General features: G+C 47.8%; 6 protein-coding genes across 6 annotated transcripts; 3 read left to right on the plus strand and 3 right to left on the minus strand.

The window, feature by feature from the left end:
* Positions 1-10,453: 10,453 nt before the first annotated feature.
* LOC149500910 (uncharacterized) lies at positions 10,454-10,879 on the minus strand. The gene has a single exon (XM_089734937.1). The coding sequence runs from the start codon at positions 10,877-10,879 to the stop codon at positions 10,454-10,456; it is 426 nt and encodes a 141-aa protein (XP_089591063.1).
* A 2,535-nt stretch (positions 10,880-13,414) lies between these two features.
* LOC149500911 (uncharacterized) lies at positions 13,415-17,591 on the plus strand. The gene has a single exon (XM_089734772.1). It carries the CDS (start codon positions 15,088-15,090, stop codon positions 16,609-16,611), a length of 1,524 nt encoding a protein of 507 aa, XP_089590898.1. The 5' UTR covers positions 13,415-15,087; the 3' UTR covers positions 16,612-17,591.
* A 2,365-nt stretch (positions 17,592-19,956) lies between these two features.
* On the plus strand, positions 19,957-25,078 carry LOC149500912 (uncharacterized). Its single transcript, XM_089734939.1, has 7 exons — positions 19,957-20,518; positions 20,906-21,096; positions 21,214-21,403; positions 21,698-22,830; positions 23,479-23,716; positions 24,481-24,677; positions 25,028-25,078. The coding sequence occupies exons 1-7, from the start codon at positions 19,957-19,959 to the stop codon at positions 25,076-25,078; spliced, it is 2,562 nt and encodes an 853-aa protein (XP_089591065.1).
* A 122-nt stretch (positions 25,079-25,200) lies between these two features.
* Positions 25,201-26,881, minus strand: LOC114244189 (microvitellogenin-like). The gene is made up of 2 exons (XM_028175918.2): positions 26,753-26,881; positions 25,201-26,536 (listed from the first exon to the last, which is right to left on the minus strand). Exons 1-2 carry the CDS (start codon positions 26,770-26,772, stop codon positions 25,246-25,248), a joined length of 1,311 nt encoding a protein of 436 aa, XP_028031719.2. The 5' UTR covers positions 26,773-26,881; the 3' UTR covers positions 25,201-25,245.
* Positions 26,882-28,408: 1,527 nt separating this feature from the next.
* On the plus strand, positions 28,409-29,777 carry LOC114244190 (microvitellogenin). The gene has a single exon (XM_089735043.1). It carries the CDS (start codon positions 28,445-28,447, stop codon positions 29,708-29,710), a length of 1,266 nt encoding a protein of 421 aa, XP_089591169.1. The 5' UTR covers positions 28,409-28,444; the 3' UTR covers positions 29,711-29,777.
* Positions 29,778-36,387: 6,610 nt separating this feature from the next.
* LOC114249732 (epithelial serine protease) lies at positions 36,388-38,112 on the minus strand. The gene is made up of 5 exons (XM_089734694.1): positions 37,875-38,112; positions 37,175-37,442; positions 36,997-37,086; positions 36,675-36,871; positions 36,388-36,545 (listed from the first exon to the last, which is right to left on the minus strand). The coding sequence occupies exons 1-5, from the start codon at positions 38,067-38,069 to the stop codon at positions 36,441-36,443; spliced, it is 855 nt and encodes a 284-aa protein (XP_089590820.1). The 5' UTR covers positions 38,070-38,112; the 3' UTR covers positions 36,388-36,440.
* Positions 38,113-51,071: the final 12,959 nt, after the last annotated feature.

The raw sequence follows: 51,071 nt of genomic DNA on the forward strand, positions 1-51,071 counted from the left end.
TCGCCTTCCAGGACGCGTCGCTGCCGAGCATCGTAGCCACGACGCGCGGCAGCGAGAGGTCCTCTCCAATGACCGCGACGAGGGCGGCGCGCTGCTCGTCAAATCCAGAGCAACGCGCCAGCGTGTGTTCCGCTGTGTCTTCCTCGTCGCGGTCCGCGCAGTGGTGGCACTGCGCCGTCGGTTCCCTTCCGGCTATCCTATGCAAGTACCGGCCGAAACATCCGTGGCCGGTAAGCATTTGCGTCAGCCGGAAGGTGAGGCATCCGCGGTCGCGGCCCACCCAGTCCGCGAGAACCGGGCGGACCGCCTCGACGGTACGGATGCCGGCCGACGGGTCCGCCAGGCGGCGAGACCACGCCTCCAGCACGGACCGCCGAGATTGGAGCCTCCGCGCTCGAACTACTCCTTCGCCGGGGCGCCCTTCCCCCCTAGAGCGGAGGTCGCTACGCCACCTGTAATCGGCAGCGAGCGCCTCCGCCTCCAGGTCCCAGGGTGGCGCCCCGGCGAGCAAGCACGCCGCCTCGAAGGAGACGGTGCGGTATCCTCGGATCGCCCTGACCGCGATCGCGCGCTGCGGACGTCGCAGCGCCGCGACGTTCTCGCGGGTCAGGGCGTGGCACCATACGGGAGCGCCGTATAGTGCCATCGACCGCACCACCCCCATGTAGAGGCGGCGCGCCACCTGATCGGGACCCCCGACGTTTGGAAGAAGCCGGCTCAGAGAGCCGGCCGTCGCCATCAGCCGAGGGCCCAATTTTTCGAAGTGAGCGCGGAAGCTCCACCGACCGTCCAGTTCGAGGCCGAGGTACCGAAGACCGGTCACCCCGACCCCGACGCGGACGCCTCCGATCACGAGGTGGGCACCCAGAGGCGGCGCTCGTCCCGGCCCGTGAAACATCAGGGCCTGGGTTTTGTCGAGCGCCACCTCGAGCCCCAACCGTCGGATCCTAGTGACGACGTGTGCCACGCCTGCGCACGCCAGACGGGCAGACTCCCGGTAGTCCCTCCCCGGAGCCACGACCAACGTGTCGTCGGCGTAACATATTACGCTCAGCCCGGGGAGGGGACCCCGAATGACGCCCCGCAGGACCCAGTCGTAGCCGATGTTCCACAGCAGGGGGCCCAGGACAGACCCCTGCGGAACACCGCGCTCGACGGGGAAGCGGAGCATCGCCCCACCGTGTCCGATGCACTGGATCGACCTGCCCTCGAGGTAGGAGCCGATCAGTCGGCGGAGGTATGCGGGGACGCCGTGATACTCCAGCGCCCCCGCGATCACCGACCAGGGCAGGGTGTTGAAGGCGTTCCTTACATCTAAGGATAACGCCATCGCCACCCCGCCCCGGGATACGGCTTCGTCGGAGAGGGCCCGCACGCGCAGAATTGCGTCGATAGTCGAGCGGCCCTCTCTGAAGCCGTACTGCTCCGCCGAAAGATCGGGACCCGTCTCGGTCAGGTGCCGGACGATGCGGGCCGCGACGATCCTCTCGAGCATCTTGCCCGCTTCGTCCAGCAACACGATGGGGCGATAGCCCGCGGGTGAGTCCGCGGGGCGCCCGTCCTTCCGCAGAAGGACCAGTCTGCCCGTCTTCCATTTCGACGGGAACCGTCCCGACTCGAGGCACGCTTCGAAAAGCCCCCCGAGCCGGTCCCCTAGGGCCTCGAAGGCCAAGCTCCAGACCCGGCCGTGAACGCCGTCAGGGCCGGGGGCCGCGTCCTTCGCCCTCATTTTGGACACGGCCGCATGGATCTCCGCCCCCGTGATAGGGGGAGGGGGCTCCTCGGCAGCGGGAACGCTGGGGCGACGCGGAGGCGTGCCCCACGTGGCGTCCATCTGGGGGGGCTCAAAGTCCTCCCCCGCCGCCGGCGGGAAAAGCGCGGAGACTATATCCCGCAGCTGCCGAGGCTGGAGCCGCTCGGTCACCGGGAGCGCCCACGGCTGCAGTTTCCTGCGAACCATCTTGTATGGGCGCCCCCAGGGATCTTCGTCGAGCGACTCCAGGAGAGTCTTCATGCTCTGCTTCTTGGCCTCGCCGATGGCCAGCTGCAGCGCCGTCTGTTTTTGACGACAGTCAGCGTGCAGCCGGGCCGCCGTCTCCGCGAACGTAGCGTCGCGACGACGGCGGCGGCGGTGGCGTGCGCTCCGGCGGCGCGCCCTCACGCACTCCTCGCGGAGTCTTGCGATCTCGGGCGACCACCAGAACGCACCCCCACGTGGTGCTCGGGGGCCGACCCGGGGCATGGCGGCATCACAAATGTTTGCCATGGTGCCCCGGAACCAGTCGACCTCCGCATCCACGTCCGCGAGCCGCGCGGGTTTTGGCGCCCACGCAGCAACAGCGGCCGCCTCCATCAGCAACTCCTTGTTCATCCGTTTCAAGGCCCACCTGGGGAACGAACGGGGTGCACCTTGCGGGAGCTCCTCCTCGCCGCGGGCGCCCGCGGCTGACGACGATGACAAGGAGGAGGCGGAGAGCTCGAATCGGACGTATCTGTGGTCCGAGAGCGTCTCCGCCCCCTCTAGTACGCGCCAGCCGCGGGTGCGGCGCACGGCGGACGGGGACGCGAACGTCATGTCCACGTGAGATTCCCCGTTCCACCGCACGCAAGTCGCGACCGTGCCTCTGTTTAGGAGACAGAGGCCGGTCGCGATCGCCCACTCCGAAAGGGCCTCGCCTCGCGCATCCGTGCGGGGGGAACCCCAAGCCGTGCACTTGGCATTGAAGTCCCCCGCGACGATGACAGGGCGGGACCCGAGGCGGTGTAAAAGCGCCTCGAGCCCGCCCAGAAACCGCTCGAACTCGGCGAGGCTCCTGTTCGGAGAAAAGTACGCCCCGATCACGACGGTCCCGTCGATCCTAGCCGCGACGTACCCGGGTCCCCTGGCCACCATTTCCAAGGGGGGTAACGCCGCGGACTGTCTCAACACAATGGCCACGGAGCCGTCGACGTCCCCTATCCAGCAGTCCTGGTCGGTGGGGACGAAGTACGGCTCCGCGGCGACAGCGACGTCGATTGACCACTCCGCCATGGTGTGGACGAGGAGATCCTGTGCCCTGGCGGAGTGGTTCAAGTTGCACTGGAGGAAGCGGTGGACGCAACCCATTACGGGGCTACGTCCATCGCTCCCTCGTCTGTCCCGCCTTGCGGCTGCTCTGGTGCCGCGGCGGGAGCTGACTCACCGGCTGCCCTTTTTGCAGCCGGCTTCTTTTTCTTTCCGCCCCTCCTCGTTTTTGTAGAGGAGGGGGCGGATTTACACGCCGGGCCCCCGGCCCGGTGGTCGGCCTTCCTTTTGGCCGCGTCGCACAAGACGCAGTGCGGCGCGGCTGTGGTGCAGGAGGCTGCCTTGTGCCCCGGTTGGCCGCAGCGGAAACACAAGCCGCTGCGGTCCACGGTCGAGGGGCACTTGGCGAGGCCGTGGCCGGTGCCGAAGCACCGAAGACAGCGCCACGGCCTGCTCTCCTGCAGTTGCACGTGGGCCACTACCCAGCCCACGCGCAGCCATCCAGGGCTGTCCGAAGGCCGACCCTGTGGAGGGGTGGCCAGGAGGTTCGCCGTTATTACCGGGCAACGCGCCCACGCCGTCCGGGTTCCGGAGTACGTCGCCCGGAGCTCCCCGACTTTGACGTCGGCGAGGGCGCAGTTGCCCTGCGACGCGATGGCCGCGGCGACCTCCTCTTTCGTGGCGCACTCGTCGAGGCCCGTGATTTTTACTTCCCCCATCTTCACGGGCCGCGCGATGCGCACCACCTCGGGGTCCGGCAGGATCTCCCTCAGCCGGGCCGCCAATTTTTCGGCCGCGGCGTTTGTGTTGGGGCCGGGGCACTCTATAAGACGAGCCCCGTTGGCCGTCTGCCGGACCTTGATGCCCCCTCCACGCCGAGGGCGTCCACATTCACGCCGCCGCGCGCCTGGGTCATCACCTCGTGGTAGGTGATGCCCCGTTCTTTAGCGGCCGGCAGCAGCTCCACGACTACTGCAGCCGACCGCGGGGCGCGCGGCCTCCTTCGTCCAGGTCGGCCCCTCGGCTCCGCTCGACCCTCTTGGCGGGGAGCAGTGGCCGCAGGGGCGGGCTTGGGGCGCGGCGCGGCAGGCGCCGCTACCTTTTTAGGCCCTCGCCGCACCACCGTCGTCCAGGCCTCATTCATGTTGGCCGGGGCGGGGGGCAGTGGGCGGGGCTGGGGGTCGGGGCCGGTTTGGCTGCATTGGTCCGCCCCTTCTTCTTGGTCCGGCTCCTGCCGGGCCCCGCCTTCGCAGGCTGGGACGGGGCAGGAGCAGTCTTCTGCGTCTCACGCTGGCCGGTGACTTGTGCTCCTGCGGGGGCGGGTTTTGGTGCCCCCGTATCTTTTTGGGTCCCCGAAGCGGCCGGACGTGCCGCGGGTGTCGCGCCCTTTTTAGGACCGCTATACGTTCTAGCGGCCACAGTCCTGCGGGGTGCCGGTGTAGGAGCTCCGTTTTTCACCTCATGAGCGAGGGGCGGTCTTGCGCGCTCAACGGTCGAGCTCCTTGCCTCCTGTATAAGGAGCTGCCGCCTCAGCTCCTCGACCTCAGTGAGGCCTTCCGCTTCGGGCGGAGGAGGGACAGGGGCCGAACTGCGTTGCCGCTCTATAAGGTCAGCCACCATGGTCCTCATCTCGGCCATGTCGACGCGGAACTGTCCGTTCTCCGCCCGAAGTCTTCCATTTTCCTCCGCCAGTTGCTCAAGGCGGGCGTGCTGCAGGGCTATTTCCTGCCGCAGGCCTGCCGTCTCCGTTGTTGTGGTGCGGTCCACAACATCCTGCAGCCGTTCCTCGAGTGTGGCGGCCGCCGATTTCATGGCCGACACTTCTGAGCCCTTGAGGCCTCCAGTGGATTTAGCCGCAATGGTCGCGACTATCTTCCCGACTATTTTACAAGCTCGGAGGGGGTCAGAGGGACCCACCTCCGTCAGGGATCGCTGTAAGCGCTCGACCTCTTCTATTTTCCTATTTTTATTGTTATTTTTCGCCTCACGGCAGGCGGCCCTGAACTGCGCCGAGGAGGCAGCGTCCAGTCCGCAAGACGACGGCTTCTCAAAATCAGTGGCGGGCGGCGCCGCAGCAGCCGCCGGCCCTTCCGCCAACGCCATGTACTTGGCGCTGGCAGGCTCTCCTTCCGATGAATCGGACGGAGCGGAGGACGCCGGCCGACGAGCCGACTTCCGCTTCCGCCGAGTCCGCTGCCGATCGCAATCGGCAAACAGCGCTGGCGTCTCCCGCCCACTAGACGCGTCGCCCCTTGCGGAGCTCCGCGCCGAGTACAGCGAGATTAAGCTCTCGCAGCGCTCTATGACTACGGTTGGGACTCTGTCCCTTACGCGACCCGTGTTGTCGCCCCCTTCGTCGTGGCAATGTTTGCCCCCCCCAGAAACGGTGGGGCAGCGTGCGGCCGATCGCTCGACCGCACGGAGGGATTCTCCCCCCGCAGAGCGGGAGGTACCCTCCTGGGGTAATAACTTTTGTACATGTGCCATTGTGTCATATTTCCTTTTTGTTTAACCAGGGGTCGGTCCCCTGGGGTCTGGTTGGTACCCTCGGGACTGGACTCCCTCCAGCCATTCATCCCATCGCCGGGCACCAGAGCTTAGGATTGGGGCATTTTTTAAAGAGGTTTACGTCCTCGCGGCCCCGTGCCTCGCGGCAGCGGCCCCCGTCCCCCACGCGGTGAGGATTACGGGTTGGCCGGCGGCCCGCCGAGTGCAACGAGCAACACGACAGACCACCGCCCGACGCTCAAAAGAGCAACAACCACGAAGCCACGCCGGTATACCGGTACCCCCCTCTGGAGGGCGTGCCCCTGTAGCCGAAGCCGGGGACATGGCGACCAGCGGCCGGAAGATGCGTAAGCAACGCCGGCTCACTTCTCCATCGAAAGGCAGGCCAAAAGTGGCCCACCATCTCCCATGGGTTACGTCCGAAACGGGTCGGACGTGACCCGAAGAAAACAAAAAGGGGGAAGAAAGGGGACAAGAGAGGGAGCCCGAGCGTCTCCAGGAGGAACACCCTTCAGCGAGTGAAGGGCGTGGAGAGCCCGCAACTCCCCCTGCTGGTTTTGGTCCGCGTCATCCGATCTCTTTCGTTGCAAAGCCTAACTAGGCTATCCTACACCTACACCTAACCTACCTCCCTAACACCTAAGAATCCTTGCAACGAAAAAGATCGGACGATACCCCTGGGAGTGGGACTGTTCCCAGAGGATCCCGTTATCCGCCACCTACGGACGCGCCCGGTGGAAGTCCAGCAAAACTCCCCCACAGACGGAGCCCCCGGCCACGCAGAGTGCGCGCCGGGGGGCCCGCCCAGGTCCCTCGGGAAAAACCTAACCTTTTTTTTTTTTTTTTTTTGGTATCGATGGGGAATCCCAGTCTTTACGGATACCCGGCCGACGGGGGTCGGACCGGGTTATGTCGGACTCCGCGCCTCCGGTGGAAGAAACAGGAAGAAGTCGCGAACCGAGGTCCGCGCCCTCGACCAATTAGTCCACGGAGACTACGCCTTGAGAAAGGCGCGCTGGGCTAAGTTCAGCTCGCGCCGAACCCGCCCAGCTTAACGACTACCGACTAAAACCCAACGAGCTCCTTTCTTTCCGGCATAGGGGGAACCTACGATACCGCAGGGAAACGCGCCCCGCAGGCCCCCCACACCGGCTCCCAGCCTGACGAACGGCGGGATCAACGTCGGCCATTGCTGACCGCAACTTCTTCGTGAGGTAGGCACCGGAGCCACAGCGCCCTATACCCTCACCACCACAACTGGACTATCGTGTCGAGCATCAGGTGCCCCCGCGCCCGGTGCCCGACGTACGAGCCCCAAGTATTTTATGTGAGGCCGGACAGCGATCGCAGTCCCTCCGATGGTTATGCTCGCGCCGGGAGGAGGCCCCTTCCGAGCCGGGTGAAAACACACGGCCTCGGACTTATGCAGGGCGACCTCCAGGCCGAGCTTCCTTATTCTGGCTACGACTGTTGCCACCGCAGCCGCAGCCAGAATCGACGCCGAACGGTAGTCGTCTCCGTGGGCCGTCACCAGCGTGTCGTCGGCGTAGCAGATGACCTGCACACCACGCAGGTTAGCCCCGCGGAGGACCCAGTCAAACCCGACGTCCCACAGGAGCGGACCCAGAACCGACCCCTGCGGGACACCACACGAGACCGCCTTCTGTCCCCACCCCCTCCGTTCGGGAAAGACCACAGCCCGCCCTGCGAGGTAATCCTCGATCAGGTTCCAGAGACCGGTGGGGACGCGGTGAAACCTTAACGACTCCAAGATCGTGCTCCAGGGGATCGTATTGAAGGCGTTGGATATGTCTATAGACACCGCCAACAACACGCCTCCCCGGGAGCACGCCTGGTCGGAGAGGTCGCGGACGCGCTGGACCGCGTCCAAGGTCGAGCGACCCCTCCGGAAACCGTATTGGCAGTCCGCCAAGTTTGGACCTACATTTTCCAAGTGCTGAACGAGGCGACTGGCGACGACGCGCTCCAAGAGCTTGCCGGCCTCGTCCAGGACGACGATCGGGCGATACCCCGAGGGTTGATCCCTGGGGCGCCCCTCCTTCGGAATCAAGACCAACCTACCTTTTTTCCATATTGCCGGGAACCTACCCTCTCGGAGGCACCTGCTAAACAGCCCTCGGAGGACAGGTCCCAGGCCACCTTCCATCTTCAATGCCAGCGCCCAGGCCCGATTTGGAATTCCATCGGGACCTGGCGCCGTTCTTTTTAGTTTCATTTTTTCGACGGCCGCATCAAATTCCGCTGGCGACACGTCGTCCTCTTCTTCGGCCCGAGCCCCGTCTCGTGCTGACGACATGACTGGGGGAACAAAGGGAATCTCGGGTGCGCTCGGGAACAGTCCCCCGACCACATGCCGCACCATGTCAGGCGGCAGGGTACTCGTCGTCAGGTGGCGCGCCGCCTCTACATGGGGGTGGTGCGGTCGATGGCACTATACGGGGCTCCCGTATGGTGCCGCGCCCTGACCCGCAAGAACGTCGCGGCTCTGCGACGTCCGCAGCGTGCGATCGCGGTCAGGGCGATCCGAGGATACCGCACCGTCTCCTTCGAGGCGGCGTGCTTGCTCGCCGGGGCGCCACCCTGGGACCTGGAGGCGGAGGCGCTCGCTGCCGATTACAGGTGGCGTAGCGACCTCCGCTCTAGGGGGGAAGGGCGCCCCGGCGAAGGTGTAGTTCGAGCGCGGAGGCTCCAATCTCGGCGGTCCGTGCTGGAGGCGTGGTCTCGCCGCTTGGCGGACCCGTCGGCCGGCCTCCGTACCGTCGAGGCGGTCCGCCCGGTTCTCGCGGACTGGGTGGGCCGCGACCGCGGATGCCTCACCTTCCGGCTGACGCAAATGTTGACCGGCCATGGTTGTTTTGGCCGGTACCTTTTCAAAATAGCCGGAAGGGAACCGACGGCGCAGTGCCACCACTGCGCGGACCGCGACGAGGAAGACACAGCGGAACATACATTGGCGCGTTGCTCTGGATTCGACGAGCAACGCGCCGCCCTCGTCGCGGTCATAGGTGAGGACCTCTCGCTGCCGCGCGTCGTGGCTACGATGCTCGGCAGCGACGCGTCCTGGAAGGCGATGCTCGACTTCTGCGAGTCCACCATATCGCAGAAGGAGGCGGCGGAGCGAGAGAGGGAGAGCTCTTCCCTTTCCGTACCGATCCGTCGCCGTCGAGCCGGGGGCCGGAGGCGGGAATACGCCCGTACGTCCCGGCCCCTGTAGGTGGCGGCCTCCCCCCGGTGAAGGTCAAGGGGCGACCTGAGGGGGTGAGGCCGCGCGGCGCGCTACCAGCACTCTAGCGCGCTGCCGTGGAGTGAATAGAGCGACCGGTCGACGGTGTATCGCGTCCCGACCCGGCAGGCTGGTTCTGGTCCAGCGGGGTATTCCGGGACACCAGCGGCACCGTCTGGGCGGCCCGACGGGCTGCCGTACCGAGACGGCCGACGTTTCAGAGCCTTCGATTCGCCTCGAAGGCTCCGTCGGCTGGGCGTCCTTGGGGTGAGCCGCGCCGTCTGGTTGTAGTGTTGACCGCGGTAGCCCCCCTACCTCATCCGGGTTCTGACCTCGGAGGGGATCGGACGTCGGGTGTAAGAGTGCAGGGGAGTCGTTTAGTGGGTGGGCTCTAAAATCCTTGGGCCCGCGGTCTGCTCACAACACCATGCAGATCGTTGAGTCTCACATACCCCGCGCGCCCCATTTGCGCGGGGACCTCGTAGGAGGTTCGGCCCTCTACCCGAAAAAAAAAAAAAAAAAAAAAAAAAGGGTACTCGTCGTGGGTGGGGCCCAGGGGCGTATGGTGCTCCGCGCGATGTGATAGGGTCGCCCCCACGGGTCACGGTCCAGCGTCTCGAGCAGCTCCTTCCACGCCGCTTCCTTCGCCTCCCCGATCGCGACGCGCAGGGCGCGCACGTCCACCCGGTAAGCTTCGTACGCCCGGTCCTCCTCTTCCTCATCCCGACGCCTCCGACGACGAAGGTGCTGGTATCTTCGTCGACTGCCGGCGCACCGGCGTCGCAGACCGGCGATCTCCACATTCCACCAATAGACTTGGCGCCTCGGCGCGTACGCTCGGACGCGGGGCATGGCGTGGTCGCAGACTCGCGACATCGCCTCGCGCAGCCGCTCCGCACCCTCGCGCACGCCCGCCGGCTCGCCCAGAGAGTCCAACCGCCAAGCCTGGACGACGGCCGCCTCCTGCAGTCGCTCCACGTCGAGGCGCTTCAGGGCCCAGCGCGGACCCTCCGCGCCACCATCAAAGGGCAAAGTCGCCGTCGAAGACTCCGGGGCCGTGGCTACACGAAAACGAATGTAGCGGTGGTCGGAGAGCGTCTCCACGTCGGACAACACTTTCCAAGCGCGGACGCGGCGCGCGACGTCGGGGGTCGCGAACGACACATCCACCACGGACCCACCCGAACGACGGACGCATGTGTTCTCGGCGCCGCGGTTGAGGACAACGAGACCGCTCCCGACCAACCACTCCTCCATCTCCCGTCCCCTGGGACAGGTGACCGGGGAACCCCAAGCGGACGACTTCGCGTTGAGGTCCCCGAGAACGAGCGCGCGCCTTGAGCGCGACCTCCCCACTACCTGACCGAGTTCGTCTAGAAAGGACTCGAATTCGGCGAGCGGCCGGTTGGGGGAGAAGTACACCCCGACGACGAGCAAGCCTGCCCAGAAGACTGCCACGTAGCCCCGATCCCTCTGCACGACGTCGAATTCGGGCGGAGCGCCCACCGCCGACCGACGCTGGACCACGGCCACCAGGCCGTCAACATCTCCCGCCCAGTCGGGAACCGAAGGGACCCGGTAGGGCTCGGCGACGACCGCTAGATGGGTCAATCGCTCCGCCATGCTCTGGATCAGCAGGTCCTGAGCCCTGGCGGAGCGATTGAGATTGCCCTGAAGGATATTAAAAGGGCTGCTGGTCATCGTCCGTCGTCCATCGGTGTCGCCGTAGCCGTACCGGGCCGACTCCGCTGACTCTCTTCGGCGGTGCTCATCATCGGTCGTCTCTGTTTCGGGGGCTTGGCGCAAGCCTTGCCCCCGGAGACGTGCGCTGCAGGCCTACCGGTGCCGGCGCAGATCGTACAGTGCGGGGTGAGCGTGCAGCCCGCGGACTTGTGGCCGGTCTGGCCGCAGCGGTAGCACTCACCACTGCGGTCCACCGACGATGGGCAACGGGCACTCACGTGGCCCAGTGCGTGGCAACGGTAGCACTGCAGGCGCCTCGCCTCGAGGAGTTGCGCGCGAAGGACGCTCCACCCGATCCGTAGCTTGTCGACGGCCAATATTCTTTTGATGCCCGCTATGGGGCATCTGACCAAGACCTGGCCAGTGCCTCCGGGGCCCATTTTTATTTCCCCGACCTTCACAGTGTCGGGGGGCACTCTCCAATCCTGGCGACCTCGGCACCAAGTTCCTCCCGGGATATGGATTCGTCGAGGCCGCTCAGTCTGACAGCGGCCGTTATTGTCGGCCTCGAGACGACAATGCTGTCCGAGGGCAAAACCTGCCGTAATTTATTCGCCAGCAAATCGGCTTTTTCATTCTGGTCGGCGCCGTCTACGACCAATATCTTTGCTCCCGTCACCGCCGAGCGTATCCGCTGGATAGGGATCCCCAGCTCTGCCGGATCGATTTTAGCCCTGGCTTCAGCGAGGACTGACCGATAGGTGACTCCGCGTTCGATGGCCTCCGGCTGCAGCTTGACAATAACCGCCTGCGAGCGCGGTGGCCGGAGTCTCTTCTTCTTTTCCTTCAGGGGCGGTGGAGCGGGCACGGTGCCAGTCGCCGTTGCCATCCTCGGCTTGGCGCCTCTTCGGGCTACCGTCGTCCACGCTTCCGTCAGAGCAGCTGGGGCAGGGGGGAATGTCCGTGGTTCTGTGGGAACCGGCTGCTGCCTGTTTTTCGGCGCCTTCTTTTTCTGTGGGCCGCCACCGTTGGGTGCCGCGGTCGCGACCGCAGCTGTTGGTTCAGGCGTCGGCATTGATTCTGCTGCCGTTGGTGGTGTCGGCGTCTTTTCCTGAGCGCGGCTCCTCCTGTGGTCTGCGGCCAGCGGTGGCCTCAGCCTTGGCTCCGGCGGCAGCCGTGCTTCCATCACTGCGAGGCGCGCGTCTAGCATCGTTCCGACGGCACGCATGATGCGCTGGAGGCGCCGCTCCTCCTCATCGTCGCTCCGTTGGATCGGGGCGGGGGCGGGTATGGCTGCCGGTGATCCCACTGCATGGGCCAGGCGCGCCATCTCCGACCTCATGTCGGCGATCGCCTTCTTCATGTGCAGGATCTCCGCCTCCTGCCTCCTGCAGAGCTCCTGCAGCCTCTTATTTTCACCGTCGGTAGTCCTCGCTGCCATCTCTTCCTTGGCCTCCCGAATGGCGAAAGCCATCTCCTTCAGGGCACGTACGTATGTGCCCTTCAGGTTTCCTGACTTTGCCGCAATAGTGACGGCCAATTTTGCGGTCTCCTCCAGTCTATTTTCAGGATCGGGTCTGGATTCCCCGGTACTGCCCGCGACGGAGTTCTCCTTCACCCTGAGGTTCCGGACGCTCTCCATAATCTCCTTTTCGGCGAGCAGCGCCATCTCCTCGCGTTGGGCCTTCAGGTGCGCCTCCTTGGCGGCCGTGAGGCCAACGTATTGCCCTATTGTGGACGGTCTTCCTCGACCCCTTTTGGACGATGTCTTGGATGTTGTGGCTCTGTTGGGCGAGCGCACCGTATCTTCACCTGAACTGCTCCCAGTTCTGTCCGGACTGTATGCTTTGTTCCTTTTTCTTCTGTTCCTGGTCGGGGACGAACGGGTTGAGCTGGCAGTGGCCATGCCGTCGTCTGACAGGATACTAATCACTTCAATGTCCTTCACGGACCCTCCTCTACTTACATCGTTTCCTCCGTCCTTCACGGACACACTACCGCCGTCCTTGTCGGACCCCTTAGAGCAGTTATTGCCCCCCCCAGAAACGGTGGGGCAGCGTGCGGCCGATCTCTCGACCGCACGGAGGGATTCTCCCCCCGCAGAGCGGGAGGTACCCTCCTGGGGTAGATTATCTTCATAACTGATCATTTCATTTTTGGTTTTCCTGTTTTTATTAACCAGGGGTGCGGTCCCCTGGGACGCCCTCACGACTGGTCTCCCACCAGCCATGCATCCCATCGCCGGGCGCCAGAGCTTAAGATTGGGGTATTTTTTATAGAGGTTTACGTCCTCGCGGCCCCGTACCTCGCGGCAGCGGCCCCCGTCCCCCACACGGTGAGGATTACGGGTTGGCCGGCAGTCCATCAAGTGCAACGAGCAGCACGACAGACCACCGCCCGACGCTCGAGTGAACAATAATCCACGAAGCCACGCCGGTATACCGGTACCCCCCTCAGGAGGGCGTGCCCCTGTAGCCGAAGCCGGGGACATGGCAACCAGCGGCCAGCAGTCGCATAAATGCAACGCTGGCTCACTCCTACGACAACAGGGCACAGAGTGCCACCGCTCACGGCACGCCGGCAGTCCGCTGCCGGCGGAAGCTGCGTTCTCCAGAAGGAGGGCGCAGTTCTCCCGCTCCCCCTAGTGCTGGTTTGGTCCGCGTCATCCGATCTCTTTCGTTGCAAAGCCTAACTAAGCTATCCTACACCTAAGTCTAATCCTAAGCCTAGAACCTACGCCTAAGAATCCTTGCAACGAAAAAGATCGGACGATACCTCTGGGAATGTCGCCCAGAGGATCCCGTTATCCGCCACCTACGGACGCGCCCGGTGGAAGTTCAGCACAACTCCCCCACAGACGGAGCCCCCGGCCACGCAAAGTGCGCGCCGGGGGGCCCGCCCAGGTCCCGGGAACCTAACCTAACCTAACCTAACCTAACCTAACCTAACCTAACCTAACCTAACCTAACCAGTCTGCTGGCAGCCACGACCGCGAGCGCCACGTTTTTTGCACGCTCCGTCTATTAAATTCTCAGAAAAAGGATTTTTAGTGATAATATACAAGTGTTTGGTGTCTCCGTACGCGTCTCAACGAGGAGAATACAATTGTGAAAACCGCGTGAAATTCGGCGAAGGCACGAGAAAGTTGTGATTAAAAAACCGTTTGTTATTAGTGTTTTCGGCATACGCTGCAAATTCCAGAGCGACAACACCCCACTTTTTTGGGGTATATACACTCGTCTCGACGGATGCTACCACCTGGACTGCACTCTGGATTTTTCCGGTGGAAAACTGCCGACTTAATCACGTTTTTCCGAAAACCACGTGGCACCGACTTCAGCTTCCAGCACAGCTTGACAGGTGTGTGACACATCAAAAGACGCGTCTCAATGAGGCGAGTCGTCTGACATCAACATCTGGAAGATCGGATCATCCTGGACGAAGCTGCAGCTCCTCAAAGGTCGGAAAAAATTTGTAAATGTTTAGTGTCGTTTTCCGCCAAAAATAGATCTTTTACCCCCCCATTTTAAAATTGTTTTATATAATATCTCATTTAAACTTCACTTTCCCAAATTTTTAGATTTTTTGGCCAGGTAGTTTTTCTGAAACTGATACTTCAAAATTGTGCATAAAAATAAGTTTTAATTTATACTATATTCTACCCCCTTCCTAACTCTAATTCGAAATTATTTTGTTACAATTGTGGTAAAGTAGGTTCTTGACAAAAAGCATTAATTAGTTTTCAAGTTAATTTAGTATTTTTATAAAAACAATAACATTTGCGGTCACGGCGGAAAGGTGGCACTGAAGTAAACCCTTAAAATAGGGTCAAATTATAATTACGCGCAGACGCAAATTAGTTCATAAGATAGTCTAGGCCATAGTGAATAAAATAGTGTATAAATTATAATTTTAGGAGCGAAAGTCGATTCGCGATACTCAATAACGTTTTTGTTTATATGCCGTAAAAACCGCACAACAAAGTCGGCATTGAGATCGCGAATCGAAAATCGACTTTTTGAATAATGAATATTTTTAAATTCTGTCATTAGAAATGGGCAGGACGTGATCCAAAACCACTCTCCATGTTTTTAAATTTTCAAAAAACACTACCTGAATATCAATAAACTAGGCCTAAAACTCAGAAAATCCAGTGGTTTTCTATACCTAGAAAACCCGATAGCTCGGAAACTAAGGGAGATAGCGAAAAACGAACAGTAAATTTGACCTTCGTGGTGTCGTAGACACCACGATTAAAGTCCTATACGGGGAACCCCCTCCCCTAGTTTTGACACCCCCTCACCCCCGCTTCAACAAAAAGTTTTTTTTTTTTTTTATCTTATATTTTTAATTTCCTGTGACATTAGACCGTATATAATGGGCAGAGGACCATTATAGTTGCAAAACAGATTTAGTTAGACCTATAAATCTACCTAAAACTTAGACTTAAGTTAATTATTTTATTATTTTATACATACAATTTTTCGTTTTATTTTGACGCTGACCCCCATATACAGGGTTAGACGGATATCGACAATTTTCCCTGTTCTTCTCGCATAGCCTACGCACAAAACACTACACACTCGCAATACACACAAGCAGACACAACATACACACGCCACCACCAACACAAACAAGACTACACAGAATGTATCGCACTCCAACGACGTCTGGCGCCGCGACTAAACCCGTCACCCCTAGCCCCTCTGCCGCACCTAGCGCAGTAAAGGACGCTGCCAGAACCTTCATTCGCAGACCTGAACGAAGCAGAAGGTCCCTGGACAATATGGAGACCTATAAGAAGCAGCAAGACAACTACGCTGCAATGCCGAGCGACCAACTCCTCCAGGAATTAATGAAAACCTTTGAGGATATTCCCTCAAAGGTTAGTGAATACCCTCAAATGAGGAGGGACATTAAGAACTTCCTGGAGGTTCGGTCGGACAGGGGCCAGCGCGTCCTCTACGAACTCAGCAAGCGGTTGACGTGCTCGGAAGCGGCGACAAAACCACGGTCGCCCTCTGCTACAACTTCAGAATACGGATATCACATCCTGGAACGCCTGGGCCAAGTGGAGACAAACCTGCAGGCACGACTAAATGACCTGGAAGTCAAAATGACCGCATCCTTCGAAGAACAAAATGTTCTCCGCGACGACGGCGGCGCTGACATCATCGACAAGATCATCGACAGAGTCGACGAGGTTGGGGAGACTATTGACAAAACCGCCGAGAGCGTCAAAGTCATGGTCTGCTCCCAGAATACCCTCGGCGATAGGATCGATGGTATTGCCGGTGATGTCGCGTCAGCAAAAACTCTTATTGACGAAGTCGCCAAAGGTGTGGTCACATGCGAGCAAAGACCCATCTCCAGGTCATATGCCAGCGTAGCCGCCACTAGGTCAAGGCACAGGCCGGCACTTCACTCTGTGGCAGTCACTCTTGAAGGAAACCTAGAAACTGCCGAAGAGGTGCTAGAAAGAGTGAAGAAGGCAGTTGACGCCAGGACAACAGGTTTAAAAATTAATAAGGTGAGAAAGGCGAAAAACCAGACGGTAATTTTAGGATGCGACACGGAAGCCGACCTCGAAAAAGTTAAGACCAGAATCGAAAGCAAAGGGGAAGGGTTAGTAGTAGCGCGAATGCAAAATAAAAACCCTCTCGTCGTCCTTAAGGACGTCTTTTTGGATAGTGAGGACGACGAGATGGTCAAGGCGCTACACTCGCAAAACTATGATATCTTTGCAGGGCTCGAGCAAATAGACAGAGAAATTACAGTAAAGTATAAGAAAAGGACGAAGAACCCAAAAACAGCGCATGTTGTGGTCCAGGTCAGACCAATAGTATGGCAGAGGATGACGGGGGCTGGAGCTCTTTACCTTGACCTGCAGAGGATCAGGGTGGAGGACCAGTCCCCGCTCATCCAATGCACGAAATGTTTGGCTTTTGGTCACGGCCGAAAATTTTGTACTGAAAGTGCGGACAGATGCAGCCACTGCGGCGGACCCCATCTGCGTGAAAAATGCGCAGACTATATCGCGGGAAACGAACCGCAGTGCTGCAACTGCTCGCACTCAAAGCTGCAGAAAACAGACCACAACGCCTTCAGCGCAGAGTGCCCAGTTCGACAAAAATGGGACTATCTGGCCCGCGCTAACACAGCATATTACTAACTCACACCAAGACGGGTACGTAACGCACACAGCAATACACACAAACACACATAAACATACACAAACACACACTAACATGACATGCACAAACACAAACCGGGAGTACAAAAAACAGGAGCGCAACGGTGAAACAGACAAAGCGATGGAAACCGAACAACAAAAAACAAATAAATACAGATATACTGAATATATAGTGAATATATATGATTATATCAATAACACACACTCAGACACACACACAAACTCAAAAATCGTGCCCCAACAAACAACTGAAAATAGGATAAAATATAGAAAAAGTAAAAGAAAGTCAATAAATATAGATATAATATGTATATTTATATATTATTGTCATAAATTAAGTAGCTAATAATTAAGTAAAAAAAGAAATAAGTGAGTAGGAAAATATGAGCAACTGGGTTACAAGACTATAGTAAAATGCACTAATAACTGCTGGCTAATAACAGTGTCCACAGATAAACATATTATTGTAACATAGATATAAGAACAAAAATACAAATAACAAAGTATAACAATGTATAGAAATAAGAATATAAATGTAAATAGACACTAAGCATAGAATAAGAAAATACAAAATGTTAGAATTTAAGAGAACACTGTACAAAGCAATTAGTAATGTAAGGTTATGTAAAGATCCCAAAAGGCTATAGTTTAAATAACAAAACTGTTTTTTTTGGAATAAAAGTAAGAACTCTGAAAAAATTAATTCCCCTGATAAAATTAAGAAATAAAGGTACAAGTAGTATAAATTAGCGGGAGTAATTTCCCGAAGAAGAATAAAAGGTGATGAATGAAAGTGTAGTATGAAGCGTGAAAGTGCGAGAGGCATAAATGCGAGAACTGATATGAATGAGAAAATTTAGACCAACAAGATCCCGTTGATCCTACGAACGGGGAAAGGCAGAAAAAAAAAAAAAAAAAAAAAAAAAAAAAAAAAAAAAAAAAAAAAAAAAAAAAAAAAAAAAAACCTAACCTAACCTATGAATGACAGATATTTTTCTCACAGCAGAATCACTGAGATTTTTAAACAAAATGTATGGAATACCATCAAAACCGAATGCTGTATCTTTACGAGAAGCGATTGCAGATTTCAACTCTTGGAGAGTAAAATAAATAAAGAATCACATAAAAAAACTGTTGTTATTAATTGACAAAACGTTTTCAATTTGTAGCTGATTTTGATAAACACAACTGTATTTTTCAAGAAACTCCAAAACCCAACCATCTTGCTCTCCTTTTGAATTATAAATTTTACCAAATTTCCTCATATGTTTCCAGATCAAAGACAATGGTGTTGAGCGATTGAATGATTCACAAAGACGGACCCAACTGTTATGTTTTTCTATTTTTAATGTAAGTTTTTTAAAAGCTTGTTGTTTTTTAAAGTTTATATAATTTTCTTGTGATGGACAATTTTTAAACTTCACATATGCCTCTTTAGATTTTACAACAGCATCAAAGCATTTCAAATTCCACCAAGGTAGTCTAGGTCGTGGAATAGGACCTTTACGAGATGATATATTTTGTTTACTTCGAGAAACGCCACTACAAGCCTGAGCTGAATCGACCAATAATTTACAGAATATATCGTAACTTTCTAAAGATGAATATTGGCTGAAATTTATTTTTTGAAGACCAACATCTACACGATTTTTATAAGAATTCGAATCGACACATTTGTAATTTGGATAAACAGGAAGAGTTGTGTGAAGTGTGTTGTGGATATCAGCTGCAGTTGTTAAATGGAATTTAATTATTACTGAAAGATGATAGCTGCCGAGAGGATCGTTATGTACAGACCATTCACAAGACATGGCAAGTTCTGGAGAAACTATTGTAAGGTCTAATGCATTTGGACGCCATGATGAATATCCAACAGTAGTAACCTGCCTGTAGTAAGCTAAGTAGCATCATTCAACAGAACTAGACAATTATCATTGATGACATCTAAAATGTCTCTACCACGACGTGATGTTGAATTACAACCCCAAGATGTATTGTGAGCATTGAAATCACCGGCCAAAATAAAAGGATGTGGAATAGATTTTATGAGATTATCTAATTTAGTTTTATCGAATCTGGGATAACTATAAGTAGGACTAATTAAACTTAATTCTTTATTATTAAGAAAAATTGTCACACCTATGTTTTGGAGACCATTGTCTGAAAAAGTTGGCAAATGCTTGTACTGAATAGTATCTTTGATTAAAATGGCCACTCCATTGTGCTTATTGCCTGAATCATGTCTAACAACGTTAAAACCTTTAATTTTGAAAACGGTTTCTGGACGAAGCCAAGTTTCACATATAATTGCTAAATGAATATCTTGCTCGTATAAGAAATGTATTAAATATAATCTATTGCAAAGGATACTTTGTGAGTTCCATTGTAATATATTCAAATGATCCATTAAGAAGGAAATAAGGTTTTTTGACTGAAAGTTTCAAGCAGGATGTTACGTATGGAACCAGTGTTAATTGGTATATCATTTTTTTGGTCATTAATTACTTTAAGAATTGATTTGGTTAAAAGATTCATGAAAATTTCGGACTTAGTTAAGTTTTGTAATTGAGTTTCTATATGTCTGTTCGTAAGTTGTGGAAAAGATTTTTCGTCAAATATATTTGCATAGGTAACAGTTTTAGACTTTATTTTATTTTCTTCTACTTTCTTCTTTTTAATAGGACATTGAGATGAGATGGCAACGTGGTTCCCACCACAGTTTACGCATTTGGCATTGATTATTGCCACTGTGCACGATTTAAAGTTATGGTTTTCCGTGCATATTGAGCACACTTCTGCATTTTTACAATATTTAGCTATGTGACCATACTTCAAACATCTTAGACATTGTTTTACTTGGGGAATATCAGTATATTCCCCAAGTAAAACAATGTCTAAGATGTAGATGATAGATAATCTCAGTAGATTACAAGACATTTTCGGTTTTCCGTTTCCGGTGCTGGTCTCGTAAACATCATAGTATGGTTGCTCCGAAAATAACCACAAAATTAAATATAAAGAACCTAATTTTTCACAATCACATCGTTTCTAAGTGTTAAACTAAGTGACACAGAGTGTTGGAAGTCATCTTCGCGGTCTAAATACTGGAATTCACATCATTTTGAGAAGAAAACCGAAGTAATTTTGAGGTTGGAATTTGATCTCAAGAAATTCATTCGATTACAATGTTGGCACTATTGATCTGTCAAACAAAGTGACGTGACAACTGACATTGACGGCTACCAGTAAAGTTTAGTGTTGCCATTGTGAATATCCTAATCCCTACCAATTACTACTAAATTACGTTCTATCATACGCAGAAAAATGGATGAACAATTCCAACTTCTTTTTGAAAAAATGAAAATCGAAATGCAGAACCAAGCCGTTTCTATATCCAATACAATAATGGATAGAATAGACGAAAAACTAAAACTCGTCTTAGAGGAAAACAAAAAGTTAATATTTAAAGTTGAAAACTTGGAAAAGAAGATAGAGTTTTTAGAAAGAGACAAGAAAGGCAACAACATTATATTATATGGTTTGAAAGAAGGGGAAATATCTACAAGAGAACTTATAGAAAATGCGAAAAATAAATTCCAAAAGGAATTAAATTTAGTCTTAGAGGATTACGATATAAACAAAATCTATCGCATTGGAAAACCAAACAAAGGCGACAAACCGAGACCTGTACTTTTGTCCTTCACTTGTGGATGGAAAAAGAACGAAGTTTTGAAAAATAGAAAAAAATCTAAGGAACTATTTGTCGCGGAGGACTTCTCGAAAGAAATTCTAGAAAAGAGGAAGGCATTATTACCACAACTGATAGAAGAACGAAACAAAGGGAATATCGCCTACTTAAAATTCGATAAACTCATAGTCAAGGAAGGTACAAAAGCCAAGGAAAATAGAAAAAGGGAACTTTCAGTTTCTCCGCTAACTAATGTACAGCCAAAGAAACAACAAACTGCCTCCTTTTCGAGGAACAACCGAGCGAATGCATTTGACTTGATGAGGAATCGGTCCAACTCCCTTACAACCTACCTAACAGATAAAAAATAGCAATCAGTTATCGGCGAACGGAAACTAAAACAAACACTGAACCAAAAAAACAAATTAACAAATATAAAACACTCTCCCCCAAGCCGACTGGTCCTCGTGGGGGAAAATGACCAAGACCCTCTAAAGATGGATAAAAATACCTCAAACCACTCAGATATGAATATCATAGATACGGAAAAGAGAAGAGAAATAAAGGCAAAACATATTCACATAGCAACCATCAACTGTCGATCACTAAGAACATCAGAAAAACTTAAAGAATTTGAACTGGCAGTAAAAGAAATAAAATGGGATATTATTGGGATTAGTGAAATGAGACGGTTTGGTGAGGGCATACAAGATCGAGGAAACTACATATTGCACTATATAGGCGAGACGCCTGGACTATATGGAGTTGGATTCATGGTCAGGAAAAATCTTGCAGACAATATAGAAGAGCTCAGAGGAATCTCAGAACGTATTGCAATCCTTAATATCAAACTATCTGTAAAAGGAAAAAATGAAGAATGGTCGATTATTCAGGCATATTCTCCAACTGAATCGGACAAAAAGGAAGATGTAATAAAAATAGAAAACTTCTATAATGATCTTCAAAGTACTATGGAAAGCGCTCACAAAAATAAAATTGTCATGGGCGACTTCAATGGTCAGATAGGAACACAGAAAAATGGAGAAGAATACATCATAGGAAGATATGGATTTGGCTTCAGAAGTAAAAACGGCACAAGATTAGTAAACTTTGCAACTGAAAACAAATTAAGCATTCTGAATAGCTTTTATAAAAAAAAACCGCAGAAAAAATGGACGTGGATCTCGCCTAGTGGGCTTTATAAGAACGAAATCGACTACATTTTATCTAACAATCAAAAACTTTTCCAAAACATAACTATAATAAACAATCTGAATTTCAACACAGACCATAGAATGGTTCGGGTAACACTGACAGGAAGACGTCCCAAGAAACTAAGAAAATTTCACAATAAGTGTACCACTATTGAATATACAGGCAATACAGATTTACTTCTTGAAAACCTCCAAACATCACTAAAGAAAGACAGACATGGGAAAAAAGAACTTACCTCAACTGAAGAAAAATACAACGGACTAATCAACCAACTAAAAACTGTAACAAGAAAAACCAACACAAACAATAAGAAAGAAATATCACTCATAACTAAACATTTGCTGCAAGAACGTAAAGAACTTATACAACAGAAGAAAAGTAAAGAAATCCGCCAAAAAATTACAGAAATAAGCAAAAAGATAAGTGAACAACTTAGAAAAGAAAGGAAAACAAAAAAACTATCTACAATAGAAAAATTTATAGAAAGAACAGGAGGAATAAAAAAGGCAAGGAAGGAACTAAACCACAAGAAAGAGCGGATACCAAGGATGAAGAAGAAGGATGGTATAACGACAGGTAACAGACTCGATATACTAAAGATTGCTACGGATTATTACCGCCATTTGTACACAAGCCAAAGATTTGAACAAACTCAAAAAGAATACAACATACCAACAGATGCAGAGCAGACACCGAAAATACTAACTATTGAAACAATGCAAGCAATTAAAACACAAAAACTTGATAAAGCACCTGGAGCAGATCTCATCACAAACGAGCTTCTAAAAACTACATTACCAGTGATTGCTCCAAAGCTTACAGATATATTTAATGAAATACTTAACACGGAAAACATCCCCGATGATTGGACTAAATCAACAATTATATTGCTCCATAAAAAAGGCGACAAAGGAGACATAGGAAATTATAGGCCCATTAGCCTGATGTCGAATATTTACAAGGTTTTTTCAAAAATTATACTTTCTAGAATTACAAATACCCTTGAAGAAAATCAGCCCAAAGAACAAGCTGGATTCCGTAGACATTTTTCAACTATAGATCACATTCACGCTTTGAGACAGATACTACAAAAATTTAAAGAATATAACAAAACTTACTACCTGGGGTTCATTGACAAAGCATTCGACACATTAGAACACAGTTCTATTTGGAACGCACTTGAAGCACAAGGCGTCGAAACAAAATACATTAGAATACTTAAAAATATCTACACAAAAAGCACTGTTCGAGTGAAGCTAGAATCGACAGGAGACGAATTCCCTATTAAAAGAGGTGTACGCCAAGGAGACCCTATATCACCAAAATTATTTTCAGCCGTCCTTGAAATGATATTTAGGAACCTAAAATGGACAAAGGGACTAAATATAAATGGTGAAAATCTAAGTCATCTTCGCTTTGCAGACGACATTATTTTGTTTTCGGATTGCCCAAAAACTCTGGAAAGCATGTTGCAACAGCTATCGAATGAAAGTATTAAAGCAGGCCTGTCAATGAACTTAACAAAAACTAAAATAATGTCAAATTCTACAAATATAGAAATAAAAATAAATGACGAGGTAATAGAATATGTACAAGAATATATATATCTTGGACAACTTATATCTCAAGAAGACTGCATGCAAAAGGAAATAGAAAGAAGAATTGCTAATACCTGGAAACGGCTCTGGTCGCTAAGCGAAGTAATGAAAAATAAAGACATGCCTATAAAACAAAAGAGAAAAGTATTTAATATGTGTATTCTTCCATGCTTACTGTACGGGTGTCAAACTTGGGCGTTGACAGAAGAACTATCAAACAAATTAAAAATTTGTCAAAACGAAATAGAGAGAAGTACAATAGGCGTAAAAAGGAAAGACCGAATAAAACTAAAATACATAAAGAGCAAGACAAACTTTAAGAACGCATACACAACTTACAAACAGCTAAAATGGCGATGGTCTGGACATATGATCAGAGAGCAAAAGGAGAAATGGACCAGTTTAATAACTGAATGGTATCCACGAGATGGTAAAAGGAATAGAGGTAGACAGACTAAAAGATGGGAGGACGACATTATAAAAATAGCTGGTACTACATGGACGCGTACAGCAAAGGACAGGACACAGTGGAAATCTTTAGGGAGGCCTTTGTCGAAGGACAAGCTGCGATACCACAACCACCGTTTGCCGATATTTAATTTAATTCCATAAGGAACTTAGTATTTAAGTTTTGGCATGTTTAAGTAATTTGATATAGTTTGTAAAAATAAGAACAGCAATAAAGGCTTATTAATTAATTAATTAATAATTAATATACTGAGATACCTCATGTCGCCAAGAATCCAAGTATACGTACTGTGGGAGTTGTGTAGAAGCAAATGTCACTGCCACTGTCTGTGTTGGTTGAAATGTGACTAACCCGTTGTCATTCTTGACCCTACGCATAAACCTACGAACCTGAATGATATTTCGAGAGCTACCTATTAAAGTTGAAATTTTTTTATTTGATAATCCTACTGGTACTGAAGTTAACACTCCAGTAATTTCAGTATCGGAGGCCGGTATGCTTGCTTTTAACCGAAGCTCTTCTAATAGCTTCTTATTTTGCAAGAAAACATTTGCGTTATTGGCCAGGTCAAAAGTAATACCAACTTTAAATTTATTGATTGTTCTCAAATGTAAAACACCTGAGACGCCGTGTTTGCGAATACATTGAGAAAGATACATGCGGTCTTTGTCAGTGAATGTGCGATCATCAACTATATGAGAAAGAAATACGATAAATTCATTTTTGTTGGAATTATCCGGATACTTCCTGTGATAATTTTCAACCTGAAAAGGTTTATACGGATCAATTTCTGGTGTAAAACTTTCTGAGTCCGAAGTATTGGAAAAGAAACAATTTTCTTCCCCTTCGTCCGTTTCGCTCTCATCTTCTTTCCTCAGCTGCTTCGGGAGCCAACAACCAACAAAAACGTCAAGTGAGCCTCCAGGTCATCACCAACTCCGTCTGCGCCCGGACGTTTGGAAACTCTGTGATCATTGCCTCCACCCTCTGTGTTTCCGGCGCTAACGGTCGCAGCACCTGCAGCGTAGACTCCGGCGGCCCTCTCTCCATCGGCAGCGGCGGAGGCCGTCAGCTGGTCAGTACACTAGTTTTGTTTAACTTTACTGCTTTAACTGGTTGCCTTTTTTTTATTGCTTAGATGGGTGGAGGAGCTCACAGCCCATCTGATGTTAAGTAGTTACTGGAGCCCATAGACATCCAGAACGCAAATGCGCCACCCACCCCGAGACACAAGTTCTAAAGTCTCAGTATAGTTACAACGGCTGCCCTGCCCTTCAAAATGAAACGCATTACTGCTTTACGGCAGAAATAGGCAGGGTGGTGGTACCTACTCGAGCGGACTCAGAAGGGGTCCTACTACAGTGACATAGATGTGAATCATGTGCATGTGCACATGTATGTATGTTTATGTGTGCGTGTTCCCAGGTAAACCTCAATTTTTTTATGTGTCTACCGGCGACGCAACGTGGTGTTTAGAGTTCGATCCTTAGGGACTACTGAGGGTAGTACCCTACTACTGTTTTGGTCAAACCGAAACAGATTACTGCTTCACGGCAGAAATAGGCGGGGTGGTAGAGACTCAATAAACCAACACGACATGCAGTGATAAAGTTTATTGTAACATGGTCAGATGTAGAAGGGTTTCATTGCCACGGCTGGATTATGAAGCCGTAGTACTCGGGGTTGTCGGCGACTGTCCCGTTATTCCCCCACACAAGGCGGTCCCCGTACCGGTCCACGTTCGCGTCCAGCTTCAGGCCCTGCCGGTACTCCCGATTCTCAATGAGGAATAGCTGTTGGTCGCCTACCTTCACCGGATATAAATACCAGGTGTGTCTCTTCTCACTGGAATCATTCGATCCCCAGGTCTTCCTGTCGCCGTATCTGTCCACGTTCACGTCCAGTTTCAAGTACATCTCGTGTTCGGTGTTCAGTATCTTGAAGATGACGTTGTTGTTTTCCCAAAGAGAGATGAGTCGCCAGCTGACTCGGTAGCTGGTGTAGTCTTTTCCATCTCCCCAGGTTAGGCGGTCTTTGTACCGGTCAACGTTAGCATCCAGTTTGAGAGCTTGATTGTAATGGTTGCCGATGAGTTTAACTCTCTTTTGGTCGAGTATGAGTTGGAATTCGCTCGGGAAGTAATCTTCGACGATGTCCTTGTGGCCCTCGTGCCACAACTTGTACGCGAACGACATGGCGTTCTTGATGCCCTGCGAGACGAGCCGCGAGATGACGTCGCGACAGACGCCGGAGCCCTGGTTGTCGTCGAGGCTGCGCACAGTCTTCACCGCGTTGATGTAGTCGCCGCCCGTAACCAAGTTGTACAAGTGATCGTTGATTGACCTTGCGTCGGCAAAGACCATTTTTGTGCTGAATTCCGTCTGGGTCTTCAAGTCTGCGGGCAGTTCGTACCCGGCTCCATAGTATAAGCCCTTTTTCCCAAGCTCACGCTCGAGATTTTGAATGTCGTCAGAATTTTCAGAATATCCGTAGGCAACGACGAGTCCTTCGGAGGCGTTGACAATCCTGGCGACGTCTGCAGCGCACCGCTTACTGATCGGCCCCGTGCTGATGGTAACAGTTTTAACGCCGCCGTCTCTGATGTAACTGGAAGTGTCGCTGTCGTCCACAGACACCACGGGGATCCTGTTGGGTATTTGCTTTCCTTTGCCGTGGCCCTTACTGACGAGCGCAAACTGTTCGTTCACGTTGTAGCTCCGACGGAAGCCTCTTACCCTGTCAAGGTTAGTCACTTTTCCTTCTCCCCAGTAATCGACGTGGTGTACCAGCCCTCTACCAATCGGTATCTTCACGAGGTGGTACATACCGAAGTAGGGTATTGGGGAGTACGGATACAACAGGTCCTCATTTGTGTGGTAGTCTGGCTCAGAGGCGGCTTCCCATTTTTTCTCTGACGGTGTTTTTACCTGGGAACTGTGCAATATACATTAAATCACGTGTGATGAATGATATCACGAAGGAACCGCTAAAGGGCGCGTTACTGTTACTGTTTCGTCGCGAGGACTGTACCCACTCCAGTTCACAGGTCTGCCTCCACCAGGAGAGGCTCCTAGCGCTTCACGTAAACTTAACAGAAAATAGCATAGCTTATAATAATATGTTAGATAGAAATAGTAGGGGTATACTTACTGACTGAAACTGGTTGTCATATTGAGGCTGCGCGTGTTGCTGCGTGTGCGCCGTGTCGAGACGACCCCTCTTATATACTCAAGTCCAGGGCTCCACTATCGCCTTCACACGATACTACAAACCGCAACCTGATACTATAATAATTAGATAATAATGAAGTGCTAATTAATAATAATAATAATATTAATAAAAAAAAAGAAAATAAAAAAACAAATGTTTGTTCGTTTGTTTTTATTATAATAGTTCAAGTGTCAACTGTCCAGTGCGACGGCCGCCCCTCCCCCCACTGCGGGACACGGGCGGGCTGCTGGTGCGGCGGGCACAGTGTACGGGTAGCGCTGGTGCTTACCTAATTGATATTATTACAAGTATGCGTGTTTGGAAAGCTTAATGACGGAGGGAAGATATTCCACCGGGCGGCTGATATTGCGCGGTGGACCGACGCGACGCCGCGCCGCGACGGTCCGAACGTTGTTGTTCGGAACTTGTATATATGCAAGCTTGTCTTGAAAATGTCGTAAGCGAGATTCAGGCATCTGTCAATAAATATCTTGTGTTCTGTGATGGCTACTGTCACACATGTACCGGATCGGTTCCCGGATATGAAGTCGGCGCCCGGTACTGGTGGTTCACGAACATACGAACATTCTCTACTTGTTAGTAGCCTGGAAGTCGCCGCGCAGCTGACAACACTGATAATAATAGGATGATGCAGATTAGTTTTATTATGATAATAAAGCACTGCCGCTGCAACCGATAGCAGTTTATGCCATGACGCAATACGTTCTGATAGTCCAACATGCTTATTGTGATGAAGAGCTCATCCTCGCAAAAATTTTTTTTTTTTTTTTTTTTTATTGCTTAGATGGGTGGACGATCTCACAGCCCACCTGGTGTTAAGTGGTTACTGGAGCCCATAGACATCTACAACGTAAATGCGCCACCCACCTTGAGATATAAGTTCTAAGGGTCTCAGTATAGTTACAACGGCTGCCCCACCCTTCCAACCGAAACGCATTACTGCTTCACGGCAGAAATAGGCAGGGTGGTGGTACCTATCCGCGCGGACTCACAAGAGGTCCTACCACCAGTAATTACGCAAATTACAATTTTGCGGGTTTGATTTTTATTACACGATGTTATTCCTTCACCGTGGAAGTCAATCGTGAACATTTGTTGAGTACGTATTTCATTAGAAAAATTGGTACCCGCCTGAGATTCGAACACCGGTGCATCGTTTCAACACGAATGCACCGGATGTCTTATCGCTTAGGCCACGACGACTTCACATAACTTCACATAACAAATATAACGGAGCAGCGAGCGATGACCCTGCGTACAGATCATTTCCACCTCAGATGGATGCTTATGAATGTTTAAGCTTTATTTACATATGACGACAGGCAATAAAAGTTGCAAACATTAGACATCAGTGAAGACGATAGTTATATTATCGGTTAAAATGCAATCAAACCAATTGACCTTTCTCAAGTTCACCATTTTAAGGTTAAATTCTCTTATCACCGCTCCAGTTACATTGCGGCTGTGGTTTTCAACAAATTACATTTAAAACATAAAATAATACAAGGCATAGAGTTGACGTCGAATGTATATATAAACGATGCGACTCCATGCAGCCGACATACGACTCTACGATATACTGTCTGCCGGTAGTGAGCGAAGGAGCACACGATGATAGATCCACAGGACAAGCTCCCCAACTACGTGACCAACGTGGACCTGAAGTATCCGTACTCAGACCTGCCGTATATAGGGCAGTACAAGCTGATCAAGCTCCCCTTCACTGGAGAGCTGATCGAGCATGTTGACTACTGGGGCGAGGGGAGTATCGTCAACGGGGGACTGTATTCTGGCTTCCGCAACTGCTACAACGTGAACCGACAGTACCAAGAGGTCAGCAACGGGCCCGACAAGGGTCGCAAGATCCCCAACAGGATCCCGGTGCGCGACGAGAACGACTGCGACACCCGGGCTTACATCAAGGATGACTCGGTCAAAATAGTGACGCTCATGAGCGCGCCCATCATTCCGAACAGCGCCAGAGACATTACGAGAATCGTTAACGAGCGCGTCGGCATGGTCGTCATCTACGGAATGCCGGTAGAGTCCCAGGGTATTAAGCTCCTGGCTGCCGAGCTGAAGAACAAGTTTCTGCTGTACTGTCCCGACTACGAGCTGTCCGCTTACTTACAGGAACCGACAATGATGGACTCGCACGTGGCTTTCCTCAACAAGCAACTTCTTATGGATCTGCTGTTCAAGTACGTGTCGACCGGGGACTACGATAAGGCAGTGACTATCACGAAGTCCTTGCAAGATGATAACGTCGGTTTTGTTATCAAGGAGCTGGTCGACAGACTCTTGCGCGCACGAGAACCTAACGTGTTCGCATACGCGGACAAGTTGTGGTCCGCCGGACACCACGATATAGTCAATGACTTTTTCCCTTCGGAAATAAAATTGATCACCAAGCAAGAAAGGGTGAAAATCATCGGAAGATATTACAATCAAGCTCTGAAACTGGACGCCAATGTCGACAGGTACAACGACCGCCTGGCCTGGGGAGACAGCAAGGACAAGACTAGTCACAGAGTGAGCTGGAAGCTTATCCCGGTATGGGAGAATAACAAGCTACTGTATAAAATAATGAACACTGAACATACTATGTACCTGAAGCTGGACGTGAACGTAGACGGGTACGGAGACAGGCAAGCGTGGGGCTCCAACAACTCGAACGAGAAGCGCCATCTGTGGAAGCTGACGCCTGTAGTGCTAGAGACCGGCAACGTCTTACTCATAGAGAACCACGAGTACGGGCAGAGTCTGAAGCTGGACGCGCACGTGGACAAGTACGGCGACCGCCTGCTCTGGGGAAACAACGGAAACGTCGATGGTAACCCTGGCTACTTCGGCTGGGTCATCAACGCGTGGCAGTAGAACTTCACATAACTACAGATAGCTTACAGGCGATAATAAATATTTGTGATTCAAAATGATTTTCCTTAACGTGACGAGCCGCGGTCAGCGTGAGTGTACCGGTCATGTTGCGCTGCATGAGGCCCCGCGCGGACGCTCCTAGTCGCATACTTGCGCGTTTATTTTAAACTATTAGGTACCTATTATTTATTTTATAAGCACAGCTAATAGCTCACAACCCACCTGGTGTGAAGTGGTTACCGGAGCCTCTAGACATATACAATGTAATTGCCGCCACCCGACTTGAGATATGAGTTCGAAGGTTTCAGTATAGTTACAACGGCTGCCCCACCCTTCAAACCGAAACGCATTCTGCTGCGAACTGCTTCACGGCAGAAATAGGCAAGGTGGTGGTACCTACCTGCGCGGACTCAGAAGGTATCCTACCACCAGTGATTAAGTACGCAAGCTATAATTTTGCGGGTTTGATTTTTATTACACGCTGTTATTCCTTCACCGTGGAAGTCAATCGTGAACATTTGTTGAGTACGTATTTCATTAGTATTCCGTCTGTGGGATTCGAACCCTATTGCATCGCTAGATACGAATGCACCTCACATTTTATCCTTTACGATAACTCAAAATTTAAAATATATAATTAAAAATATAAAGGTATATAAATGGCGAAGAGGTCGTTTCTCTTATACACAGCATTCCCTGTTACAAATTAAATTAAGGATAAAAAATTAATAAAACCACAATACTACACACCGCAAATGAAGCTTCACTTCTTTAACGTGCACCAAGTTGCATGAACACTTTTTTATATTTATAATTTTGCTATCGATCAGAAGTGAGTTAGGTGGTAAAAAATAAAAAGGAAAGAAATTACACAGAACTGGCCTAATTATATTTCACTGAAGTAACCAAAACTTCTAACAAAATGATTTCAATCTACTACTATCGAAAACTGTTAAGATAACGCAACAAGTCTCAACATGTTTCAACAAGAACCGCACGCACGAACGCCACGCACAAAAAAAGGGCAAATGCTTTTTTTTTCTTTTTTTTCCCCTACCTATGCTGATAGCCCTGAGATGCTATTTCAGCGTAACCTTAACTAGTAAGTGAACTCACGGGGCTCAAACCTGACGACGTTGCTAACACAAACCCTAGCAAGAGCCGTGCTTCGCAGAATCTACCACCGGATCGGAAACACGACCCACTGAGAAGGTCCGGCAAGAAACTCAGGGGGCTGTGTCTGTGGGCTAATTTACTCGTCGAGCCCTTCGTTGCAAGCGACGGGTTCGACGAGAACGATGACCGGTGCTTGAGGTACCTAAAAGCACCGATCGGGAGGATCCGAAATGACGTGTTTTGGATGACGTTGACTGCTTTCCATTTGTCCGCAGGATCGGGACTGATGGACTCTAGGTCGAGGTCATCATGCGAGTCGATGTTCCTGACGAACCACGGGGCTCCGACGACTAGCCTACAAAAACGGGATTAAATTACTTGAAGTGGTTTTAAGTGTATGCGGGCCGCGTGAGCGAACACTACACTTGCATAGGTCATGATGGGGCGTATGTAAATTTTGTAGAGTGTCACCTTATTTCTAAGGAACAATTTACTTCGGTTGCAAATCATCGGATAGAGGGGCAAAGCCGCAGCGAGGGGTCGATTTTATAGTTTAGCGCTGGCTCTCGGTTGGGGGTTGCCTGGACTCGGTAATCATATATAAATTTATTATTACGCGCTAGGGTTCGGGATAAATAAAAGTTCTACCGATTTATAAATTAAAGCTGTACCTATATAGCGCACCTAGCCTAGAACACTCACAGAACACTTTACAGCTCGTAATTTACTTCTTCCGCTTCGCTTCGGGTGATCCGTTCGCTGTTTCGCTTCGAGTAGTTCCGATTACTGACTGAATTCGTGACACCCCTGCAACGCTTGTATAGTCGATACTACATCCCTAGAATTACTGAGAACATTCCTGACAAGTCAAGTATGTTCGATATGCGTTTCCGTCATTTGACAATAGATGGCGTTGTACTTGAGAATTTTCGATTTTTCTAGTTTTTTTATATTCGTTTCTGCTTGCTATTCGACGATATGACTTATATTGGATTAGATGGAGGGTAGGGTAGTTTGCCACAATACACATTGTCTCTGTATTTTATCGTGATTTAAAAATATTAAAATAGTGCCATTCCTTAAAAAGTGAGTTTAAGTTCGCGTAATTGTCCGTACTCTGCAAGCTAAACAGTTAATACCAGCCAATTGTTTAAGGATTTCATGAATAATTGTAAAAAATATTCGAGTGAGAAGAACATCGTTGAGTATCATTTTGTGATCCGATCGAGGGAAAAAAATCTACGTGACAGAACAAGTGACTCAAAACATAAATAAAATACTGGACGAAAAGTTTAATTACTGGGAAGAACAATTCGAAAATCTCAAAGCTGAAGTGCAAGATCAAGGAAAAAGACTGTATGTTTTAGAAAATCTCAAAGCTGAAGTGCAAAATCAAGGAAAAAGACTGTATGTTTTAGAAAATCTCAAAGCTGAAGTGCAAAATCAAGGAAAAAGACTGTATGTTTTAGAAAAACAAGCAAGACTAAGGAATATTGTCTTCTTTGGGGTGGAAGAAACGGAAATTTCATATTCAAACTTGGAAAAAAACCTTAGCCAGTTTCATAGAACGTTACTTATCTATTAAACTGAATTCTACAGACATTCAGGAGGCTAACCCCCGTATCTTTAGTCGTTTACACGAGCTTAACTCGACTCGACTCAACCTCCAACGCGCGTTTTGGTATGCTTAGTTGTAAAAATAAACTTCACTCAAACGTCCTTGGAAAATTTTCCTAACCGGAGTGAAGTAAGCGAACTGTCAAGTCAAGGTACGTCGCGACGTACCTTGAACGTTCCTCAAGGCTGGTTTTCTATCAATGTCCAAATAGTATGTGGACCGCAAATGGAAATATTTGATATTGTTGTGCAATGGCCTCGATCTGTGCATGATTCCCGCATATTTTGATAATTTAAGTTTGATAATATTTATTAATAAAGTAAATAGTTCGAAGTTAGACATTTGAAACTCTTTATTTTATTTACCTACATAAGATTCATATTTTGCTTACTATCTGATAAATAAAGGCAATGCGATTATAAGTTTTATTTATATAATAATAAACTGGTGGTTGTGGAAAAGCACTTCAACAACACGATGCAACCAAAATCACATAAAAGCGGCGAATAAAAATACAAAGCCGGATCCGAAATCTAAAATAATGATAGGTTAGAAAATAAATAATACACTTTCAGATTTACCGCACACACACATATTTACGAATAACTCAGCAACCAAAACATCAAACAAGTTCATCTAGTGTCAAACAGACAGCGGCAGCTTGACTTTGACATTAAACAATGACCATAGACTACAGAACTCTATGGGTTTGATGCTAGCTTGATCAAATTTTCATCATTATTACCTCACTCGAGGACAGTTGAGGAATATTGTAATGGTCGACTAAAAATACCAAACTCGAGTAAGTTTGGAGGGAATGCTCGAGCATCATCGGATGAGTTAAGAGTGGAGGACTATTTTACGAAACGTCTAAAGATACGGGCATAAGAGAATAGGTAAGAAAGGAGAAATCCTCGACCAATTATTGTGACATTTGTAACTTTGGGTTTAAAAATAGATATATACAAAAACAGAGGAAAACTGAATGATACTCCATACTATTTAAAAGAGGATTATCCACAAAGCATTTTGGAAAAAAGGAAGGAACTACAGAAACAGATACAGAAAGAGCGAGAAAAGGGCAACACTGCGATCATCAAGTGTGATAAAGTGCTAGTAATAACTAAGAACAATAATACAAAAAATACCAATAAAAGAATGCTTTCTGCTTCACCCGAAACCCCCTGTTTTCATTCCCGCCCTCAAGATGAGAAAAAGATTCAAGCAAGCAAGAAGAACAAAACACAAGCTCCGATACAAAGATCATCTAGTCTATCGGAGGGTGTCTTGAAACAGGGCATGCTCAACTTCCTCACTACAAACAATTCTAACAACGCACTGATTAAGCAGAACAACCAAAACAAGAATATATAGACACTACCACCCCCCTTCCACAAGAAAACAAGCAAAATACACAAGAAAAATATCTTCGTTTAATAGAAGTAAACGAAGCATTGAAAGAATTTAAATATGACATCATAGGACTATCGGAAACAAGACGTAAGATTGCAGACAGATACATTATTTATTAGATAAGCATTGCATTAATTTTTTGTTTTTATGTCACTTGTAAGAAATAAAAGGCTTATTTATTTATTTATTCGACGATATATGGCGTTGCTCTTACCGGCGTAGTATTATTATGTATATTTTATATATTTTTAAATAGTATTACTATCTGATTGGATTCTTCTTTTTCGGGCTTAGTACTTATGTTTCGTGTTATTTTTTTGGACGTTGTTGAGTTGTTACTCTAATCAATATGTTTACGCATCAACTCCTCTTTCGTAAAGTCGGGGAAGACGCAGACAGCGCGGCGAGGGAGGGGCGGCAAACCGGCGGGACGGTGATAACTCCGCGACGCCGCCGCGCCGCGACGCGTACGACACACAACCACCTTCACTTCCAGCTACAAGACGCGCTGTATTATTATGTACCTACAATATTACTTTCACATTAAAAACCTTAAAATAATTGAATAGTATTTCGTAATTTAACGGCAGACTTCACAAACCACCTAATCTAAGAAATCACAAAGGAGATACAATCTGAAAATTCACAATCAAAAACAGTGTGTATAAAGTTAGGCATTTATTTTCTTGTTTTTATGTATTTCTTAATGTTATGTGTCAAAATCTGAAAGTACTTACAATTTAGTCGTTTGTGATAAGAACATATGTATTTGCTTAGGGTTTATAGGGCTTGTAAATACATACAAGACATATAGTATGTATAAGTTAATTTGATTCCAAGTTCTTGATTTTTTATAAACCTTACAATTTACTTTAAAATATATTAAATTTAAATTATTTCATAATATTTATGTTTAAAAAATATATATTGTAATTTGTTATTAATATATATTTGTTAGCTTAGGTCAGTGATAATATAAGTTAGGTTATTTTTCTTAACTAGCTTTATTAGTTAGGTTACTTTTTTAATTGTTCTAAAAATCAGGAAGTACTGACAGTTAGACCTTTGGAAAAAGTACATTTTTTTTAGCTCAGGTTAGTATCTATGACACATTTCGTTTATTTTCTATAGTTCAAAGATCAGGTTGACACGTCTTATAGTTATTAAACTATAATAAAGTTAAACTGTGTAATAATCTGTAAGTATTTATAATTGAGTTGTAGGTATGATAAGTACGTGTTTACCAAACAACGTTGTGTTAGTAGGTACTACTTATTGTAAGAATGCCTCGAAAAAGATCCAACCTCTCCCAGTGCAGCAGGATACGACGAGGTGTCACCATTGTGGACACGACCTGGACACGGCGGAGCATACGCTCGCTGTCTGCCCCGCTTGGGAGGTGCAGCGCCGTGTCCTGGTCGCAAAGATAGGACCTGACTTGTCGCTGCCTGGCGTCGTGGCGTCGATGCTTGGCAGCGATGAGTCATGGAAGGCTATGCTCGACTTCTGCGAGTGCACCATCTCGCAGAAGGAGGCGGCGGGGCGAGTGAGGGAAAGCTCTCCTCACTACGCAGAAACCCGCCGCCGCCGAGCAGGGGGTCGGGACCGGGGTCGGACGGTAATTCCGAAAATGGCGAATCGATATTAATTAAACCAGCACTGCCGTACTAAAGGGGAAAATCAACGGGAATTTTCTCTCACATTAGGCGAAGGAATCTTACACTCCGATCTCTCGCACGCTCTTGCCAATCAATAGCTCAGGTCACGACGACTTGGGCTTCGAATCCATCTTAAGACACCTGAAGTCAACGTCGGAACGGTACCCCCTACTTCAATAAGGAGTTTCGTCATAAAAATCGCCTTATCGCCGTGGTCACCGCTGACTACTCCTCTACCCCGGCTCACGCAGGAGCTAGTCACCGTCAATACCCTAGACACGTCCTTACGGATCCATCCGATCATTAGACGCCTGCACCTTTAGCATTAAGAACAGGCATAAGAGCCCCGATGCGCGCACTCGTCAAACTCGCCATAAAGTTCGACGCGCGCCCTAACCCATACATCAATCAGCCCGCTGAGCTTCTCGCCGCGTCTTCTTAGCGGTAGTAGATGCATGAAGCAGCTGCCCTTGAGCTGTTAAGTCTCACCCTCGCTTGTACAAAGGTCATTCGAGGTGCTCGCTTCGGTAAAGTTACTCGACTAACAGGACCGAGACGGTACCTAGGCGATCGAAGATCTTCAGTTCACTCAATAGGACTAGCAAACCTACCTGCTTACATGCTACTTTCATAATATACTGCTTAACATTTAAGCTATAGAGTAACAAAAAAAAGAAATACCTACACTCTGAGCAGTTTGAGCACAGTGGCGTGAATCAACACTGTTTTATTTTTTAATGTTTATTGAGTGCTTATCCCAGTTGCGACGACACGGAACCCTGCCCATCGACAGCCACGACTACTCTGCCAAGACTAGGATTTATATCCAAGTTTCCTACACTGGATGAGATTGAGAAATACGAAAAAAAAGATTTTTTTTTGTAAATGATATTATTTTATTATTGAATCATTCGTCATTCGTCATTTAAATTCTAGCCCGGATCCAGGAGTTGAAGGACGTGACTCTGGCGAAGCCGGCAGGGTGGCCTCTCTGGCAACCTTGAGCTGATCCGAACGATGTGATACCGATCTGGAAAGTACAAGAAACAAATGGGAAATGTAGTGAGTCATAAAAGGCTACCCTAATAAATAAACAAATAAACAAACAGAGAATATAACCAGTTAAAGCAGTAAAGTTAAACAAAAATACTGTACTGACCAGTTGACGGCTTCCGCCGCTGCCGATGGTGAGAGGGCCGCCGGAGTCTCCGCTGCAGGTGCTGCGACCGTTAGAGCCGTCAACACAGAGGGTGGAGGCAATGATCACAGAGTTTCCAAACGTGCGGGCGCAGACGGCGTTGGTAATGACCTGGAGGCTCACTTGGCGTTTTTGTTGGTTGTTGGCTCCCGAAGCAGCTGGAATAGTCAATCAATTTTATCAGCATCCTCTCATGGCGCCTTCTAGCCGCGGAGTCAACGCAGAATACAAAATCAGAACATTAAATATTTGTTTCTTTTTTTCAGAAATGATAAATACTAACCATCGGAGGTCCTCCCGAAGCCGGCAGCCCAGGCCCAAGTACCAGCAAAGTTGTTGCTTCCACTGGCTAGGTTGATGCGCTGGATGTTGTCTGTAATGAGGTGAAGTAGACAGAATCACATTACAGGTGTAGGAACTCTAAAATGATTGATTATAATTAAACAAATAATGGTACTGACTGGTGAAGCCAACATGGTTGTGGTTGATGATGGCGACGTCGTTGTGGAGGGTGTCCATGTTGTAGCTGCCGTGCATCTGGACATTGGTGGTGGTGACTCTGGTGCCTCCGGAGAAGATGTTAGCTGTGCCAAGAGCGAGGGTGAACTGACGAGCCTGGGCATTCCTGGTCCTCCAGCAGTGAGCGGCGGTCACGGAGCGGGTGTTGGTCAGTAAGGAAGCTCCGCAGATGGAAGTTCTGCCATTCGTCAGTGCGATCACAAGTCCAGCCTACGATATGAGAAAAATAAGAAAAATCTGTTAGAGAAGTGCGCTAACAGCCGGAGAGCTCCAGCAGGGGGGTACACGTCGCCGACTCTCCTCTGGACTAACACAGTTATGGATCCGGCGATAGACACGTGGACACAGCGCACTGAGTATCTCGCCAGATCTTCTCAGTGGGACGCGATTCCGATCCGGTGATAGACTCTATGAAGCACTGCTCTTGCTAGGACTGTTGTCAGTGAATTCTATCAGCTTAAGTCTGTGAGCTCACCCACCCGTCCGCGGGAAGTTGGTACAGCCTCTTAGGCTACCGGTGAATAGGTAGAAAAATAGTAATAATAACAATTAAATGACTACTATGCTATATTTCGATCAAAATTTTAATGAAAGTTTGAAATCGGTAGGATTAGGGTGTATTGGATAGCAATAGGTACTTACAAGATGGGGGTGAGCACCAGCGTTGGCGGCAGAACCACCCACAATCCTGGTACCGTCGAAGTCAGCGGCTTCCTCGGCGCGTCTAAGACTCTCGGCCCGGGGGATACCGATCTTGATGTGGTAGTCGAGTTCGATGGGCTCTTCTGCCACGACCACGGCCGCCAGCGCCATCAGTACTGCTGCGAAGACCTTCATGACTACTACCAGTTACAGGTTCCCTCGAGTAGAATGTTGTCAGTCATTGCTTCAGTGTCTTTTATACTTGAAACAATAGTATCTTATCTCATCTAAAGTATCATTTTAAACATGGAATTAATAAATTTGACAGGTAAATGATGTAAATGATGATAAAATTAACTTGCGAATATAATCCCACTGCTCATAAAATCATCATAGATAGTAAATTGACGAGACCTTGTTTGTGTCCGGGCGGGCCCGGCGTGTCGTGTGAATTACGGCCCTTACCTAATGTTTCAAGATTTATTCATGATCCAGTTGTTAAAGTATGTTTATTGGGACACTAAGTTTATGTCTCTGTAAGTTGAGTGTCGGGCACCGTCGACCGGCCCATGGGTGCCTCTCGGTAGTCGCTCGGCAGTCGCTCAGCAGTCGCTATGCGGTCGCGTGGCAGTCGCTCAACAGTCGCTAGGCGGTCGCTCAACAGTCGCTATGCGGTCGCTTGGGAGTCGCTCAGCAGTCGCTATGCGGTCGGTTGGGAGTCGTTCAGCAGTCGCTATGCGGTCGCTTGGCAGTCGCTCAACAGTCGCTATGCGGTCGCGTGGCAGTCGCTCTACAGTCGCTATGCGGTCGCTTGGGAGTCGCTCAGCAGTCGCAATGCGGTCGCTTGGCAGTCGCTCAACAGTCGCTAGGCGGTCGCTTGGCAGTCGCTCAACAGTCGCTATGCGGTCGCTTGGGAGTCGCTCAGCAGTCGCAATGCGGTCGCTTGGCAGTCGCTCAACAGTCGCTAGGCGGTCGCTTGGCAGTTGCTCGGCGTGGCAGCCTTCGGTGGAGGGCGACTGCACTGTTCTTAATTTAGTCCACTAAATGCTATGCTTTATAAGTGGCAACTTAAAGCAGATTGCATCTCCTAGCACCCTAACACATCTAAACTTATATGTGATTTATTATTAGTCTACCAAAAGTGTGGGCTGTGTCCTTTACGCATATTGCTCCATAGATTCGAAGGCGCTTTTCGACCCAAAAACTATTTAATTATTATTAATATATAATGTTTATATATAAATGGTAATATCACTTATATTATTTAAAATGATTATAAATTTAATTAATTTAATAATTAATATTAATTTTAATATTAATTTATAAAAAATGAAAGTAATTCAATTAAAATAATGAAGTAAAAAAAAAAACACTAATTTGAAACCCCTTCAAGTTATTCAATCTCATTTCTGCAGGACAGCCGTCGGGGCACCGTGGTTCGTGAAAAAAATGGATCTCCAGGACGATACGGACCTAGAGTCCATCAGTAAGGATCTTCAGTCGGCATCAGTGTGCTATTTCGAAAAAAAGGTGCGACACGAAAACCCTCATGTCGTGGAAGCCGGTAACTACACTCCCAATCCTGCCCTAAACAAGACATTTCGGATCCTCCCGATTTGACAAAGATTTGTATTTGATTAAAACAATTTATTATTAAATTAGCACGTAGGATGACAAGTACAGGAAAACTGATAGCAGCGCCTGGGTTTTCCAAACTGTTATCGGTGGCCGGTGGATTATGATCGTTAGTGTTACGCGCGCAGATTGTATCTGACGGCTTAATAATATTTATTATTCTGTAATCGCTGCCCGTCGCTCGGAATTGCATTCTTAAACGCGCCACTGCCATTAACACGTTTATTGGTACCTAGTTGGTATCCTGCACTATTGTTTACCCTGCTTTTTAATTAAATCACCTCTTTTCTAGTTCTTTAGCCACATCTTCATTAATTGTTAGATACTTTGCTGTACGAGCAGTGACTCGAAGAAAGTGAAATGAACTTGATTTATCTGAAATTGATTATAGAATGAAACGAGATGAAATGTTGATGTTCATTGCGACGAAATAATGTTCGAGTAAAGTGAGGGGCGCTTACTGAGACTTCAATGCACTTTTAATAACCGATAAGACGTCTCGACCGATGCCCCAGGTCGGTGCCTGAGCTCCACGTGGCGGTGGTCGTCCGAGATCACTATACTCCGTGAGGAGTGAATGAGGGCGCGCCACCGGAGCGCTCGCCACCGTCGTCACCGCCTACGCGAAGCTTCTTTCGCGGAGGAAGATACAAGATGGTTCGCAGGAAGTTGGAAACGTGGGCAACCTCGGCGCCCTAGCGACTCTAGCCTCGGCAGCTGCGGGACATTGTGTCAGCGCTGTTTCCGCGGGGAGAGGGTGATTTCGAGCCCCCCTAGATGGATGCAACGTGGAACTAGCCGCCTTCTCTATCCCCCATCTCCGGGGCGGAGGTCGTGCCACTGTGTCCAGGATACGAAGACAGGCAGACTGGCCCTGTTAAGGAAGGACGGGCGTCCCGCGGCCTCAGCCGCGGGGTACCACCCCATCGGTTTGCTGGACGAAGCCGGCAAAATACTCGAGCGTATCGCAGTGGCTCGCATTGTCCAGTACCTGGCCGAGACGGGTCCCGATCTCTCGGCGGGGCAGCACGGCTTTCGGAAGGGCCGTGAAACCCGTCACGAGGTCGTATTATTCACTGACGATACATCCTTATTGTTTAAAACTAAACAACAATTGGAAGATTATGACGATGTGAATGATGCTATCTCGCGCGTGGTACATTGGCTTAGTGTTAATAATCTGTTATTAAATAACAAAAAAACAAAATGTATAAAATTTACCACACCTAATGTTAGACAAGTTGACACTAATATTACTGTAAGTGGAGAGACACTGGAGCTTGTGGATTCGACAGTTTTTCTTGGTATAACAGTTGATTCCAAGCTGCAGTGGGGTCCTCACATATGCAAGTTAGCGAGTAGACTTAGTTCTGCAGCGTTTGGGGTAAAAAAAAAACGAACGTATACTAATGAAGATACGGTACGTCTGGTTTATTTCAGTTATTTTCATAGTGTTATGTCCTATGGCATTTTGCTATGGGGCAATGCTGCCGATGTCGAAACGATTTTCATCCTGCAGAAGAGGGCTATTCGTGCTATTTATAATATGCACCCGAGGATTCCCTGATTGAGGGGCAAGTTTAAGGAAATCAAAATTCTAACTTTAGCGTCCCAATACATTTTTGAAAATTTATTGTAAGTGCATAAAAACATTGAAGAATTCCCCAGAGTCTGCGATTTGGACAATGTGAACACTAGGAACAAACATAGGCTGGCGTTACCCGCGGCTCGAGTTAAGAAAATAAGCAACTCTTTTAGGGGGCTGGGTGTACAACTTTTCAACAAGATCTATGGGCTCCAGTAACCACTTAACACCAGGTGGGCTGTGAGCTCGTCCACCCATCTAAGCAACAACAACAAAAAGCTTTTTATACTTTAAATTGTTTTATATTTATGTATTAAACTAACACACTGTAAAAGTAATAAATGTTATTTGCAATAGAATTTTTTTTATTTTTAATTGTAACAGTATTTATGGCCAGACTAAGTATATATGTAATCTAAATCTCGAAAACGGCTCCAACGATTTTCATAAAATTTAGTATACAGGGGATTTCGGGGGCGATAAATCGATGTAGCTACGATTTGTTTTCAGAAAATGTTGTTTTGTTCGTGTTTTCAATAATCAACTCTTCCCGACATCTATTGGCGAATAATAATACTATTTTTCTTAATTGAGGTCAACTAACCGCCTTAAAGACGCAACAAGACGATAAAAAAACCCATCATCATCATCATTTAGTATCATCATCTAGTATCATCATCATCATCATCTAGTAATTATATTAACCATGAAGCAGTCTTTTTAAATAGCCTCTCACCTACAGAACCCAATCCCCTCAAATTTAACCGTCCAACAAGTTTCCAGCGGCTATGACAAGAGGGTTCTCATGTCGTGCCGCCTTTTCAAAATGGCGCAATGATGCCGATTGTAGATACTTACTGACCGAGTCAAATTCCAGGTCATCATGGAGATCCACGTTCCTCAGAAACCATGGTTTTTTTATTTAATTTGTTATTGCTTAGATGGGGGACGAGCGTGAGCTGTGAAGAGGGCTGTGAAGCCCACCTGATGTTAAGTGGTTACTGGAGCCCATAGACATCTACAACGTAAATGCGCCACCCACCTTGAGATATATTATTAGTTCTAAGATCTCAGTATAGTTACAACGGCTTGTAGTGGAGGCAAAATAAAAGAGAACTGTTCAAGTCGACAATTCGTGTAATAATGTCGTAATTTAGTGTGTGCACTTACAAATAGAAGGTTAGGCGAGCAGGACACTACAACTCCACACTTTTTTAAAAAAAAAAAGTCATCATTGCATGATTATTAATTATTGTTTTTACTTAAACTAAATTACACAAAATATTATTAAACCTCATACTTTACTTACAAAAATCCAATAAAACAATATTTTAACCATTGGCTCCTTCGTATGTCTATTGGAATGCTTTTGAATCTGACAACTTTTACATTTCTTTATGTATTCTGATACTTCATTGGTCATTCCTGGCCAATAATAATACTTCCTAATATTATTTAACATTCTGTTTGCCCCCGCGTGGCCACTCGCGGGTAACAGGTGGAAGTCATTTAGGATCACAGTCTTTGTGTCTTTATCAGTAATTCTTGTCACATTTTTAATGACAATTAACTTGGGAAAACCTTTCAAATGGCTCATTTCCTTTACAAAATTGTTTACAAGTCGTTCACAGCGCTTGCTTTTAATTATTACGAGCTCGTTTATTTTGATTTGCTCGCAAAAACGTTGTAATTCTCTCGTTAACAGACTTACGGTAGACAACGATTGAGAAGTTATAAAAATTGCTGATTTTTCAGGCACGAATTTGCAGTTACCACTATCACTGGTAAGATGTTTGAATTTTTCTATTTGTTTTAATGTATTTTTATTACAAAATAGAATCAATTCAACGCCGTCAATTGGTCGTTTGAGGATTTCCACTACTTTAGGGTGATCAGGCCTTGGAGTAGAGGATACCTCCGTAGTCATGTTATTGTTGTCAATACGTAACTACGATATACATACGACACACAATACGTACAGGATACTACATGCTGTTGAATTTCCTTTAAACTGTTGGATGTTATAGGTATCCGGCTCAATGCATCTGCAGCTGCGTTGTGCCGTCCTGGGACATAGCTGATCTCAAAATCGTACTCCTCGAGATATAATCTAAACTTAGTTAAACGGCTTGAAGGATCGGTCATATTAAATAAGTAAATCAATGGCTTATGGTGAGTTTCTATATAAAACTTTTTCCCATATAAATAAGGTCTAAATTGTCGAACTGTCAATAATAGCAAGTAGTTCTAACTCAATCACAGGGTACCGCGTCTCAGCTGGTTTCAAGTTTCAATTAATTTAGTGTGTGCAGTTACAAATATAAGGTTAGGCGAGCTACACACTACAGGCTGCCCCACCCTTCAAACCGAAACGCACTACTGCTTCACGGCAGAAATAGGCAGGGCGGTGGTACCCACCCGCGCGGACTCACAAGAGATCCTACCACCACATGGTGCTCCGACGGCTATCCTGCAAAATCGGGATTGAATAACCTGAAGGGGTTTCAAATGGGTGCGGGCTGCATGAGCGAACACTACGCTTGCATACGTCACGACGGGGCGTATATGGCTGGCCAAAGAGAGTGATGGGGCTGACGGAGGAGGTGTTAACGCACCTATTAGGGAGTGGGATGCTCGAAGTGTTATTCGGAAGGTGACCCCTTTTGAAGAGCACCGCTGTGCTTTTAGTGGGGTTGGTGTCAACTGAAATTTTACTTATTACGTTGTCTCTGTAAAGTGTGCCCGCTAAAGAATTGCATACTTGGAGTATTTCATTGTTCAAAATCTTATCTGTGGAGCGATGCGACAGCGCCGATGTTCAAATCCAACGGGCAGGTACCTTCCTACCAGGCATATTGCTAAACACTTACGTCCTTGGTACGTGTTCACGAATGACTCGCCCAGTGAATATTGTCATGAAACAATATCAAACTCGCAATAGTCCATTTATGTATGTACCTCACAGCTGACGGCAGAGCGGAGTAGGCAGCGTGTTGAGCCCGCTCGGGCGCTGGGCGCTGGGCGCTGGGCGCTGGGCGCTGGGCGCGGGGCGCTGGGCGCTGGGCTGGGCACCACAACATGGAATTTAAGACATCGTTATCAAGTACGCACCTAATTACTTAAAGTAATTTGTCATTTAGTCGATACGTCGCGATATCTGGCGATAGGAATATTTTGATAAGCGGGGACAGCTCCGATAGCGATCGTGTGTGATCGATCACTGATGGAGAACCTATAAATAAACATCAGTGAGTAGCGCGCGCGGGCTGGCTCGCCGCTGCTCGACACTGCTCGACACGCACGCTCCTCGTCAAAATTCATCAACTTTATCAATGCGAGGATCTATTAAAGGACTACTGAGACACATTTTTCAGGAGGGTTAGAACAGATGATACGGAGTAGCTGCAGCACATTCGGTCTTCGGGAAGACAGACTTCAGCTCAGCAGAGGTCCAGCGACAAGACCTCCGCGTCATTCGGAAGTACGCCTGCGAGACTCTTTGATGACGACGCTGGCGCGACAGTCAGCTCCGTATCCAAGACGACTGGTGGGACTCAGGTATACACACTGTATCTGGGGGAAGTGATGAGCACCAACCACATTAGGCAATCACTCAAATGAATTGGGAAGGAATACTGTCTCATTTTATTTTCTCTTTCTTTATTATAATATATACCTACTTCATGATGACCACTGAACATCTGATTTAAATATCCGTGTATAAAACTCTCTCTTTCTGAATAAAAGCCATAAAATAATTATGTGTACAGCAGAGAGCGCTGTTGAAGAACATCTCATTCGTTGCAGATGTTGCCCTCCCAGTCTGGTGGCCCAACACGCTGAACGCGGCTGGTGAGCGTGGCAGCACCGACGTCCGGGTGCTGCAGCATTACTCGCAGCAGAGGTCCACGCTCACAGGGAGGTAATGTGCACTCAGGCACTAGTGTGTCGGAGGGGTGGACTCGGCGCGTCTCTCCCGGTCGAGCCCGCCCTCCCACTGCACTCATTCAGGGGCCCTCCTGTTGGGTAGTCATTACACAAATTTTATTGCGATTACACAATGTTATTCTTTCCGAAAGAAGTCATTCTTGAACAAAAATTCAGTGTGAATTTCATTAGAATACCTGCGCGATTTGAAGACCGCCACAGCCGCATCGCTCGCACGAGCTACGAGGACCGCAGCCGCCTCCTCACATCGTAATTTTATTTAGGGAGTGGCGAGTGAACAGAACGAAACAAAACGTCGATAGTCCAGCCGTGCAGCCGTGCAGCCGTGCGCAGACACACGCCCCCTCTCTGTACTAAGGGATGCGCATAGCGTCATAACAATCTAAAAGTCCCACATGTCACTGTTGCACTGTGTGCATGCGGGGCGCGGTGCGTGTACAGAAATGATTGTAGAACAGATAATGTGACGTGTGGTAACCCTGAGGCGAGTATTCGGTAGGCACACAGGCTCTGTTACAGGTTTGGGAGCGCCAGTCTGTCTGTCTGTCTGTGTGAGTCGCTAGTTGTTAGTAGTAGAGGCCGCGACGATCGAGCACATTAGCTGAAACAAGAATGTAGCCGTTGTTGTTAGTTTGTGTTCTATTAAAGAAATTTTACTTCTTATTTGCGTTTTTTTTTGTTAAATGAAAAGCACCTTATTCACCCAAAACTAAAAAAGATATTTACAAACTGATCGTTTTTTTCCCTACGTATTCTGGGAGCCTTGCAACGCCGGCGTACCCGAGCCAGTAGGTGAGCTCACGGGGCTCTAACCTTGAGGACGTTGCTAACACTGGCCCTAGCAAGAGCCGTGCTTCGCAGAATCTACCGACGGATCAGAAACGCGACCCACTGAGAAGATCCGGCGAGAAACTCAGTGGGCTGTGTCTATGGGATTTTGCCTACGAAACTACTGTTTGCCGACCTAATGGACATTGTTCTTTCTTGACTATAAAATTTTAATTCGAATTGGTATAATTATCCAATTAAAAATTACTTAGCCCTTTTCGCGGACTATACGGCTATCTACGTAGAGATTACGTAGCCGTGAGAGAAACGAAGTGAAACAGATATTGTCAGTGCAAAATAGTTACTAATGAGAATTATCAAAATCGTTATCAGATAAAAGTAGTGGAATCAGTACCGATAATGCGTATAGGTGTCACTTTTTTTGATAAAATAATATTACTGTGTGGACTCCTAAGTTTGATTTATCGGCGGCTGATAAACGGACTTCGTACGCTATAGTGTGTGTCAGTCTCGGGTAAAGACCATAATGATTTATTTTTTTGAACGATACAAGTGTAAAACAGACCTGCATTTTTTTTTTTATGATTGAAAAATTACTGGTGGCCCGAAGGCCTTGACAGAGGAGGTCTTCGTTACGTTTCAAATGCTAAATCGCTGTCTCTTCTGTACGGACTCTTTAATACAATTCTGGAACGTTTTCAACTCAGACCAAAATTTAGCTTAGTAATAATGATAGATAGAATCATAGATAAGACATAATAATAATAATAATAACCATGGAAACCGTCTACAACAACAAACGTGTCAAAATTTGCATATTCGAGATTATATCTAAACTAGCGACGCGCCCTGGCTTCGCTTCGGGGTCTATAATTTATTATTGATTTTATTAAAATTTCTTTAGGATATTGTATAGCGAATTGTTTGTAGTACCTCTAAAGCGTGGCTCTCAAAATACTTTGTCAGTACTGTGCCGTTCCCCTATTAACTTTTTTAAGAACACTCACTTCTCACTTCACAACTTTTAGAACATTTCAATTCAAATAACCTGCTTCATGATAAGCAACTCGGGTTTACCAGGGGACGTTCTACTGATGCAGGAGCTTATTTAATCAAAAATATCTTTCAATCTTGGGAGGAGTCGCATGATTGTCTTGGAATTTTCTGTGACTTATCCAAAGCATTTGACTGTGTTGAACATGAAACATTGGTGAGGAAACTACATCACTACATCAATACCAATTAGGGATGGTGCATTGGAACTTATTACTTCCTATTTATCAGGAAGGATACAAACAGTAGATGTAAAAGGTAATAGATCTTCAGGCACCCTGTTGAAAATGGGTGTACCTCAGGGTTCCATTTTGGGTCTTTTTTATTTCTAATATACCTAGTCTTACCATAAATACTGAGATAAAGGAAAAAAAAATTCTATTGCAAATAACATTTATTACTTTCACAGTGTGTTAGTTTAATACATAAATATAAAACAATTTAAAGTATAAAAAGCTTATTCGAAGTGGTCTCCATTGGCTGCAATACAGTCCTTTAAACGTTGAGGCCAGTTATCAATAGAAGCACGCACTCTTTCCATGGGAAAATTTTTCACTGCCAATCGTACGGATTGTTTTAAGGACTCCAAATTATCATGGCGTTTAGAGCAAGCCGTATTCTCTAAATCTGACCATAAATCATAATCCAGCGGATTAAGATCGGGACTAGACGACGGCCAGTCTTCAGCTCTGATGAAGTCCGAAACGTTCGTTTCCAACCAAGACTGCGTAGACCGAGCTTTATGACCTGGCGCCTAGTCTTGCTGGAAGGACCATTCTTGATTACTGAACATGGTGCTGTTAAGGGGCTTCACTACCTTCTCAAGAATGATATCTTGATACACTTGTGCCGATGTTCTGATACCTTTTTCACAAAAGTATGGCTCAGTCACTCCTTCATAAATCCTTAAGGCCTTATGGTCGTCGGGTGTTCGAACTTTGATTTGGATGCCTTCGCAAGATTACGGGCACTCGTGAAATTAATTTTTTTGGCACTAAGGGCCAGGAAAACTCGCTCCCAAGCTGCCTTCTGTAGAAGGATTATCGGGGGAGGGGTCTGAGTTTTTTTTTATTGTTTAGGTGGGCGAACTCATAGCCCACCTGGTGTTAAGTGGTTACTGGAGCCCATAGACAACGTAAATGCGTCACCCACCTTGAGATATAAGTTCTAAGGTCTCAGTATAGTTACAACGGCTGCCCCACTCTTCAAACCGAAACGCATTACTGCTTCATGGCAGAGATAGGCAGGGTGGTGGTACCTACCCGTGCGGACTCACAAGAGATCCTACCTCCAATAATTACGCAAATTATAATTTTACGAGTTTAATTAATTTTTATTACTGTTGTGTTAGCACGTATGGGGACAAGTGATACTCAAGACGGCCAGTGGCACACTAACATTTATTTCAAACATAACATTTCCTCCCTTAACAATTCAAGACGTATAGGTACTAGAAACAATTCTACCTAGTCAGGTCATAAATTCTGTCACATGTTTAATGTAAAATAATTGAAACAAGTTTATTCATTATGTAACCATTCATATACCAAAATGAACTTAACAAAACATAGATTCTTATGACACTAAAGTTTATTCAAAATGACCTCCGTGATTTTGAATACAGGCCTTCAATCTGCGCGGCCAGTCGTCTATCGCAGCACGAACGAGGTCCATGTCAATATCGGCGGCTGCCTTAATCAAGGATGTCTTGAGTGACTGCAAATTGGGATGAGGCTTTAAGCACGCCTTTTCCTCCAAGTGTTGCCATATCTTGTAATCTAACGGATTCAAATCTGGACTGGAGGAGGGCCAGTCTTCGTGCCGGATGAAGTCGATTTCACGCGCCGCCAGCCAGTCTTGTGTGCTCTTCGCTCTATGAGCTGGCGCCGAATCTTGTTGGAATACCCAGTGCCTGTTATTGAACATGGTATGAGAAACAGGTTCCACAAGGTTCGTCAGGACTGTATTTTGATACACAACTGCATTCGTTTTTACACCTTTCTCACAAAAATGTACCTCTGTTAAGCCCCAATAAGAAACTCCCAACCATACCATGAGTGAGAATGGAAAATGACCTCGTTGGACACGCGGAATACGGTTGCTCGCTTCTTCACTACTGTGTGCGTACACCTTATCATTTTGTTTGTTGTAGCTCTCTTCTACGGTAAAAATTTTTTCATCCGAAAAAAGAATTTCCCGATATTTTTTTCCCGCGTACCGCTTCAACAAAGCGCGGCATCTCTTCAGTCTCAGGTCCATTAGACGAGCATTCAAACGATGTCCTGTTTTTCTTCGATATGCCCGAAGCCCTAAGTCTTCATTTAACACCCTTTTCACCGTGGTTCTGCTTAACCCCATCTGAAGGGCCAACAGTTTCTGCTTACGTTTGGGATTTCTTTGAATTCGCGCCTTCACAGCTTTTATCACTGCTGGAGTCCTAACAGACCGAGGGCGACCACTTCTTGACCTGTCATCTACACTAGAGTCTTCCTTGTATTGTTTGATGGTACGATAAACGAATCTTTTGGTTATATTCAAATTTTTCAGTATGTTAAAAATTTGAATTGGCGCGTAACCGCAACGATGCAACGCAATAACTGCAACACGGTCTTCTTTAAGCGTCCACTCCATATTTAAAAATGAGTAAAATTCTAAAAGTATACATTTTTATTTTCATGAACAATTCGAAATTCGAATTCAATAAACTTTTTTGTGGCCAGCATTCTAAAAGAAAAGTTTTTACTGTGTGACAATACTTATGACCTGACTAGTTATATAACTAAACAATTACATCCTATAACAAATTTAGTAAAACTGTCTATAATTAACCTTAGGACGGTTACGCTCGGAACACTGGGCGCCCTAATATTTTGAGGCTCCAAGCTCGCCTCCTCTGCCTCGAAGAACAGATCCCCTTCTTCAGACTCTTCAGACTGTGCGAGTCGACGCATTCCTCGCGTGACAGTCACGTGGCTCGGTTCCGGCAACTCCCGATTCGGCTGATAATCACATGCACTAGAGATCGCTGTACGGCGGCTCTCCTCACTCGCACTCTCTCCGTCGTGTGTGTGAAGTCCGATGCCGCTACTATCTTCACAAGGCGATGACATCGACTCCGGCGCCGGACTTGCAGCGGTTGGAGCAATCGAACTGCTCAAGTCAACGTCCCAGGGTTGAGTGGCACCAGGTTAGTTTTGCACGAAAAGAGCTGCTCGGAGTGCCTTCTCAACTGCATTGAAGATTTAAAGTATTTTACAATATATACGGTTTTACCAATTCTTATATGTATCGTGGGACATAACGGTAACAGCTGACCTACAATTAATTTCAAAGTTTATTCTAATACATTCTACGCAAATGCCCTTTTTCGTTGCATTTCCTACAAGTGTAACACTCCGCGGCTTTGTGATTCGAATAAGCACACACGGAACACTTCACATTTGCACTTTGCACACACTAGTCGGTGAACGTTTGCCTATTTTGTACAGCTCTGTAACGACAGCCTCGGTAGCAGCGCTTGCAGCAGCAGACGAGCGGGCGCTGCGTAAGCTCTCGGGATGAGATGAGGCGGGAGCGAGGGCGACCTCCATGTCCGAATCAGAGTCGAAGCTGCGGATGGTCGCGCGGGTGGAACCGTGGCCACGGTGGACGCCGCAGAAGCTTTACTCGCCAGTATAGGCGACGCGGGAGTGGCAGGTACGATGGAGGCCGCAAGAGGGCTCGTGGCGTGATCAATCTTGAAGGCCAGAAACTCGGAAGTGAGCTTTGGGTAGCGAAGCCGGAAGAATTCCGCAAATACAGCATCCATGATGGCTGATTGCCCAGGTGGGGCTGCCCCGGGTCTTAAACACACTCGTTTTGCGGCGAGGCCCCAATTTCTCGGAACTTAGTGATTCGATTGAACACAGGTGGCGATGCGGCGCTATTACTGCAAGAAAAAGAAATAACAACAAAAAAAGGAAATAACAAAAAGAAACAAAACCAAAAAATTCCTTATGGTATTCGTTTCTGCTATAGTAGTCTAGTCAACAAGTTCAAAAACGTGAAAAATAGAGATAAAGTTCCTAAAAATATGAGCAATTCTCATTCGATTCGGAATCACCTCTAGAAAAATGTTTTTCAAGGATTTTGGTGCAGGTTAAAAATTGCAATTGTTATTAACAAAATAAGATGAAAAAAAAATGATA

This window comes from Bombyx mandarina, chromosome 18, assembly GCF_030267445.1.
Source record: "Bombyx mandarina strain Sakado chromosome 18, ASM3026744v2".
Classification (NCBI taxonomy): Eukaryota; Metazoa; Arthropoda; class Insecta; order Lepidoptera; family Bombycidae; genus Bombyx; species Bombyx mandarina.

Coding starts and splice junctions, on each gene's coding strand:
- LOC149500910 (XM_089734937.1), bottom strand. CDS start 10,879: ATGGGCCCCGGAGGCACTGGCCAGGTCTTGGTCAGATGCCCCATAGCG.
- LOC149500911 (XM_089734772.1), top strand. CDS start 15,088: ATGTATCGCACTCCAACGACGTCTGGCGCCGCGACTAAACCCGTCACC.
- LOC149500912 (XM_089734939.1), top strand. CDS start 19,957: ATGGATGAACAATTCCAACTTCTTTTTGAAAAAATGAAAATCGAAATG. Junction 23,717..24,480: donor GCTGCGATACCACAACCACC/GTTTGCCGATAT, acceptor TTCTTTCCTCAG/CTGCTTCGGGAGCCAACAAC. Junction 24,678..25,027: donor GCGGCGGAGGCCGTCAGCTG/GTCAGTACACTA, acceptor GCGTGTTCCCAG/GTAAACCTCAATTTTTTTAT.
- LOC114244190 (XM_089735043.1), top strand. CDS start 28,445: ATGATAGATCCACAGGACAAGCTCCCCAACTACGTGACCAACGTGGAC.
- LOC114249732 (XM_089734694.1), bottom strand. CDS start 38,069: ATGAAGGTCTTCGCAGCAGTACTGATGGCGCTGGCGGCCGTGGTCGTG. Junction 37,087..37,174: donor CAACCATGTTGGCTTCACCA/GTCAGTACCATT, acceptor ACCTCATTACAG/ACAACATCCAGCGCATCAAC. Junction 36,872..36,996: donor CTTCGGGAGGACCTCCGATG/GTTAGTATTTAT, acceptor TGACTATTCCAG/CTGCTTCGGGAGCCAACAAC.
- LOC114244189 (XM_028175918.2), bottom strand. CDS start 26,772: ATGACAACCAGTTTCAGTCA. Junction 26,537..26,752: donor ATGACAACCAGTTTCAGTCA/GTAAGTATACCC, acceptor TATATTGCACAG/TTCCCAGGTAAAAACACCGT.